The sequence below is a fragment of the Haliotis rubra genome, unplaced genomic scaffold, assembly GCF_003918875.1.
Source record: "Haliotis rubra isolate DU_JTF1 unplaced genomic scaffold, ASM391887v1 Scf502, whole genome shotgun sequence".
In the NCBI taxonomy this organism is placed as follows: Eukaryota; Metazoa; Mollusca; class Gastropoda; order Lepetellida; family Haliotidae; genus Haliotis; species Haliotis rubra.
The window spans coordinates 1-72,089 of record NW_025767194.1 but is presented as its reverse complement, the minus strand read 5'-3'; the positions used below and the strand labels follow the sequence as shown (position 1 = coordinate 72,089).

The 72,089-nt window shown below is 38.2% G+C and overlaps 2 protein-coding genes and 1 long non-coding RNA gene across 3 annotated transcripts; all 3 read right to left on the bottom strand.

Moving 5' to 3' along the window:
• Positions 1–32,268: 32,268 nt before the first annotated feature.
• On the bottom strand, positions 32,269–38,397 carry LOC124291944 (fucolectin-4-like). Its single transcript, XM_046729028.1, has 4 exons — positions 38,231–38,397; positions 34,196–34,417; positions 33,420–33,626; positions 32,269–32,602 (listed from the first exon to the last, which is right to left on the bottom strand). Exons 1-4 carry the CDS (start codon positions 38,298–38,300, stop codon positions 32,370–32,372), a joined length of 732 nt encoding a protein of 243 aa, XP_046584984.1. The 5' UTR covers positions 38,301–38,397; the 3' UTR covers positions 32,269–32,369.
• A 1,969-nt stretch (positions 38,398–40,366) lies between these two features.
• LOC124291945 lies at positions 40,367–41,818 on the bottom strand. Its single transcript, XR_006902327.1, has 2 exons — positions 41,787–41,818; positions 40,367–40,474 (listed from the first exon to the last, which is right to left on the bottom strand). It is a non-coding gene; the product is annotated as an uncharacterized LOC124291945 (long non-coding RNA).
• Positions 41,819–53,741: 11,923 nt separating this feature from the next.
• On the bottom strand, positions 53,742–62,410 carry LOC124291943 (fucolectin-7-like). The gene is made up of 4 exons (XM_046729027.1): positions 62,041–62,410; positions 56,356–56,577; positions 55,594–55,800; positions 53,742–54,846 (listed from the first exon to the last, which is right to left on the bottom strand). The coding sequence occupies exons 1-4, from the start codon at positions 62,228–62,230 to the stop codon at positions 54,617–54,619; spliced, it is 849 nt and encodes a 282-aa protein (XP_046584983.1). The 5' UTR covers positions 62,231–62,410; the 3' UTR covers positions 53,742–54,616.
• Positions 62,411–72,089: the final 9,679 nt, after the last annotated feature.

Here is a 72,089-nt window from a genome sequence, read left to right as displayed (position 1 = left end):
GTTTAGGAAGCCAGCTTGGTGAATGTTATTATCACTGACAATACTACAAGTACCACCACTATTTTATGTCGTATTGTCATGGCAATTGTATGTCACTGACGTTTTATGGCTTCTCTATTGTGTTTTGTTATTGTAATTACTTTGCACCAATTTGTCTTCATTTGTGTAGTTTGTTATTCTTACCATACAACATTTACTGGAAAATATTTCTTTGTTGCTTGTTGGTTTGCACAGATTTCTATGTTAACGTATTGTTTTAACTTGACAATTCTCAAGTACCAACATGTAGCATGGAAATCCCCTCGAAATAAGATGCAATGTTATGAACCTAACTGAAGTGAATGAATTAATAATGTTTCAACATCATAGTCGGCACCATTCCTGCTATGTCACTGCGGTCTGTAAATCATCTAGTCTTTATATGACAAGCCAGTGGCTGACACATAAGCGCGATCCTAAGTTTTGGGGATACGAGAACACGATATCATCATGACATAAAACAAAAACACGAGTTACTGAGATCTATTTGTATATCTGAATACATTTCAATGTGTGGCCCCCAAATTGCATGCATAAGGATGGGTACTGCTCAATCCCTTTAATCCATTTTATAAAACAAAATGTCCGCATCAAATACCACTTCCTGTTATTCTCTATCATTGAACTAATTTTTGAAAATTTATCCCAAGAGGCGTGCGTGCATAGTAAATGTCTGAATGTAGTACGATTCGTGTCCATGGATAAAGACCTTACCTCCTCCAAACACTTGTACCTCGCACATCATCATGATGATATCGGAGGACCCTTTCACATATCTGGCCATGATCTTCTGGTCACACGTAACAGTCTTGGATGTTCCTGTGAAACTGCCCATCTGGTTGAGGATGCGGGACAGAGGGTAGGATGCCCAAGAAAGCCCTCTACCTTCAGAAGATCTGGTGCACCTAGAATGTCATATTAATGTTGTGGGCTGTCAGGAGTGCATGGTTCAGTTGCAATAATGCTGAAGTTACACCAGAATTGTCTTAACATAGACTCAGTTGCCAACATTACGCACACCTCCTTCTTGATTAGTACTGGAATACCTTTAGTTGTTACATCTAGATGCTCAAGAACATTCAGTGATCTAATGTGGTTCAGTAATAATATTCAAATCAATTTGACTGATCACTTATATGATATAGCAGTAAAAGAAGCAGCTCATTTTGTAAAATAACTTCTTTATTTTTGTTTATACACAGTTGCATATTTATATATAATCAAAACTGTCCACATGTATATAAACAAAAGGTGACAAGTTGACCAAAATTTAGTAAATTGGTTAAGATGACAGTACATATTTGCTGTGTATTTCATGAAGTAATAAAAGCTAGTTCCTCTTGAATCATTTTTAAAGTTTATTAGTTTTTTTATGACATACTTTTTAAAATAAATTGTTTGCATACGATTATTAAAAAAATGTTTGGCCCAAAATTGAGTAGAAGACAGCCCTGAAGTATATCTTTCTTATTAAGTTCAATGGATAAATCGGATTTCTGGTTGACCCATTTTTCTAATTGGCTCATAAAATGACTTTCACTCAAATAGCGTTAAAGGCGGGTTCTTCAGATGAACAGTTGATCGTGTGTTTGTGAACAGAACACCTGATCTCGTCATTATTCAAGAGTAAATCACCCACACCTTATGATATGGCAGGCAGGTATTTCTTATGATGTTATAATGGTTTTGTTGATTGGTTTACATTTATGTTTCAATACTAAATTCTACAAATGCCAAGGGTTCTACAACTGCACTGTATGCGAATATGCAGAACGTACCTCCCAAATAATCTGTTCTCCTGAAAATAGTGATCGTAGATATATTGTAGACGTGAAGAAGGTCGGCCATCCACCAGGACTTGCCATGAGGTGTATGCACACAACCGTCTCTATGGAGATTACCTCCTGTTACACCATCAACAGCAAAGAATGGGTGACCATTGTAGGCTACGCTGGACTGGCTGGCCGGTTTCCCCTGAGCTATATTTGTCTGAACGGACTCTGTAAATCATAATAGGTAATTATACGAAATTACATGGCTACATTTCGCTTCAGTTTCTATTGGTGGAGATGTGATAAGCTAAAAGTATTCAATTGCTGCAGGCAGTGTATTCATATGTGTTTGAATATCACAAATATCACCCGAATACCACTTCCTGAATGGGTACGTGTGAAGCCAAGCTTTGGTCATGTTGCTGGAAAGACCTCAAACCAGATTCACTCACCCATTCACACACTCTTTCCCTTAATCCCATATTTTTAAAGGGCCTGTGACATTTGGATTCATGAAGTGGATAGATCATCAACAATATATTTAGCTCAGTGAATATGTATCAGCTGTAATAGCTGTGTTTAGAGTTTCAAAGGTGTGTCTTCGGGCCATGATGAATGTTTCTCCAAAATATTGCCCGAAACTATTAAGAATTATTATACCTTACTTTTCGGCATTAGGAGTGACAACAGTCCCAAATTGTATGAGCACAATAACGTGGAGTGATTGTGTCACTATTTTAGATGCCGTTATCTTGTGATATCGAATGTCTTTATTAGATGATGACATTCGCTGAAATAGGCCTTGAAGAAATTAAACGTTTTATGGATTGCAACATTAATTCTTCATCCATAAAAATTTCATATGTGTAATTATACGGCCATCAGTGACAGAAACAGTGTTTTGGGGGATGTCAATGAAATAACGAAATCGCCAGTACGTACGATATGCCACTGGTTGTGTGTTTTGTCACTGACACATGGCGTTGTCAGACCATTCATAACATTATGCACAAGGAGATTCAAGGAATAAACTAGAGTTATTTGCATATATTGAGGGGATTAGGGGCGGTGTGTGTGTCTGTGTGTGTGTGTGTGTGTTTGTGTGTGTGTTTCTGTTGGTAGACTACGTTGTTTATGGGGACATGCCTTACTAAAGCCACTCTCAAGTTTAAAATTGCCCAAACACAATTGCGAATCGGCATTTCCCGATTGAAGTGCTATAATTCAACAGCTACTACGAGGCTGCCCAAACGCAATAATCATCATATCGCATCTTGTGCTGGAATTCGCGGCTACCGGACTACCATTCGACGTAGGAAGAAAAATCGGTAAAGTAAACTGAAGCAACTAACAGGCAAGGGTGAATCTGAGATTCATTGTGCCGTGGCATGGGGCACCAGTACTTGAAGCACCTAATTTCCTAATCAGATGGTATAGTCTATTTAGATTGCAGGAAAAGATCGAACTTTAAATACCGTTAATATAATTATGAAATTACTTTAGACGACAATTGATATTCCAAATTGTCCCTAGTTGTATTTTTAATTTCAGGAACCATAAATACAGTTCATGTTTTATAGGAACACCATTTCATTCAAGTTAGTGTCTTTCAAGCTGAGGATGTAATTTTGGCTTTGGAATTCGGGATGAAATGGTCAAAGCTAAACATTATTAATTATCAGTTATCTCTTGAAGCAAAACCTTTGAGCGTAAAGTATACTGACAATCCAAATTGTTCGCGAAAAGGGTAAGCTTGTTCTTCCTTTCTGGCAGCACTCGCCACTTACACAAGCTTCAAACGAGTATTTGTTGCCTAACGCAGGGAAGTATATTGCCATACGCGAACATCTATACACGAACCATTGTTTTCATTATTTGATAGTACTCCTTAATGAAGTGCTTGTGGTATAGTCTAAATCGCCCAAGCATGAAGATCCGGACTAGAATTGATCTTCAGTAACCCATGTAAGAGGTGACTAACCGGATCGGGTGGTCAGGCTCGCTTCCTTGGTTGACACATGTCATCGGTTCCCACTTGCGTAGATCGATGCTCATGATGTTGGTCACTGAACTGTCTGGTCCAGACTCGATTATTTACAGACCGCCGCCATATAGCTGGAACATTGCTGAGTGCGGCGTAAAACTAAAGTCACTCACTCACTCCAAATCGTCCAAGGGGCTCTATCTTATGATTAAGGAAAGTTTTGTCTTTTTCTTTTCCATAATTATTTCGGTGACTGTTCCTTATGTGTACCCTTTACATTTATAACGATAGTATCCAATTACCTAGTTAGATCTCTACAGTTGGACTGGATGTATCTGTTATCAATAAACCATTCTTGCTGATAAAACCGTTAATTTCTGATTATCGTTACACTATTCAACTTGACTAAAAAACAGGAACTGCTTACCTGTTACCTTCAAGTATTCAACAAGAAGAAACAACACGACGATGTACATCATATCTGTGAAGGACGTCATGTCTGCGTCTATTGTGAGTCGTCCCAGATGACGAAGCCCATCCTCCTTCCTGTGTTCCACCTGATTCAGCAGATGCAGTTTGCGAAGATGTGTTTGCTTCCGTAGGAAGTAGCCAATGGACCCCTTGCTAGTTGAATGAATGTTTCAAAGTCAGTTCATGTCTTAATTAGCAGATGTTAAAGATAATGTTACGTTTTAACTGCATAAGGATCATTCATTTTTCATTATGCATTCAATGCATTGAGATATCAGTGTTTTGTTTTTATACAATGCTCAATATTATGCATTAAGTTCTTTGTGAGCTGTTTGTTTCGCACTGTGAATAGGATGCCAACAACTACAGACGTAAAGGGGTACTTGTTACCCTGGTGACGAGGCGCATAGCATCAGTACCTACTCACAGTATTTGTTTTATTACACCCATGGAAACCCGTGTTATTTCCGCAGCAACATGTGCATGTAGTAAACGCGGATAATGGGGACCGTGGGGACGTATAATAATTCTGCTTCCTGCACGATTCAACACACAGATTTACACCATCCTTCTAGTTGCTGGTGAGTGCATGCAAGTGTATCCAACGATTGAAATCCACAAATATACTGCGATTAAAACTGTGGTAGGAATAACATTCTTTGAAAGAACGGTCTTACGATACCCTCTCTGGGGCAGAATAATTTAACAGTACTTCAACCTCCGCCCAGGGCAAAGCCACAAACAATCTCAGTGAATTGTTATACAATACCAATATACGATCCCACCATGTACATCAAATTTATTAATAAGTTAAATTTCCCTTAAACATACCATGGTGAAATAAGTACTTATAGTGTAAAAAAGACCATTCATAGATGCTGATTTGGAAAATTGAATGAAAAATCAATCCGCCATCTTTCTTTTTCTGAAACCTAACCCATAACCGCTTAATATGTCTATGTTGAAATAGGTGGTGTTGCTGTGCAAGACTCTTTCTGCTCTTTAACACTGTTCTACCGTAGCAACATGAGGTTGCCAAACTGTCTTTATAACGCTCTAAATTAGCCGAATTGAGTGAAAATGATTTGAATTTTTGTCATGATACTCATGAACATACTTTCATTTATGTCCAATCTCCAAAACATGAAGAAAAACATTAGAATAATTAAATAAGTATTTTGAAGTGGATATTGAGTTATGCCATTCTTTTTTATACACATCAGTCTGTCTACTTTTCATTTGAACAATAAAACAGATTCATTGCCCACAACTTGAGATATCCATACAATAGAAAATCCAGAGTTAAATGACCACATTCTTACATCTGACACCCATGTATGTCGTGGATAACGGGAGGAATTCATTCTTATAAACTTGATCCAACATTTTACCATTCTTATTCTACTGGCTACAAACATATTACATCTACCAACTTCACCAAGCATTACTTATTAGACGCATATTTTCCAACAGTAAGAAATTTCTTAAAATAAGACGTTTGTAACTTTGTCAATACATTCATACTATTTACCTCCCCACATTTCTGTACCGTACAATATTATCAGGGTTATTGTACAAACAGAAACAGTACAAGCAATTGGTCAAGAGATAAAGCTATTTCTTTTAAACACACACATATATATATATATATGACACCTCCTGTCTTAGATGCCTGTGTAGCCAAGTTTTTAATTACAAGCCATTGACCACAACAAATATTTATAACAAGTAACACATTCCAGTCGTGAGTTAGCATAAAACTATTTTTCAGTTTGTCTTAACCCACCGCCATTTCTGAAAACAATTCTCTTATTTAAGTGAACTTTAAGCCCCAACATCCGCAGAATCCTTGTAGTACTAGTACATCTGACTGTTGTTACAATCTTACAACCGTACATGAGAACATGTTAACATCATCTGCAAAGAGAAGCATCGTAATATCGTCAATATTTCGTCTAACAAATACCGTGTTTGCAACATGTATAAATATCAGTAACTACTTCGATGATATAAAAGGTGAGGATTACTGGGCTCAATACACACCCTTGTCTAACACCTGACGAAGTTAAGAAACATTCCGTCTTACCTTGGTCGGTTTTAACGCATGCTTTAACCTTTACGTAGAGACTTTCTAAAATATGATAAATCTTTCCATGTCACCCTTTCTTAAAAGGAAAATACAACACCTTTTGGAAGTCTACAAAAGCACAGTAGAATCGTCCTTTATGTTTCATCAGATATTTAGTTATCAGTGCTTGGAGAGTAAATATGATTTCGACAGTTGTATTGTCGGTGCGGAATCCCGCTTCAGCTTCATGTTTTTTTATTATAACTGTGAAAACATTTCCAATTATTTTCAATAAAGATATTCCTCGATAGTTATTTGGATCTCTACTATTTCCAGATTAAGAGATAGTAAGGATCATTCCTATGTTCCACGAATCTGGGAAAGTTCCTGAGTTCAAAATGTTATTTAAAAGCGGCAATAAATATATAGTTATAGTGGTTTCAGATATTGTGAGGGCTTCAACGTGTAGTCAATCTTATCCAGGTGATTTACAATTTTTCAGGCCCGTTATAACATCTACTATTTCTTGTGACGTAATTGTTCCTAATAACAGATCATCAGTAACAGGAGAGTGTGTACAGTTATCACAGTTATTCCTTCTTAATTACACGCACAAAATTCAATTATGTCACTTAACTTTCCGACGGATAGAGTGGCATCCACTGATAAGAAAAAAAGAGAAAAAGAAAAGCATCCTGAAAATCTTCAATCATCTTCTTGGACTGAAGTAAGTGCAGTTAATCTGCAGTGCAACTTGTTTTAAAGCTGTATCCTGGTATCGGAGAAAGTAATGTTGACACTTTTCAGTTCGAAGATATACCTCAAGATCAATAATTCAACAACACTTGTTCCAGAATGGGGAAATAAAATTCCAACTACTTGGGACATCGCTTTGTATTCGTTCATTGGCAATATACATTTTCCTAAAGGTTTACGGATGTCTAACAGACAAACCATGTTTGTTCACAGTTGCATCACATGTATGACGTGAGCGGTTGAATGAATCGGACGTACAATCTTCTGGTAAGAGCAGATAATAATCAGCACTGTCATCTTGGATGAAATCATTTAGATTTCTATTAAGGGCATAAAGTCTTCATTAAATAAAAGTTTAATTTCTTCCCCATCTCCAATAAGTTATCTCCAATAATTTGTTTAAATATCAATGCCATTTTTATCAAAGATATTATATGTTGTTGAACGTTCGGGATGGCTATAATCCAACATAATCTGAAAAAGCACACACCATTTTCCCAGTGGGGATACACGGATCAGATTTGTTTTGTTGGCTTCTTTGGGCTTATTATGAAATACACACCTCTATCATCACTTGTTGCAAAAAACACTTTGTCCACCACTGTTACCTTAGGTATACTGTATCTGACATAATCCACATTAACATACTAACGGATTTGTCAACTTATATTTATTGCTTATTACATTTCATGATTATAAAAATAGGACTACAGTTCAGTAAGAATTTGAATATCCTATCCTATGAGAAATAGGCCATTTTGATAGGAACTTGACTAATAGTACAGTTAATCCCCTATTTCCTCAAATACTAACCTACATTCAGTCATGCGTTACTGATTCCCTTTGTTTCACAAATGTGCAAATAGTGATAGTTACAAAGGCTTAGATATTCAAATCTCTTTCAAAACTTAACACCTGCTTGAGTATATACCGACAACAAGCATCTAATTGAAAAACACTGCTTTGTCCTCCTTATTGTACAGAATATAATTGCAAAGGTTGCCTGATGACCACCAAAATAAAAAAAAGTGAGATGTAATTGGATGTAATTGAAGAAGTAATTTAAAAATTCAATTACATTGAAATATTAATTAATTAAATTACAATTACAAATTACATTTTGAACATTCAATTACAAATTACATGCAATTACATAGATTTTTTGTAATTAATTACATTCAAATACAATTACAAATTACAATTACCCCATGTCTGATACACGCATGTTAATCATGAGGAAATACACCTATTGATACAGACTAAAATATCGCCTGAGTATCGCCTACGCCCTGCTAACCTCACCGGGTCACATATAAAACAATCATGTGCATTGATTATAGAGCTTATTTCTTCTGTATTCCCACACCAGGTTTCCATTAGACAAAATATATCAAACTGAGAACAAAAACAGATAAAATCTTGGAATGAAAGTTTGGACAACAGGCCATGTACATTCCGTGTGCAAAATGTGTGAGTTTAACTGTGGTATGTACGAAATGGCCATTGACATTCTCAATCTGAGATTTAGGACCCCATCTTGTGTCACTTGTTCCTTTGGTGTTGTGTCCCGATTGTCCTGGTACATTGTCTTAGACTAGGCCTATCAAACTTAATGATTAATGAAGAAAGACGTATGTCCATCAACAGTTATATAAGAACTTGTCCATTGTGTAAAGTATCTATTGAAAACGAAGTTCAATTTTTATTTGTCTGTCCATCTTACATAGATTTACGTAAACAATATATTCCTGACTGTTCCCTCTCCAAGTCACCTACTGTAGCATTTAAACAATTCCTGTCTACTAATGACAATTGTATCCACTTAAAAGTGCACTATACATTTACATTGCAATGTCTAAGCGTATTTATCACCATTGATGATAACGTTTTCATAGTTTATATATGTAATTTCTTTCTCATCCCAGGCCTTCTTCATAAAAGGAAATAATATGGATCTGGTCCACTGTGTCCTCTCAGTAAAGTCCTCTCTCACTTTGAATTGAGTGTTCCTCTTTAGCAATGACTTACCTGACAGATAGATGGCGTTTCTATATTTAAATGATGTAAACTTGGCAATAATTGGTCGAGTTCCTAATTTGACTGATAGTCTGTGTGCCCGTTTAATTCCAATGATTTCCACTACATCAATTTCAATATTTCAGTCATAAAGTTTCTAAAACGCTCTTCCGTGTAGTATGTAACGTTTTGGCCCTAGTCACGTGTCAGTTTTCTCTGTTCCTGTTTAAAATATTTTGATACTATGAAAATTATGGGGTGGGGCTATATTTTTTCTATGTGTATATTTGTCTAGGTCACTAAGAAGCCCAGTTCTGTGAGAGAAGCATAAGGATTTCGTCAAGCTTTTTTCTGAGGCAAATTCTTTTGTACAGTTTACGAATATTCATCCAAACAGAATATTCAGAAACATCAATATCCTAATTACAAGCACACTCACGGATTTGGAAACGTTGGTCGCAGGCTCGGTATTCGTTGTTTGAATGCAATGGTTAATAATGTATAAACTGTTTGCTAGCAGCGGACTTACATTTGGAATTGTATGGTATGTATTCTCTTGCGTGACGTGCTGTAAGAGACACGCCTATGACTGGCACAAGCTGGGATTCCTTTCTCCATATACCTACCCGTCATAATATACGCTCACAGCCTTTTCCACTTTCATCGATGTTGAAGAGAGCCAGATATCGGAGTTATGGCTCTGCGTTTTGTGAAAATGACTTATATATTTTCTTTCATCATTTTGATAGGAGTCCTTCTATATATACCTATCCTATTGCAAAATGAATATCTTTTGCCACGTAAATTTCATGGATCTTTGTCAGAGTTTCAGAAACGAGATGCAGACTTACGTCAGGGTATTTCGTACCACAGCATCGCAGTGGACGATGTTGACAGAAACAGCATTAGTGAACGTTCAAAGGGACCTTTAAATCCACCGGAAGGGGCAAAGAAGAATGTGCCTGAACCCAAATATGGTCCTAAAAAGACCGAAGTAAACACACATGAAGTTGGAAAGAAGGATGAAGCTGACAGGCGTTTTGGGGGGTTCCAATGGGTCAGTGACAATGTCACGTTTGTATATTCTGGTTACTATGACGACAGAGATGAAATTCCAGTTGTTCGTGTCATTGCCATGATACCTGGAGATCTGAAGAATTACTATTCCTGCATCTTGGAGTATCCCAACGGAATCTTTTCTCACGTGATTGGTTTTGCAAAATACAATTTTGCTGAAGCGATACCAAGCCTTCTACAAGACCGGTATGTACATGTTTGTGAGAATATTTTAAATGTGGCGTTTACTTTTATCCCGGCGTTGTAAAGCGAGATGAATGTGTTTTGAAAAATCTTAGCGACTTATAACGTTGTTCCTAGTTGTAATTTCCAGAAACAATTTCTGGTGTCCCCCGTCGTGATGTTGCTGGAATATTGCTAAAAGCGGCGTAAAACCAAACTCAGTCAGTCAGTCAGTCCAAAACAAAGCGTGTGCGTTTCATTCGTTAATCTCCCCGCACGATCACACACCACCACATGCTCAGAATATTGAATGTGTTGTTTGTTGTGTAAACACGCTATATGTCTTGCAATGTGTTTATAAACATTCGTATTGAACATCTGGTGTCCCCGACGTGATATTGCTAGAATATTTCTAAAAAACGGTGTAAATCAATATTTACTCACTTGTATTGGAATCACGCAAAGTACTCTTTGCAAAATAAGTGCATTAATAACACACATCACGTAGATGTTTGAATCTGAGATGAGCAACAGAAACAATACAAAACCAAAGCGAGCATCAGCATATACACTGAGGCACCTAGTTTCCAGTGATTCGTCTCATGCAATAGTTCTTGCCAAGGAACCTTTTAGGTGAGGTGAGGTGAAATTGTGTTTAACGTCGTGCTTGGGAATATTTCGCTCATATGACGACGTGCATGCGTGTGTATGTGTATGTGCTGCTGCTTGTACTAGCCCAGACTGAAGCTGGTTTTATAGTGCTAGCCCACTGAGATACCATGCCGCAGTGAAGCATGAATACCCCACTCAGACACATTATACTGACTAGGAGCCGACCAGTCCTTGTTGTACCCATTAATGCCGAGCGCCAGACAGGGACTAACAAGTACCATATTTTAACGTCTTTTGGTATGACGCGGTCGGGGATCGAACCCGCGACCTTCCGCTCTCCGGACGGACGCTCTAACCACTATACCACGGAGGCGGTCTAGGAACCTTTTAAGGCAAGGCAGAGCAATTTAGGAATTGCAAGTAACCCTAACTTGACACACAGCAGAAAGAAGCAAGCTGCAAAGGCGTTTTTTATATCACTGGAAAAATTCCACAAATTGATCTCAGCTAGAAAGAGTTTTATTGGTAGGAATTACACGAAGTAATAGTATGGAATGTGGATTAGCGATATTGCAAAATACAGCCACCCTGATTTGTGAAATGAAACCTCAAGAGCAAAATGTTCTGATACAAGACAGTTTTACTCCCCAAATAATACTTTGTGTTTCCTTTCTATACTTTGTAGGGTGGTCTTGAAGTAAAGTCCAGGGTTCCATTCATCACATGGGTAAACATGCTGAAGGTTTCCTACTAGAGACGAAAAGTCAGCATTTCAACTTTTTTTCAAACTATACTTGTGTTACACTGTTTGTTTTAGGGGAGGACGTAGGGTAGCTTAGTGATTAAAGGTGTCCGTTCGTTCCGCCGAAAACCCGGGAACTCTGTGAAGTCTATTTTTGATATTGGAGTTATTACATAATTATAACTGATTCTATGTTTATAATTTCCCAACTGTGACTAGTACAGTCGCACGCTTTATCTTTAGACCCCTTCACAGCCCTGGTGTTTTATGAAACCCTGTCGCTATCACTATCAATTTGCTGTTGATAAAAGGCTTATATCAGAAAGTTATAGACAATCTATATAATATTCCCAACTAGGTAATATATTGGCTTTAAATCGTATCATCAGAATATAATACAAATGTCAGTCTATTAATTGTCATTGAAACTATATTCCCGAACAATATCTCAAAACAGTCAGTGGTTTTAGACAGACTTGTAACATTCGGTCCAGTTTCTTCAACAATCTATCTGCACAAAATATTGAGATAAATCTTGAAATAGACAATTTCATACTCACTACATTAAATTGTCGATACAATTGATTAAATATTCAGAAACAAAGCACGAGCTTTTAAACTATGTCAAACACGTCTAATAACACGATCATTATAACACGACTGTCATTTTTGTGTTCATGTATAAAACAGACTGACTGTTATTCAAACATGACCATAGGACTTATTTTCTTCCATTTGTAAGTTTACAGTAATTTAATCTCTTGTTCAAACGAAACATACTTAGTTTTGTTCATGTTTAGATTTAAACCTTTCGAAAAATTACATTCGTCCTCAGACACTAGTGCATTCCGGCAGCTATCCCGTGTCGACCAGATCGTATTCTTTAAGCGGCATGGTAGGTTTGTTAACCGCCGCGCTGCTACACCAAATGTTCCAACGAAACAATACACCAAATGTTTGAAAGAAACAAAACGTATATAAAGCTTGTTGTCCACCTGGTATTCTCGTATTAATATTCACATAAAGATCAATATTGATGTTGTGATAAAATATAATTTACGCATGTGTGTATATGTTGTGTTGAGTGTATCATAGGCCGTACGAACTGATGTTGTACATTTATGATTGATTTCGATCCCTTTTCATCTTATTCTTATAAGTGTAAATAATCCTGCTATTTGTATCACTTATTTTTTCATATTGAGAAATTACGGTACACTACTTTATTTATTAAAAAAATAATTTATTTTTTATACTTCAGCATCACCAAAAAACATGGAAACAAGCCATTCGATGAGCATGAATCCCTATCATCTGGCATAAAAATCATAGGATTCAACAATTCTAAACCTTAATACAAATATTACGGCATGAATGTAACTCGTCTGGTGCATATTTAGATCTCTGAATATTCAGAATGTATGACGGGAGTGATCTCTTAACTTTTCAAGCAGTGAAGGCTTCCTTAATGTCGAGCAATATTCTTGTGGTTTTTTTTCTTGTTGTGGGTTCTTCTAGATATTCAAACAGGTTTAGAAATGACTGCACTTCTATTCATCTATTCTATGTCTTTGCGGAGAATTCAATCATGTATAGAGTCCTGTGTGCTCTATGTTTCAGATACCGAAATGGCTATGTGATTTGTCCTGTACCAAAGGTTCTTGGCAGACCATCCTTCCTCTCGGTTCATCAGCAGGGAAACATATCTCCAAGAAACAACATCACAGTGTGGCGTCCCAAGCAGCAGAAGAACTCACTGACCCGATGTATCAAAGCTTTTGAACACAACTACAATAATGTGCCACAACTTGTTTGGAATATTGAACTCAACCGAATGTTTGGAGTGGACAAATTTGTCTTCTACCTTGACAGTCAGACGCAAGATGTTGTTAACATGCTCCAGAAATATGAGGCCGAGGGTATTGTAGAAATTAGAAATTTTAGCTTCAACCTTCCCGGAAGCCCAATCGAGAGGCACATAAAATCAACTTCTCACTGGACACAATTAGGTACATATCACGAATGTCTTTTGTCTCAGATGAAGTCTGCAAAATATGTCCTATTCTATGATGTTGATGAGATCATTGTTCCAAGGAAGCACGGAGACCTTGTCCATCTTGCAGATGACCTTCTCAATAAAACATCGGGCGACAAGCGAACTGGTGCTCTTCTCTTCAAGAACGTCTACTTCCCGGTCTTCAAAAATAAGACGACAAAAGACTTCCCCTCCAAACGTCTCGCTGAGATGTATGACATACACCCCTTACTGTACACTAAAAGAATGAAGACAAGCGCTAAGGGGATTTGTCCCAAAAGCCTGGTAATACCTGATGTAGTTGAAGAAATGTTTATTCACTATGTGGAGGTGTATAAACCAGGCTACCAGACTCTGGTAGTTGAGGAGGACGTGGCTACGATGCACCATTACCGGGGTTCGAAAACAAGGCACATGTATGAGCCCGAGTCAGAGGACTTCTACATGCACAGATTCTCCGTGGCACTTGTTGCAGCAGTAGTGAAAAGATGCAAGAGTGACAATCTTCTGCAAAAGAATATTTCAGTGAGCTGTACCAGAGGAACATTTTAAGAGACTGGAAATTGATTTACATAATATAAAATATTCCGAAATTTATTCAGTTGTACTTGTCTTGTTGATAACATGAATGGCCATCGGTCCACACAGTTTGAACTACAAGCAACTACATCACTGAGCCTGACAAACGGCTCCATTGACTCTCCTCCTGCTGCAAAGCATGGGTTGCGGGGGAACAATATTCATAACTGGATATATTCCATATTCAGGGTAATAGTTTTTATTATAAATAGGTATAAAACAATGGAATTTCCATTGCAAGAGTAAATTTTGACTTGTTTTGTTCTCAAGAAGCCAGAGATGTACAAATGAAAGGGGGTGGTTTAACAAGGAGGATATGTTTATACAGCTGATTGGATTTGGTGGAGGAGTGCATCATAAGCAGATGGAATGAAATATCCTTGATCTCGATTGATGGTGGGCTGATTACACCATGACCTCATCACGCCAGTCATCACCAGATAAGACCCGTGAAGGTCCGGGTTAGAATGTGCCTTCAGTAACCCACGCTTGTCGTAAGAGGCGACTAACGGGATCGGGTGGTCAGGCTCGCTGGCTTGGTTGACACATGTCATCGGTTCCCAATTGCACAGATCGATGCTGTTGATCACTGGATTGTCGAGTAAAACTAAACTCACTCACTCATCACCAGATAACAAAACGTAGGACCCCATTACACCATGACCCCACCTCGCTAGTCATCACCAGATACCATAACGTTGGACCCGATGAAACCATGACCCCACCGCGCCAGTCATCACCAGGTAACATAATGTAGGACCCGATTACACCATGACCCACCGCACCAGTAATCACCAGATAACATAACACAGGCCCAAATTACACCATGACGGCACCACGCCAGTCATCACCAGATACCATAACGAAGGACCCGATTTACATGTGTGTGTGTATAGCTGTTGTGTGAACGCGTTTACTCACGTGTGTATATTTACACCACACACATTTGCAGATGGTCTGGGGCAGGTGCAAATCTGCAACTTTGCCCTGTATGTAAATACCGTAATGTGAACACTTAGCAATCCAAAGCATAATGCAGGCAAACGGTTACACAATTGTTACATTTAATTGGAAACTGTCTCATCATGTCCTCTTTCATTTGTTTGTTTGTTGTTTAACGCCGCACTCAGCAATATTCCAGCTATATGGCGGTGGGCTGTAAATAATCCAGTCTGGACCAGACAATCCAGTGATCAACATCATAAGCATGGATTTACACAGTAAGGATACGATGACATGTCAACCAAGTCAGCAAGCCTGACCACCCGATCCCGTTAATCGCCTCTTACAAGGAACATGGGTTGCTGAAGACCAATTTCAAAACAGGATCTTCGCGGACCAATAAGTAAAGTCGGACTCAAATTGTAAGTATTGTTATGCTCATACGTCTCCGAAAAGCAAACAGTATTTCCATGCTGAAGGTCATTAATCGTCTCAATGCTGTGTCGAACCCAGAAGCGTCATGCCACCCCAAATAAGTCTGGCAATAATTCTTTCCCTAAGTAGATTTCCGTGTCATTTGAATTATGTAAAGAATGCCTGAATGTCCAAATTTCTAAATATATAGACTTTAAGTAGTTTATGTATTTTAAAACGAAAAAATACGGGAATTAAAACTGTATTTGCCAGGTTTCTCGGCCCGCAGGCACAAACAACGGCCATTGTTGAGTTTAGACACTTTACGTGGTACCTCAGTCTGATATTTTCGTCATAATGTAATCACTTTTTATAATTTGATCAATGTTCATTGCTGAAGAGAAAACACTGACGGTCAATAGTTTCTAACAATTAGCAACTTTCGGTATACTTAGTTATAAACAAATGGTCAAAACACAAAAAACAAATATCACAAGAACTTCGATTATTCACACTAAATAGCCATTTGTGTTAAATTTGTATTTGATAGACGGAATATCTCCAATTTACTGACATAACGAATAATAACGAATGAGTTTTAGCTTACAACCCCTGTCTGTGACATCGCATCCGGTGACCTTTGCACTTACTAGGAAAGTGTTATTAGATTTCACGAAAGTGTAAACTTTGGAGTTATTAAAATAGTAATATTTTGTGCAGAATCTGGACGAAGCGCGCCATGTTCGTTTTACATACGTGTACTGGAATGCAACACGAGTTGTGATTCAGTATCGAAAACAAAGCGTCATAAGGTTTGAAATCAGGACTGGTGATAATCCATAAACCATGTGATATTTTCTGCGATTTTCGTGATCTGACACGTTGGAATAAACCTAATAGTGTCATTTGAACAAAAGATGGGATGACATAGAAATACGAAAATAAAATTAAAACATTTCAGAGATGTTTTTAATTTGCCATCGCTCTGATATTTGCTGATAAAAATGTACGAATTAAAACTCAGATGACTATGAGACATCGGTGAAATGAACATTGAAATCGGTTACCGCAAATGTAATGATTTATACGTCAATCATGTAATTCAGGTAAATTCAAGAAAAGTTACATTATTTATATTTTCTTTGGCTTTAACCTCTGTATGTTTGACAAGAACAGGATATGTTTGGATAAAAATGTACATTTTCCTATCTGGCTTCAATGTGCAACATATTGGTTCAGTTGTTCCTTATTTATTATTTAGTGACGCCCAAACTGTATGAAATCATACACTCAATTTACAACGCTTTAATTTTGATTCATTAGGAGTATACTCCTCTGCAAAAGCATGTCTGTGATCTTTACTCTCCGTGAAATTACCAACTGACCATAATGATGATTATTTCAAAAGGCACAAAATGACATTCGCACCACCCTTCATCGTTTCATCGCTCTGATGATGCATGGCATCACAATATCACGTCGTTTCATCTCTCGGTATCCCCGCATCCATATTTCATAGCTTTCCGTCACCGCTCCAGCGATCGCGTTTACGGGCTGTTGCATGGCTGAATCCTTTCTGCAACATCACTTCACCGTCCATGAGCATTGCTTCATCACATAGTTGTATAGCTCTGTAACTTGTAAAACTAAACCAATGGTTTGGCATAGAAATATCGGTTATCATTTCACACAAATGCATACCACAAATACAACATATGACATAAGCTATGTTCCACTCTGTTAATACATTTATTTTACAGGGTCAAACTTCAGTTTAGTGACTTCTGTTGTAAAGAGAGATAACTACACCATGGACGGTATCGCTGGACCAACGACATTCAGTGAGTGAGTGAGTTAAAAGTTAAAGTTAGAGGTTTATAACTAGCTTAAAAGGGATATCACTATGGAGAGCAATACAATATAAAAACGGGCTAATGATCGCTAGCAACTGAAGGTAGACCACCATACTAGTGATCATGCTGACTTACAGTACTTTTACTGCCTGTATGGATCCTAGCTGAATTTACGCCATCCATTCAGTCGTTGGCGATTATATTCCAATTTAGCCAAGTAGTAAATGAACATATATTCTACGATTAAAACCATGTAGTATGAAAAATATCTTGAAAGAGGTGGGACTTACATACCCTCTCAGTAGGACAATACATGTACGCTACTTCAACCCCAATGAAAGTATTGCCACTTCAGTTAAAGCTATTTATTCATTCTAACAAATTAAAACTCATATATTAGTTACAATAGAAATTCAAAATGTATCAGTTAAATCAATTTCCTTGAAAAGTTAGGATTAGATAGGGATTAAGTTTGTTAAAAAGATCCGTCCATATTTGTCCATTTTAATGGAAAACCCTCAATAGTCAAGTAGGACATGCTTGACTTTGATTCTTTCATCATAAAGGATGCAAAAACGGAGGATCCTTGATGTGAGCACCTTTCAACAGGTAGGACCCGATTACACCATGACCCACCGCACCAGTAATCACCAGATAACATAACACAGGCCCAAATTACACCATGACGGCACCACGCCAGTCATCACCAGATACCATAACGAAGGACCCGATTTACATGTGTGTGTGTATAGCTGTTGTGTGAACGCGTTTACTCACGTGTGTATATTTACACCACACACATTTGCAGATGGTCTGGGGCAGGTGCAAATCTGCAACTTTGCCCTGTATGTAAATACCGTAATGTGAACACTTAGCAATCCAAAGCATAATGCAGGCAAACGGTTACACAATTGTAACATTTAATTGGAAACTGTCTCATCATGTCCTCTTTCATTTGTTTGTTTGTTGTTTAACGCCGCACTCAGCAATATTCCAGCTATATGGCCGTGGGCTGTAAATAATCCAGTCTGGACCAGACAATCCAGTGATCAACATCATAAGCATGGATTTACACAGTAAGGATACGATGACATGTCAACCAAGTCAGCAAGCCTGACCACCCGATCCCGTTAATCGCCTCTTACAAGGAACATGGGTTGCTGAAGACCAATTTCAAAACAGGATCTTCGCGGACCAATAAGTAAAGTCGGACTCAAATTGTAAGTATTGTTATGCTCATACGTCTCCGAAAAGCAAACAGTATTTCCATGCTGAAGGTCATTAATCGTCTCAATGCTGTGTCGAACCCAGAAGCGTCATGCCACCCCCAAATAAGTCTGGCAATAATTCTTTCCTAAGTAGATTTCCGTGTCATTTGAATTATGTAAAGAATGCCTGAATGTCCAAATTTCTAAATATATAGACTTTAAGTAGTTTATGTATTTTAAAACGAAAAAAATACGGGAATTAAAACTGTATTTGCCAGGTTTCTCGGCCCGCAGGCACAAACAACGGCCATTGTTGAGTTTAGACACTTTACGTGGTACCTCAGTCTGATATTTTCGTCATAATGTAATCACTTTTTATAATTTGATCAATGTTCATTGCTGAAGAGAAAACACTGACGGTCAATAGTTTCTAACAATTAGCAACTTTCGGTATACTTAGTTATAAACAAATGGTCAAAAACAGAAAAACAAATATCACATGAACTTCGATTATTCACACTAAATAGCCATTTGTGTTAAATTTGGGTTTGATAGACGGAATATCTCCAATTTACTGACATAACGAATAATAACGAATGAGTTTTAGTTTACAACCCCTGTCTGTGACATCGCATCCGGTGACCTTTGCACTTACTAGGAAAGTGTTATTAGATTTCACGAAAGTGTAAACTTTGGAGTTATTAAAATAGTAATATTTTGTGCAGAATGTTTGTTTTACATACGTGTACTGGAATGCAACACGAGTTGTGATTCAGTATCGAAAACAAAGCGTCATAAGGTTTGAAATCAGGACTGGTGATAATCCATAAACTATGTGATATTTTCTGCGATTTTCGTGATCTGACACGTTGGAATAAACCTAATAGTGTCATTTGAACAAAAGATGGGATGACATAGAAATACGAAAAATATAATTAAAACATTTCAGAGATGTTTTTTAATTTGCCATCGCTCTGATATTTGCTGATAAAAATGTACGAATTAAAACTCAGATGACTATGAGACATCGGTGAAATGAACATTGAAATCGGTTACCGCAAATGAAATGATTTATACGTCAATCATGTAATTCAGGTAAATTCAAGAAAAGTTACATTATTTATATTTTCTTTGGCTTTAACCTCTGTATGTTTGACAAGAACAGGATATGTTTGGATAAAAATGTACATTTTCCTATCTGGCTTCAATGTGCAACATATTGGTTCAGTTGTTCCCTATTTATTATTTAGTGACGCCCAAACTGTATGAAATCATACACTCAATTTACAACGCTTTAATTTTGATTCATTAGGAGTATACTCCTCTGCAAAAGCATGTCTGTGATCTTTACTCTCCGTGAAATTACCAACTGACCATAATGATGATTATTTCAAAAGGCACAAAAATGACATTCGCACCACCCTTCATCGTTTCATCGCTCTGATGATGCATGGCATCACAACATCACGTCGTTTCATCTCTCGGTATCCCCGCATCCATATTTCATAGCTTTCCGTCACCGCTCCAGCGATCGCGTTTACGGGCTTTTGCATGGTTGAATCCTTTCTGCAACATCACTTCACCGTCCATGAGCATTGCCTCATCACATAGTTGTATAGCTCTGTAACTTGTAAAACTAAACCAATGGTTTGGCATAGAAATATCGGTTATCATTTCACACAAATGCATACCACAAATACAACATATGACATAAGCTATGTTCCACTCTGTTAATACATTTATTTTACAGGGTCAAACTTAAGTTTAGTGACTTCTGTTGTAAAGAGAGATAACTACACCATGGACGGTATGGCTGGACCAACGACATTCAGTGAGTGAGTGAGTTAAAAGTTAAAGTTAGAGGTTTATAAATAGCTTAAAAGGGATATCACTATGAAGAGCAATACAATATAAAAACGGGCTAATGATCGCTAGCAACTGAAGGTAGACCACCATACTAGTGACCATGCTGACTTACAGTACTTTTACTGCCTGTATGGATCCTAGCTGAATTTACGCCATCCATTCAGTCGTTGGCGATTATACTCCAATTGAGCCAAGTAGTAAATGAACATATATTCTACGATTAAAACCATGTAGTATGAAAAATATCTTGAAAGAGGTGGGACTTACATACCCTCTCAGTAGGACAATACATGTACGCTACTTCAACCCCCAATGAAAGTATTGCCACTTCAGTTAAAGCTATTTATTCATTCTAACAAATTAAAACTCATATATTAGTTACAATAGAAATTCAAAATGTATCAGTTAAATCAATTTCCTTGAAAAAGTTAGGATTAGATAGGGATTAAGTTTGTTAAAAAGATCCGTCCATATTTGTCCATTTTAATGGAAAAACCCCTCAATAGTCAAGTAGGACATGCTTGACTTTGATTCTTTCATCATAAAGGATGCAAAACGGAGGATCCTTGATGTGAGCACCTTTCAACAGGTATTCATGAGCATGACGACCTCTTCAAAATCTGGGCAGGCCACTCAAGTAGGTTTAGCCAATTTTGGCTATTTATGATGTAATTTATTGAAACATACTTGTATTGGGTGACACAGTTCTTCTGAATTGGGTCTCGGGTGTAAGATTTAATGACGGTTTTGTAATCAGGGTATGGAGGAAGAAGTGGTGTCACAAATTTCGGAGATAATCCTCGGATGGGTGACCGTGTTTGGCAGCTTGACTCCTGAAAGTTTCTAGGACTTCCGTCCTGCCCCACAATGAAGCATATGTGATACATTTGGTCTCACCTTAGGATGGTGTGATTGTTCAAACTTGCCTCTGTCCACCCAGCAGTAAAATTGGGTACCTGGTATGATACGATGGTAGTCCTTGAGCGCCTGACAGGCGACCGGTTGTATTCTCCAAAGGGAATGTTCTGTACTCGTTGACCAGGGGTAATATGTCAGCGGTTTGAGCATGCAATGTGCATGGATAAATGTGCAATATAAATGGACTATTATTATTTGTCGTGTACTACCTTGGCAGCAACATCGGCCATTGCGTTACCAGAAACATGGCTGGATATCCAGAAGAAAGATCATTATTGAACTGAAAAGTGGATGTTTACAAAATACCTTTTAACTTTCCTTGGATCCATCTGTAAATAAGGATTTGTATGTATCATATTTACTTCTTAACTGATAAAAGTCTTGCCTATAATGTTATTCGACTGTTTTTAATTTTTAAAATGTGACCTATTTTAAGTCGTCTTTCGGCCTTACTATTTGCCACAGTGGATAAGAAAGCAGGCGGAAAGAGGATATATTTTCCAGGTCAATGTTAGCTCCAAAAATAATGGTTTTATACTTATTCAGTAAAAACCGTTGAAGGACAGTTTATTTTAACGCAAAATAACATGCCTCGTGAAACACTCTGATCCTGACTGTAATGAGGGTTGAACCGACTCCGACTTGCAATCATCTGTCTATTAAAAACTGTTATATGAAATGAGGTAAACAACCTCTCAAACCAAACTCATTTAAACCCTTTAAAATGCAGTGGTTCTAAGTTGTATCGTAGGCTTTCTCAAATTCAAAGAGAAATGAGACTACGTGTTGTTTAGAAACTTTGGAATTTTTAACAAAGGATTCAAATCGTACTAAATGATCAATAGCACATTCCTGGTGTCCACCGCCGTAATGTTGCTGGAATAGTGCTAAATGCGGCGTAAGTTCAACCCTTTATTCTCTGTTTTATATCTTTATTTATAAATACTCTAGTAATTTCACTTTACATTGACGAGAGGTATTTTCCATCTAAATTTATTTATTTATTAAAGTATATATTGTTCTCTTTACGATATAGCTCATATATTACCGATGTGACATTAAATATGACGCTGGGTATATCGGTTTCAAGATTAATATGAGCACCACACTCGTACGCTTGGGTTTCGCCAAAGTCATCTATATGGATTCTGGGTGAGAATGCATGTACCCAACAACCTCACTTGTAGTAAATGCTCGGCTGACAAGGCTCATTCAAGTTGATGACTGTATGTCACCGTATCCCTATTGCGAGGATCGATACTCATTTTGACTTGCCATGGATTGTCTTGTCCAGGCTGGAATGTTTAATAACCACCGTCATATATAACAGCAATGAGGCGTTAGACAGTAGGGAATCAATTTTACAGAAACGGTAAAACTCAAATAAAAAAATCATTTCTGTTACATTATCTAGCCCTGAAACTGTCCCAACTCCCTTTAACCCGAACTCGGCCTTCGCGTATAAATATGATAGAGAAAAGGTGTACAGATATGAAGTGTCCACAAGTAATCTTGCTCCTCTTTCCCCATGGTACAAATTAATGCTGCTAGTTCTAAATGCAGCATCGAATGCTACAGGAACATCCCCTTTGTGTTCGTGAAGAAGGTACTATGAGAGTGTCACACAGAGAATCAAAAACTGACTTCTCCAGGGTCCCGGAAGGGAGTTCAGCACCATGTCTGTCTAGAATACTGTTTTCCTGATAAGCGTGCTACAAGTGGTCAAGATTACTTGTCTTAATCCAGTCCGGTCTCGGAAGGAGCTCAGTAATATTCCCACTCGTGTCGGGGGATAATATTGGTAGGTACTGATGGTATGCATCTCCTGTACTTGTTGGCATCCTAATCACAGAGCGAAACGGTTCCAGCTCACGAAGGACTCATGCATTGAAACATCATGAGAATGAAAGGTCCTTTCAAAAAGAATGTTTTCATCTTTATTGTATAAATTGTTTTCGTCACGATATGGCTGAGATATTGCCGATGTGACGTTAAATATTAACTCACTCACTCACAAGCTACAAACGAGTATTTGTTGCCTCACACGGGAATGTTTTTTGCCATACACGAACATCTATACACGAACCACGGTTTTCATTATTTGATAGTGATCTCTGAAGAAGTGCTTGTGATATAGTCCTAATCGTCCAAGGGAGTCTTTCTGATGAGTATGGAAAGCTTTGTCCTTTTCTTGTCCATGCCTTCAGTGTACTCTTTATAACGATAGTATACAACCACGTGGATGTAAATAGCTAGACTGAATGTATCTATTATCAATAAACCATTCGTCAAAATAGACGTTGTTACAGAGGTCTTTTTGCTGATCAAACCAATTTCTTATTCAACTTGACTGTAAAACAGGAACTGCTTACTTGTTACCTTCAAGTATTGAACAAGAAGAAACAACACGACGGTGTACATCGGATTTGTGAAGGACAGTCTGTGTCTTTTGTTAGTCGTCCCTGATGACGAAGCCCATCCTCCTTACATGATTCAGCAGATGCATTTTGCATCTTCAGAGATTTACAGTTCAGGGAGTTTCAACTTACCTGAAAAAATCAATTACGTTGGAAGAATATAAATGTATCCCTTGCTGTTTGCTAAATGTTTTAAACTATAGACATAATTGTAAGACTTGATTCTTCATCAATAGCAATTCATATCCTAATTAGTACGGGGTGAAGTGCGACAATTATATTTTTCTACTGAGTGAGAACCTTTCATTCTCATGTCTTCAATGCGTGAGTCCTTCTTGAGCTGGAACCGTTTCGCTCTGTAAATAAGATGCCAACAAGTACAGGAGATGAATATCATCAGTACCTACCAATATTATCCCCGCCACGAAGTGGGAGGGGGTTATAACTTCGAGATTATGGGGACAGATTTTCTCAAAAACCATTATGGATAGGGAAACCAAATTTGGTATGTCTTTTCAGGACATAACTGCCTTGATGGAGTTCGAAAACGGAAACCGTGTTACAATTTTTTTACAGCGTTATGGCCCTTGTCATGCGATTCTTGACTTAGTGCCAATGTCAAGAACAGATTTTATCAGTAACCGTTATATAGATAGGGAAACCAAATGTGGTATGTGTTATCAGGACATGAATGTCGTGGTGGTGTTAAAATACAGGAACCAAATAGGGACAAAACACCGTGGCGGGGGATATTGATGACCATGTCTTGTTTTTTATATTTCATCCGCAAAAGCCCATGTTAATTCCCCAGCTACATGTGCATGTAAACGCAGCTAAATGGATTGTATTCTGAAACTCGACACCATGGCTGATTGCGCGTCATCGTTCCCTGATGTCGTAAGATGCAATGTACACTGACCCTTGCAGTAAGATCGTCTCTTACCCATCTATGCAAGGGACAATCTATAACCCGGACTGGATAAAGGCAAGTAATGTCACTTGACCTCATGTAGCAAGCTTATAAGGAAAACAGTATGCTAAAGTACTGTCGGAAATGCTAGAAAAATGCTTTTTAGCCTTAATACTTTGATAAAGGTGATAAATGTACTATGTTGTCAATATATCAACTCGCCTATAGTGTACCCAATTTTTATTTCAATCGATTTAACATTCCCATGCATTTAAAGGGCAGTTTGCAGGAGAGAATATGGTACCAAAACAACAACTTAGGATTTTTTCAGAGTTCAACAACAGAAATCTGAAATAGTCTTTACATTTATGCTAATAATACAGGTGGTGTAAAAATATGAATCAACGTTTTTCTTTAACAAATAAATGTTGAATGTTTGTGTTACTTTACTTAATTATCGTTTCTTTATTGAAGAAATATTAATATAAATGTTAAGTCTTGATAAATAAGTTTCCCGTCATGCATGCACATCTTTATCACAGCGTCCACTATGGCCAACTATTTGCAGTCAATTGTTGCAAAGGTTTATAAGTTTTTTGTGCTTGAAAAAGACAGAGGTAAACCTTTCATTAGTTTAGAAAGGGTTTATTACAGAACTTGTAGAGCTGTTGGTATGTCTTACCAACAAGTTTACAATATTGTCAACAAATCAGACAAGACAGGGACCGTCTCAAAAGCAAAACTGGGACGTAAAACCATCCTTGACAACTTTGACAAGGGAGTACTTAGACGGGAGGTCTACAATCTTTATGAGAAGAATAATATATATTCTAAAGAAGCTACACCAGTTACTTCGTTCAATCTTTGGCCAATGTTCACAACTAGATTAAACTGACCGAATTACATCCATATTTTTGCAATGAAATATACTGTTGACATGCAAAACATTTATTAAAACGTTGCACATTTCTACAATCAATCGATAAGATAACACAAGTGATAGGATTCTTTCCAATGTACAGTAATTCGTATGTTTATTTCAAAACAAACACACATACACAAATGATCCCTTATATAACCAATACGTATACTATACGTACACATATTCAACATTTTGAAGAAAACATCTATTGAGATGACCCCTCCCCCGAGCGTGTGCTCAGGTGTCAATTTCACCTGTCGATACCGTGCATGCTGATGACGTAACACAGGCAGTTAAAGTTTGTATCAAATAACGTCCCACTACCCGTTATTTTTCTAAGTTTTGGTATTTTCATCAGTAAAAACACATTTTAGGGCATGTCTCAAAATTTATTCCCTCGGTCTACATTAGGTAGATGTTTCTTAAAGTGATATTTGTTATTTAAGTAACTGTAATACCTCTGAATTTTATATATAAATCAAAAAGCATTTTTCTAGCATTTCCAACAGTACTTTAGACAGACATGGTGCTGAACTCCCTTCCGAAGACCCTGGAGAAGTCAGTATTTGATTCTCTGTGTGACACTTTCATGGTACCTTCTTCACGAACACAAAGGGGACGTTCCTGTAGCATTCGATGCTACATTTAGAACTAGCAGCATTAATTTGTACCATGGGGAAGGAGGAGCTATCTTACTTCGAATTTTACCGTTTCTGTAAAATTGATTCCCTACTGTCTAACGCCTCATTGCTGTTATATATGACGGTGGTAATTAAACATTCCAGCCTGGACAAGACAATCTATGACAAGTCAAAATGCGAGTGCGAGTGTCGTGCTGATATAAATCTAGACACCGACGTACCCAACGTCATATTTAATGTCACATCAGTAATATACGAGCCATGCCGTAATGAGAGCAATTTCTAATTTAAACATTAAATAAATTTAGATTGAAAATAGCTCTGATTAATGTGAAGTGAAATTACTAGAGTATTGGAGATTTTGACTTAAACCTAGCATGTTATCAAAAATATAGATATACGTATACTCATGGAAACGAATAAAGGAACACGCGAAAGCGCAAGTGTTCCTGTACTCTTTTCCGGGTTTCTTGTCGTGCTTTATATTGCACTGTGGGTGAAAATGTGGAAATAACTAAAGGAATACTTGAGCTTTCATATTTTGCCTCATTCCCTTCCATGACTATATAACTACAGAGAATAATAACAAATAAAATGGGTTATAGGTCCCCAGCAACCAAACTTGGGCCACTATTCTGGGAATCGTGGGGACGTATAATACTTCTGCCTTCTGCACGGTTCCTGAAAGATCAATACAGTAGAGCAGTACATTTTCACTGTGATTCTTTCATGATAAGGAATACAAAACAGAGGACCTTCACCTTTCAGTAAAGGCTCATCAGTCTATCTCGAGTGGCCAATACGACTTCGTCTCATGATGACCTTTCGAAATCTGAACTGAAGCAGGTGTAACTGGTAGTTGCTTTTATTGCATGTTACTTATTGATACCAACTTGGGTGTCCCACTATTTTCCATTAGATCAGGGGCGGTGGAGTAGCCTAGTGGTTAAAGCGTTGGCTCGTCACGCCGAAGACCCGGGTTCGAATCCCCACATGGGTACAATGTGTGAAGCCAATTCCTGGTGTCCCCCGCCGTGATGTTGCTGGAATATTGCTAAAAGCGGCGTAAAACCAAATTCAGTCAGTCAGTCCATTAGATCACTGATGAAACTTCTAAAAAGGTTTATAATCGCTGTAAAGTTTTCAACAGTGGTGTCACAGATGTGTTAAATGATGCCGCACCAGCAGAATCGGTCATCGTGTTAACGGTGTTTCGAACATGGCTCAGCAACAAACAAAAGAGGATGTCATATTGGTCAGTGGCAAGATCACTTTTTAATTCGAGACTTTCATTTCAATCGGGATGTTTAAAGAAATACGAATTATTCATTATTATGCATTCTACTCCTCCCTGGCAACTAAAACTGTTTAATGGCCTGAAGGCAAGAAACAGAATCGAAAATGTTTTTGAAGTGTTTATATTTAAACTGTTTACATATTTAGCATCAGATGAAATTGTGTTTGCTTCGGCTGTCAAAATCTGTTTTCTGGTAAGAAATTGTTTTGGATCCAATAACAGTGGCACTAGCAACTACGCCACGATTCCTATATCCATCTGTGAAGATAGATTTATAAGTATGAGAAGTGTATGGCTGGTTTCTGATTTCTTAGTTTTCCTTGTGTAAAATCTACCGATGGTTTCACTATTTGCCAAGGAGGAGAAGAATGCAGGTTGGAAGGAGATATATTTTCAAGCTAAAAGTTAGCAGTAGAATTTAAAGGTTAATTCGTATTTCTTTAAGAGAATAAGAGTTGTGCGCAGGTTTAGTTGTGTAGACAAATAACTTCGTTAAGCACCCCTGACATATCTCACGAGTAAATGAGCCCCAATCTTAAACCTTTGGAGCATATCTGGGACATGATTGGTCGTCGTGTGCAACAAAGGGATCCTTCTATACAGAACCTGGCCCAAATGGAAGCTGCTTTACACGAGGAATGGCGTACACTGCCCCTTCAGATGATCAGGAGGCTGACAGGGGTATGAGAGTACTGGCTGTCATACAGTAACATGGAGGTTACACTGGGTATTGACGTTGAATCGTGTAAGACACGCAAAATGACATTTTGAATGTTCACATTCACCAATAAATTCAACGATAAACATTCCAGGGACATACTTGTACAGCCTTGGTTTTGTATGAAAATCAGTGTATGTTTTTAAATGAGCAATTATCATCATAGAATCAGCATAAATTCTAATCATTTTGTCTTTTTTATGAGTCAAACGATCGTACGGGTCAGAAAAACTCATATTTTTCCATCGTGGTCACCACAAGAAGTTTTATGTACGCGCTGAAAACCTATTGCAAAAATACAGGGAGTTCTTAATTAAGTTCTTTGTGTATAGTTTCGTGATATAGTGTAAGGGTAATTTGATACGGCGACGTTTTATAGATTGGCCATCGGTCACAACGTAAAGGCAACGTAAAGTTCGAAAAGATCCACAACCCGTCTTATTGTCCCATAAAGTCCTGTCCCAGGTGTGGTGTTACCTCAAAGTTTGCTTCTGTTGAACCGACTGTGAATGGGTACCCGGAAGGATACCATGTAGCGTCTCACAGCATGTGTTTACACTCCCCAAGAGCTGAGAATGGAAACGATTCCATATTAATCCACTGGACAAAATGGACAGACGAAGGGACAACAATGGACAGATAAAGAGACAATATCATTGTCTTTGACTAAGGCTTATTAGTGTGATAACAGACAGGGTCAAAGGGATAAACGATAAAGGTCATAAATGTCTTAACTTAAACAAAAATAATTAATGATAGTGACAGTGGTACTGGTTGACTGACAAGACAATGCACAAAACAGTTGTAATGATTATTAAGAATGGAGATTAGCGTCCTATAAATACTTGCAATGAATTTATACATATCTTGGCTACACAGTATCTGACCTTTGGAAATAATTGTATATTATTCGGACATTGTCTCACCAGAATCAGTCGATAAGACAATTGAACAAAGTGGAATGTAAATGTGATGATGATGACTGTTTCAACTGTCTAATACAACATTTTCCGAGAGACCATTATGTGGTGCTTTGTTGTGATTACTATCTCTCTCTACAGTGTGTAGGTAAGTATGTGGATTGTGTATTAAAACGGTGCATGCGATTAAGTCTTACTGTACATGTATCACTGAACAATTAATCACTTTCCGTGGCAACCCATCCGTGAAGATCAGTAGATAAGAAATAATGTGTTTCCCACCAACTACCACCATTAATCAAATACACTAATTAAATATAAATAATAACTCTTTAAGATGCAAATAGATATAGATAAGTAATACATACTTAATGAATGGTAATCATATAGGTTAATAAAGCAGTGTTAATATCTATGCATAAATGTCCATATGCATAATGTTTTGAGATAGCATGATTAATGTATCTGAAAAATGCTTAATGTTTGTCAGTGCGAAGGCGTGACCTCTTTGCATTGTGGTCAGCGGGTTCCCACTTCGTGAGGATTGACAATAGCAACAAAAACGAAACGTGCTAAGCCTGAAGTCACATCTAGGTGTGACATGTGTTGGGGCATCTGGTCATTACACTTTGTTAGCGGCAATAATGTACAACAACCTTCAAAAACGTTCGTGTTGAATTATACCAATGCTAGAATATTTTTATTTCAAACCAATATAAAATACATCTAGCCAAGTTATGTTTTGTTTGTCAATTCTCGCTTAGTTTTATTTCCAAACATGTTTCGAAAGAAACGTCCATAGACTTAAGAAGGTTAGACTTGGGTTTGACTTGACAGAATGACCGGCTGAATGCGTAATCTGCATTATCACTTCTGCTGAGATAGTGTTTCTCTTTTTGCATAATTGGGGGCAACATACTCCCTGCTACAGAATGACGACAGATGTGCAATAATCTTTTTGATTCAAATCTTATAGTACAAACTGAAAGAAATACTTTTTTTCATGCATGTTTCAAGTTTTATGTAGTCCCGGGGGTCTAAAGAAACTTAGTTGGTGTCCGGAAGTACAGACTGCCACGTTTCTTTAATGTTGGCTTGTAGATAGATGTCACTGGGGTTATGCCTTTTCAAAGTAAGTGAGCCCCTGCATGTCATGTACAAAATCAATGACACCGCCTTCCGCCCCCCCCCCTAACTTTAAGCATAATTTTGTAATGTTTTTATGCACAAAATTGCTGACCCCCCAAGTACATGTGTGCAAAATTGATGACCCCCTCCCTACCTCCCCAGAACAAAACACAGAGGAAAAGGGCAGACAATTATTTCCGCCATCACCTAACTGTTCTGTCATAAAATAAAATACTAAATGCAAAAGCACGTTGTACCTTCAAACAAAACAAACGTCAATCTTGGAGGAAATGTGTCTCCAGAATTAATTCATGCACGCGAATGTCGAAGGTATGGGACATGGTGCAGGGAATAAAAAGCAAAGGTTCAAAATCTGCTGATAATTTAATCACTGACAAATCTAAAATTGCAACAAAATTCAGTTTTATTCCTTTCCTTTGGAAATGTTTCATCTGTATGGATATATATTACTTTTCTCATATGCACTGGCATTGGCTAGTGGTATGCTCGCAAAATGGAATATCCCTTACATTTTTTAATTGTATATACACGATATATCATCTTTTCAGACTCTCATTCCTGCCTTCAGTACAACCATTCATCTTTCAAGAGCAATTACTCAAACAAACTATGGTCATAAGGAAGTGGAGTGAGTGAGTGGAGTTTGACGCCGCTTTTAACAATATTTCAGCAATATCACGGCGTAAGGAAGTGGAAGTGGTGATGCACTCCTCAAAACACTCATTATTATCATATCAACATTGATCGACTCCGATATATCTCCCAATATTTTCAATCGAAAATTAAAAATAAAATGTTCCCTACATTTTTTTAAGAGCATAAAAAATATATATTGTTTTAATACTCGTGACAATTTATGATAGTAAAATTCCTAATGTAGGAAGCGGACGTACAATTACCAAAACAAGCCCACAAGCTCTCCAGAAATAGGCACAACTGGGGGCATAAGAGCCGTTATGTAAACAAACACACAAACAATAAAAAAAATTTGAACGACGTTCAACACATTTATTTTTGACAGGTATGCCATCTGTTTACCATTGATAACAAGCGCACAATAATATTTTACATGCGAAGACTACAGTGACAATGAACATGAAATAAGTAACCAAAGCAAAGGAGTGTCTGTTCACAATAGCAACACATTACAGGATGTGTTGTGTGCATCTTATCAACATCAGTATACAACATTCTTCTAATTACCAGGAGAGGCAACATGTAACACTGCAAGCAGAGATGCCGGGAATATTGAACACAAAACAATTCCAACTGAAGTACGTTAGCGCTGCATATCAATACGCATTAGATTCCGGATAAAGCCATTGAACAGGGTACACAAATGGTCAGATTATTCTTCCCAATGGAAAATGTTATGACAAATACTGATAACAACGTTAACTGTTTTAGATATTCCGCAACCAGATTTGCACGCGCACAAATATGCTAACAAACCGAAAGGAAGCATGTACAAGGACTATGAAGAAATACTCCATATCATTACAATGACAGGACATAAATGCTATAGTGATCTTAAATTAGGAATGACAAGCCTTTATGGATGATCAACTTCGTTATTATACAATAGCGACGTTTCGGTATAGATACTTATATCGTTTTCATATCTTCTATATTGTGGTGGAAATCTGTGTCTAAATATGGATGCTACAAATGTTAGTGATAAATATTTGACCGGACAACACATTTCTCTGAAAATCATTTCTCATTTTCTTCCAGTTATGAACGTCGTTATGGAATAGTTCCCATGTCACAATCCATCAAGAAACAGAATCGTCCATGACATCAAAAAAGTCTATGATTTCGATTATCACCATGAACGATTTGATAGGTGGAAAAACCACATTTCTACAGGAAAATCGCCCTTCAACAGATTGTGCCCAAGTCCCAGTCAGCAGCGTAGGATGAAGCGGAAGTTGCCAGGCCACTTCCTGTCTGGCATTCCCCAGTCACTCTGTTGTAGTTGAAGAACGTACAGCTGTGTCTGTAACAGATGTTGCTGCACTCCATGCGACTCGAAGCCAAACTGCTTTGCATGGGTGAAGGACTATCTTGCTTCCGACCTTTTTGGATTTGTACATCATTTTTATAGCAAATGCCTGTAAATAAGTTGGAATGAATTAGTGCAGGATGTTTATTCAGCCTGTGGAACGATACAAACAAATGAATGTCAACATGAGCAAGGATCCACACGTATGGCATCAGCCCAGGCACAGGGATTATGGCTCCTGTGGGGAATTCTAACACAGGCGTGTATTCATATGACTTATATGTTGAATAAAATATGTGCACCAATTCTTGTCAAATCAAAGACGGGAATTCAGGCGGGAATTGTCAGCATTGCACAAGGTAGAGGAGGTGGAGGTTGCTGGTAGCAGTTGAACTGATCAAGATATATGTAGACAGTTATTTTGGACCTGTTATTCATTGCGGACCAGTTTTGAGGTTGTGTTGCATTATGTCTGTTAAGATTCAATAGAAGGTGTCACTAGTTGCGTTAATAACTATCCATAGACTTGTAGTCAAGTGTAATGTAAAAGCGTCTGGAACGACATTGGTCTATCGAGCATAGTCCAATCTACATTAGGAAAGGGATATATTCTGTTGTGGACAAGATGGTCCTCTGTCATATTACATAGCATGAATATTAAGGTTCTTCCCACCCTGGATATAGACCCCTGGACCCCGTTTCCCCATATTATTATCAATGGTATCATTACAATCACCAGCACGTACCGCCATGTCATATTTCCATGGTGATAATTGACGTTTGTTTGGCTTCTCCATTGTGCCCCGCCATCGTAAAATTACTTTGAACCAATTTGTCTTGATTTGTGTACCTAGTCAATCTTAACATACACCAGTTCCCCCAAGAGGCGTTCATGCATAGTGTAAATGTCTGAATAAAGACCTTACCTTCTCCAAACACTTGAACCTCGCACATCGTCATCGTGCCATCGAGAGAAACATTCACATATCTGGCCATAACCTCCTGTTCACAAGCAACAGTCTTGGATGTTCCAGTGAAACTGCCCATCTGGTTGACACAGACTTTCGGGGAGGATGCGGGACAGAGGGTAGGATGCCCGAGAAAGCCCTCTATCTTCAGAAGATCTAGCCGACCTAGAACACCATGATATCGGAGTGTTCGAATTCTCTAGAATGCATGCTTCACTTGCAATAATGTAGAAATTCCTTCTGAATTGTGTTAACATAGTCTCATTTGCACACAATAAGCGCCCCTGAGCAGACTCGGAATACATTTAGTTGTTAAATATATTTGCTCAATAACATTCAGTGATCCAATATGGTTCAATAATAGTCAAATAGTCAATACCACTGATTCACTTACCAGATACAGCAGCAAGAGAATCAGCCTCAACTGCCCCGTAAGACTCTTTAACTTTCCAATAATGAACCGACCCCAATGTCGGGAACTCAAGACATAAAGGTCGAGATTTTCAGATGAACAATTTGCGCGTGATTGTGACAGGGCAGAGTACACATATCTCAAGAACACCCGATCATTAATTAATAGTAAATCACTCACACATGCTTATGATATGGTAGGCAGGTATTTCTTATGATTTTATAATGGTTTTGTTGATTGTGTTTACATTTATGTTTCAACACTAAATTCTACAAATGCAAGGGTTGTACAACTGCAATGTATTCAAATATGCAGAACATACCTGACCAAGAATCTGTTCTTTTGAAAATAGTGATTGTAGATATGTTGTAGACATTGAGAAGGTCGACCATCCACCAGGACTTGCCATAAGGTGTATGCATACAGCGATCTCTATGGAAATTTCCTCCAGTTACACCATCAACGGCATAGAATGGGTGACCATTGTGGGCCACGCTGGATTGATAGGCAGGTTTACCTTGAGCTATGTTTGTCTGAACGGGTGCTGTCAAAAATAAAAGGCATTTTGCATTGCGTACATGGCAACACTTCGCTTCAATGACTGTAGTTGAAGATAGAATAGACAAATTACACAATGGCCTCAGGGAATTCATGCATATATAACCACATTACTTGAGAAATGAATATTTCCCAAAATGGAGGCGGTGGTGTAGCCTAGTGGTTAAAGCGTTCGCTCGCCTCTCTGAAGACCCGGGCTCGATTCCCCACATTGATATTGCTGTAATATGGGCTAAAGGCGGCGTTCAACCACACCCAATCACGATTACTATATTCCAAATTTCAAAATGCCCATTGGCATTAAAATCGTGAACAGACCATAAGCAGCATATTATGCATAATCTAAATTCATAACCTGTTTCAAAGATGCGTCCTTGACCATAATGAATGTCACAGGCGTCTCCATAACATTGGATGAAACTATTACTGATGCACTAAACAGGATTTCGTTATCAAAACGATTTTGGATCGCAAAACGTGTGTACCCTGGCTTTGTTGACCAAGATGCCAGTTTCTATTTTCAAACAAACAAATTTTGTGCGATTGGTACGCTTAATGTACTCTTTCAAGGAACCTTAAACTTGATTACATTTCAGTCATCCAGGTTATAGATTCATGTGTGTTCTATAATCTCAAGTATACTGTATATATTGAAAACACAAATACAATACAAATTGAGCTGGTAACATAATTACCATGAAAACTTTCAAATTGAAACTTCATTCAGAATCGAAACTGTTTCGTCATGCTCAACCCCATCTCAATAAATCCATCAAAATAAATAGTTCAGTGTACAAACACAGTGATAAGAAGCCAAAGTTCTAGTCCATGTTTATCTTTACAAAGCACATTGCAATTAAACCTAAACGTGCGATTACATTACAATACATTTTTTGACTGAATTTTCAGTTCAATAGTCATATTATCTATATCACTAATGGTGGGAAAGCTTACTAATAATAGCAAGGAGGATGTTAAAATCTCCACACAAAAATAACGACAATATAATACCTTTTTTATTTTGTTATATTTTCTGTAATTAAACAGAAAGTTTGTATGATTTGGTTTCTAGTTTGGATATCATTGAATTGTGATCAAGTTAGTCACTTTTAAAGTGTTGCGATTCGCTTGTTACACTGAAATAAGGAGTGAAGAAATGAAACGGATTGCAACTCTAATGCTTAATCCCAAAAAGTTCATGCACCCACGTTTTTCTGAAAGCCTTTAAAGACTGTCCATGTAAGGTCTGATACTGGATGCTGGATCGGAATGGATTCCCTGCAATCAGATGCCTCACAATTCTAAAACGGGAAATGAACGGCACTATATTGCTACCTGAGGCAGAAAGATGTTTTGGCGATGTCAAAGAAAATATAAAAAAATTGCCAGCACGTTACGATGTAGGACGGTTGTGTGTCTAGTCATTGACACATGTCGTTGACAGACCCTTCATGACACTATACACAGACGCAATGAAACTGCAAGTTAAGCTATTTCAAGTTATTAGCATTTGTTTCTTTAGAGATCTTACGGACATTGTTTTGTGACATTCATTCATTCATTCATTCGTTTTCCGTTCGTTCATTCGTTCCTTCCTTCCTTCCTTCATTTTGGTGGATGTATTTTATCATAATATCTGGTTGCAATTTCCCAATTAAATGGGTCTTATAATCCGACATTGCGATTCAGCATCCTTCCGCCCAACTGTGCTTTCATTGAAATATTCCATGGATAACTTGATGCTGGTCAAACACGGATCATACACATGGCAAATCTCTTACCCGAATTTACGACCACTGGACCATGGGAAACCAGCACAACATTTTGCAGCACATAATTTCCCTTTCAGATCTATGGTCTATTTCTTGATCAGAAAAAATCTCCAATTAACCTGAAATTTGCGACACAAAAAATATAACAAATTAACATTCCCAGAATTTTTGTCCCTAACTTTTATTTTCAGGAACCACAAACAGTTTCATTTTCTTATATGAACACGATTTCATACGAGCTTGTTGCAGAACGTGTTTTTTGAAGCTTAAGGATGTAAATCGCAAAGCTAAAGATTAACCAGTCCCGGTTAAATCCTGTTGCAAAATACTCTGGGACACTGCGTCTCACTATACAAAAGGGTAAGCGTGCCCTATGGCACACACACACACACACACACACACACACACACACACACACACACACACACACACACACACACACACACACACACACACACACACACACACACACACACACACACACACACACACACACACACACACACACACACATTATTCACGTATTCTGATACGACACTCAGTTTCAGTCATTTTGAAACAGTTGAGTTTTCAACACTCTGCACCACTATCCAGCATGACAAACTAAGGCAATCAGTTTTCGATCCACGAGGAATTTATGCAGACATTACATATTGTTACATCTCCTTTTTAAAAAAGTCTGAACAATATGTTAAGAATGAAATCAAATGTCATCGTATCAATCAATATGCAAAATGATGGACGTCCTCAGCAAAACTATTTTAGGCATATGTTGGTATGTGGCATACCTGTGAACATCCGGGTTAGAATTGATCCAATGCTTGTCGTAAAAGGCGACTAAAGGTGTCGGGTGGTCAGGCTTACTGACTTCGTTGACAAATGTCATCGTATCCCAGTTGCGTAGGTCGATGCTCATGATGTTGATCACTGGCTTGTTAGGTTCAGACTCGATTATTTACAGACCGCCGCCACATAGGTGGAGTATTGTTGAGTGAGGCGTTAAACAACAAACCAAATAACCATAGTAGGTGGCATCTGGGCAGCATGGGTACTCAAAACGGATTGGCAAAACGATGGAATTCGGCCAAGATAAACTTGAACATTTGGTATGATCTGACATTGTTTAAATATTTTCGACTCCGTCATAACAACCCGACCTAGCAATATAAGCGACCAATGGAACCGCATTTTCTGTTTCATATTTAGATTTACAGTGACCAATAGCTATCGAAATGAAAGTCTGAATCAAACGTTGGTTGACCTGGGACACAGTTCCCATGGCCTCAGTAAAACTTTCAAAAGCCATATGGCAGATATGTTAAGGTTATTTGTAACTTTGACGTGTCAGGGAATAAATTGGTATCTGTTCGTATTCCCTGTATAAGCCGTTAGCTCTAAATGTTCCCACGTGTGCTCAGATTAACACATGGTTTCTGTTTGACGATGAATACGCTCACCTTCAGGCGAACCCAGTTTTCAGTATTTGATCCATAAACATGTGCTTGTGAGATAGAGCAATTTGTGCGGGGGTCAAGATCTCTTTTTTTTGATTAACCAAAACGTTTTGCGGTTTTCTTTTCAATTAGAATGTTGATGACAGTGTCACCCATGCACTTTATTTTACCACAGTACAAATTTGTATATCTAGTTTAAGGACAGATGGGTAATTGTTCGTGATGATGACCAATTCCCATTCCAATACATCAAAGAGATACCTGATTATTTACCTTTGGTTTATGATGTAAAATGTACTGTTAATAATTTGTTTAGTGCCTCAGTTATCGTATACATAATTTCATTATCTGAGCTTATTTGATTGGCAAACTTGGATGATGTATGCCATCGTATCCGAATCATGAAAATAGCTGGGCAGGATGTAAGTAACCAGATTTAGTACCTCTATCAACAACAACAAAACATTTCAAATTAGATGTTGATACAGAGATCACGTTGTCGCTGTAAAAACCATGTATTTCTGATTAGCGTTACACTTTTGAACTTGAGCGAAAAACATAGTGTATGCTTACCTGTTACCTTCAAGTATTCAACAAGAAGAAACAACACGTTGACATACATCAGACTTGTGAAGGACGTCATGTCTGCGTCTGTTGTGAGTCGTCCCAGATGACGAAGCCCATCCTCCTTCCTGTGTTCCACCTGATTCAGCAGATGCAGTTTGCGAAGATGTGTTTGCATCTGTAGAGATTTACAGTTCATGACGTGTTAATTTATCTGATGAAATCAATTTCGTTGGAAGTAGTAAATGGATCCCTTGCTGTTTGTATAAATGTTTTAATCTGTAGAATCAACAGTAACACTGATCATTAATGGCAATCCATATCCTAATTAGCAGATGTTAAAGTACGATAATGATACGTTTTAACTGCGTGAGGATCATTCATTTTTCATGATGCATTCAATGTATTGCGATATCAGTGTTTTGGTCTTGTACAATGCAACACACTTCTTTGTGAGCTGGAACCGTTTCGCTCTGTGAATATGATGCCAACAAGTACAGATGTAAAGGGGTATTTGTTACCCTGGTGACGAGGCGCATAGCATCAGTACCAACTGACATTATTGCCACACGCGAAGATCCGTGTTAGTTCCCAAGCAACAACTGTTGTAAAACGTCTAAATGGATCGGATTGTGAAACTCAACTCCATGGCTGATTGCGCGTCATTGTTCCCTGGGCCCCATTTCACAAAGCTCTCGTAAGCCTAAGATCTCTTAACTTTTCTCGTAGCAATCGTACCTACTATACTGTAACATAGGAAGTACGAATGCTACGAGAAAGGTTACGAGAGCTTTGTGAAAAGGGGCCCAATTGTCATAACATGCAATGTACACTGACCCTCACCCATCGAAACGTCTCTTACCCTCATCAATGTTTGCTATGGATCATCTATAACCCGAACTTTATCAAGACAAGTAAATTCACTTGACCAATTGTAGCAAGCTTATAAGGAAATCAGTATGCCACATAAACATGGTGCTGATGGTCTGTTTGACCTCGTCAGTCTTGTAGTTCACGAACACATCGGATGCGTTCTTGTAGCAATCGATACTGCACTTAGAAACTGGACATAATTGCGTTGGGAGAAGCTATTTTATTGGTCTGTTTGTTCTTTAATGCCGCGGTTCAGCTATATGGCGGTGGTCCTTAAACCTTCCAGCCTGTTGAAAAGACGATCCAGAGGTTACAATAACTATCGATCCTTGCAATAGGGATACTTATTGTGCCATACGGTCAACCACCTGAATGAGCCTGGCCAGCCGAGCATTTACTACAAATGAAGTTGTAGGGTACATGCATTCACACCCGGAATACAGTCGGTACCATGAGTACCAATATGGCGCTGAAAATTACAGAAACCGATGTACCCACGGTCATAGGTTTCGGGCACACGTATAGGGCGCATATCTTCAACTGGGAATTGCGGGTCCTTAAAGGAATGTTACCAGTCCATATAACTGGAGGTCGTCCATGAACCGTCCGTAATTCGGATTTATACGGATTTGTATGTAGTTTTGCGTACAAAAGAGGGATGGACATGTCTACAGGTTTAACATTCAAGCCAAACGTTGATTGTACCGTTGAATGGTTTGGCAAATATCGTCTTCAGTTAACATACTGGCCTTATATGTGTCATTATTTGATATATGTCACGTATAGCAAGCTCTTTAATCAAACAATTTATGTAATGGTTTTACATATAATGGATATGTTATTTGAGGCTTTGTCAGTGGGAATAACTACAACCTCATGCAGGGCAGCCAGACTTTGGATGGCAGATTGGGACAGAATGGGTTTATTCCAATTCTGTTTCCTCTTTTACAGTTTATGCATTCTGCCAATGACAACATCACGCACAGACTTAACCCGCTCTGAAAGACATTCTAAAGGTTCATCTTCTCTTTTAGTCTGTCTGTCAGTTCGTCCGTAATCATTTCATTTCCGGAGCATAACTCAAAATCCGTTCAATATGTTTCAACACAAATTGGTAAATGTATGAAACACAACCTAAAGTGGTGCCTTTTGCTATTTACAGATTTTGGCATTTTTGTTTTTCTCGATTTCCATAGAAACGATTTGGACTTAGTCTCAAAAAGGGGTGGATTTCGTTTCCGGGGCATAACACATAAACCGCTCAATATCTACCAACAGAACTTGGCAGATATATCAAACAGATCCCAAAGTGGTGCCTCTTGCTATTTGCGGATTTTGGGCATTTATATTTGTCATGGTTACCATGGAAAAGATTTGGACCTTAAGTAACTGTCAGATGATTTGTTCTTTCATTTCTGTGGGGGCCGGGGGGATTTGTCATCTTCTGATGACTCTTGTTTGACATGTGTTTCCACAGCATCCATAATGATTTTAATGTTGTAGTCCCGATACTTAGGCCCATATTTAAGTAGTTGACGAACGTTGCTATTACCAACAATGGAGAAGTTACCTGTGATTATATAGCATCATATACAATAGCGTTAATGTCGATACAGCCATTTAACGCGTTTTCAAATAACTGCATTTGATCCGTCTCCTTAACTTCTTCATTGACGGCACTGACAATGATTGGCATTGTTAATCGATGATAGCGTCATTAAAAGAATTTGATTTTACACATTGATCTAGTAGACTTAACGAGCTGACTTGAGAACTAAACCAAAGGGAACAAAACATTACTTGTCAGTTAGCATAACTTTACCAATTAGATCGTAAGGAAATGAATTTTTTCAAAATAATGACACAAATACAAATCCGAAAACACTTGATAATATCGACATCAGGCAACATAGCGTAACTGCATTGATCATGTTCAACTCTATCTACGACTCAGTTGGTTCTCGTGGGAAACAAGGTTGCCCTTGGTTCCCTTGAGAGTAACTGTGCAGATCAAACTCTGACCAAAGAAGCATTTCCAGGTTGACGTGACTTGAGTCTTATAATACTTAACCGTGAAACAATTTGTTTAATATTTGTATGGATAACCGCTGATGCTTCGAACTGTTATTACCTTTTATCACACAAAACCCAGAAGGACATCGTTAACATCCCCCCCCCCCCCCACACACACACACACCGGTCGACGCCTTGTCCGTGCGTCCGTGCGTCCGTCCGTCCGTCCGTAATCATTTCCGGAGCGTAACTCGAAAAACAGGTCACTATTTTTCAGCACAAATGGGTAGATATATTAACCAGGTCCCGAGGTGGTGCCTTTAGCTGTTTACAGATTTTTGTCATTATCATTTTCTCGGTTTCCATGGAAATGATTTGGATTTGGTCTCAAAGGGGAGTTGTGGGCTTCGTTTCAGGAGCACAACTCGAAAACTTCTTAATATCTTTCAGCAAAACTTGGCAGGTATATTAGGCAGATGTTGAAGTGGTGCCTTTGCTATTTGCAGATTTTTGGCATTTGTATTTTTTCCCGGTTTCCATGGAAACGATCCAGACTTAGTCATAAAAGGGAGAGGTTGCCTTCGTTTCCGGAGCACAACTCGAAAACCGTTCAATATCTTTCAACAGAACTTGGCAGATATATGAGGCAGATCCCGGTTTCCATGGAAACGATTTGGACTTAGTCTAAAAAAATCAAGCTGGACTTTAAGTTATAACTGTCAGATGATTTGTTCTTTCAAAAATGTGGTACCGGGATGATATGTCATTTTCTGATGACTCTTGTTTGTTATTGGTTGACATGCAATGTGGGAGCTTCGAACTGTTGTCACCGTTTATCACACAACCCAGAGGGACATCGTTATTTATTATTGGTTAACATACAATATGGGAGCTTCGAACTATTATCACCGTTTATCACACACCCCAGAGGGACATCGTTATTTATTTTTGGTTAACATACGATGTGGAGCTTCGAACTGTTGTCATCGTTTTTCGCGCAATCCGGAGGGACATCGTTGACTTGGTTGACACATGTCATCGTATCCCAATTGCGTAGAGTGATGCTCATGCTGTTGGTCACTGGATTGTCTGGTACAGACATGATTATTTACAGACCGCCGCCATATAGCTGGACTATTGCTTAGTGCGGAGTTAAACAACAAACCAACCAACCAATCAACCTGTAGGCTAGCATTATACAACCAGGATTTGGGATGACTAGTACAAGCTTTGTAATATGCATGAACGCGGCGTTAGACACCAGTTCACCCACCTTACCTTATATCAGATGACTGAAAAATGTGACTAGATGGTCACTGTGGTTATTGCTAAAAAGCGGCGTAAAACTAAACTCACTCAGTCACTCACTACAAAGAAAACTATACAGCAAGATACATACACAACCCAAGGCTATAAAATAAATGTTGAAACACCGTCTTGATTCAAAACTTTCAAGAACAATAAATCTCAGTCAGACTTGTAAATAATATACCTGGAACATTTTTAAGATTTTTGATGATGAAGTCTTAATTATTTGGCTCCTAGGGTGAGTGAGTTTACTTTTACGCCGCTTTTAGCAATCTTACAGCAATATCACGGCGGGGGACACCAGAAATTAGCTTTACACATTGTACCCATGTGGGGCTTCGAACCCGGGTGTTCGGCGTGACGAGCGAAGGATTTAACCATTAGGCTACCCCACCGCCCCCTAGGGTGACTGAGAACTGATTGAATACCATTTAGATGTCAGTTTCTGTCGAGACATAAACAAAAAGTGAATTGGTTTGGCCCCGATTTGATCCCATGGTTATTGGGGATGAGAAACACACCTTCACTAAAATCATATTATTTATCTTATTCCGTCTTTCTAACCACAACCACGTTCACCATCGTTTTCATCATCAATTATATTTTTCAAATGAAGACAGGATATACAGCGGGTTCAATATTAGAAATGAGAAGTCGTAAAGTATCTGAAAACAAACGTTCAGATGGTAAAGTCATTTGACAATAATAGCTGTCAAAGCAAGAGATAAAAACAATTGTCCCCGTTGAAATGGAAAGGACAGGCCCCTAGTAACTTACTGGACTCTTCGTATTGTCAGATGCGATGCCTTACTGACTGATGTTCATTATATCTATCACTGGTTCATCTTGAGCCAACAATTGAATATTATTCCACATCATGGATTATAGCTGAGTGTTACATAAGATACAAAAAATAGGATATTGACGAACCATAGAGAATTCTTTACAAAGTGGACACACAAAACTGAACATTTTAAGTCAACAATGGAAAGATTCCGGATATAACAGACATTAAAGGAAAGTAGTATTATGAGAAAATATGACTGTAAACATTTGTTGAAAGCGTTATAGCTTCGTGGGTGTGGACACAAGCTGCGTTTATTACTCCGTCTAGACATCAGATTAAATTGTCAGCTTGTTGTTTGTCATAAAAGGTCTAACTTACGCAACTACAGGTCACATTGCATAAGTTCTGGGGAAAACCATAGAGAAATAAAAAGTCTTAATTATTTGTCTCCTACGGTGAGTGAGTTTACTTTTACGCCGCTTTTAGTAATCTTCCAGCAATATCGCGGCGGGGACATCAGAAATGGGATTTACACATTGTACCCATGTGGGGAATCGAACCCGGGTGTTCGGCGTGACGAGCGAACGTTTTAACCATTAGGCTACCCCACCGCCCCCTAGGGTGACTGAGAACTGATTGAATATTATTTAGATCAGTTGCTGTCGAAACATAAACAAAAAGTGAATTGGTGTGGCCTTTAGAGATTACGGGACCCCCTTTGATCCCATGGTTGTTGGGGATGAGAAATACCTTCACTAAAAATCATATTATTTATCTTAATCAGTCTTTCTAACCGCAACCACGTTCATCGTTTCATCATTCAAACATCATGAATTATATTTTTCAAATGAAGACAGGGTATGCAGAGGGTTCAATGTTGGAAATAAGAAGTCGTAAAGTATCTGAAAAAACGTCATTGTCATTTGACAATAATAGCTGTCAAAGAAAGAGATAAATACAATTGTCCCCGTTGAAATGGAAAGTGAGTGAGTGTGTTAATATTTATCGTCACATCGGCAATATTTCAGCCATATCGTGACGAGATGAAATGGAAAGAACAGGCCCCAAGTAACTCACTACACTCTTCGTATTGTCAGACGCGGTGCCTGAGTTGAATGCATGTCATCCTACGGCGTTGACTGATGCTCATTATATCTATCACTGGTTCATCTGGAGCCAACTTGATTTAATATTACCTCCACATGGATTAAAGCTGAGTGTTACATAAGATACCAAAAATAGGATATTGATGAACCATAGAGAATTCTTCGAAAGTGGACAGACAACACTGAACAATTTAAGTCAACAATGGAAAGATTCCGGATATAACAGACATCAAAGGAAAGTAGTATTATGAGAAAAGACATTTGTTGAAAGCGTAATAGCTTTGTGGGTGTGGACACAAGCTGCGTTTATTACTCCGTCTAGACATCAGATTATATTGTCAGCTTGTTGTTTGTCATAAAGGTCTAACTTACGCAACTACAGGTCACATTGCATAAGTTCTGGTGAAAATCATAGAGAAATTACGTATTAACCATTATATTTTGTAAGTCAGAAAAATTACTCAAATCTGTTGATCTTACTCGGGTTGGGGGTGGGTGTATCAGAGGGGGTTTAATATTCAATTCGATCGCAAGACTTGAGGACCCTTGCACGACTATTCGGTCAAACTGTGTCCCTGTTTAATAAGTGGCTTGTCAGATTGTTAAATTTTCTTGAACAACCATGGCTAGATAAAGCTTGACCGTTGCAGGATGTCATTTAAGTGGGGAAAACAGTTTTAATAAATATTTTTCTTGAATTAGTTTCCTATATTCTTTATGTGTGCACACATATCTATTTCTCTTTCACGGGGTTCACTGTATGCACCTCCTATGTGGGCCCATTTCCATCTCATAGATGATGCCATGCCAACCATGGTCCCCAAAACTTTGAGGGTCGGTCGGTGGGTGAGTGAGTGAGTGAGTGAGTGAGTGAGTGAGTGAGTGAGTGAGTGAGTGAGTGAGTGAGTGAGTGAGTGAGTGAGTGAGTGAGTGAGTGAGTGAGTGAGTGAGTGAGTGAGTGAGTGAGTGAGTGAGTGAGTGAGTGAGTGAGTGAGTGAGTGAGTGAGTGAGTGCGTGCGTGCGGCTGGTAATGCTTTACGCCACTTGTAGCACATTCCTGGAATATCACGGAGGTGGACACCATAACTAGGCCTCAGGGAGTGTACGGGTCACTCTGCATTCAGACTTGAGTGAGTGAGTTAAAATTTAAAGTCACTTTGGCAATATTTCAGCCATATCGTGATTAAAACAGTAAATACTTTATAATTTTATATTTTAAAATCTGTCGCCAAAGGACAGTAATACAACTAGTATATCACAGTTGGAGATATAAAACTAGCAGGTAACCTAAAATCATAGAGTATTTAGGACATTACAACATAAAAATGGGCTATAGATCACCAGCAACTGGCATCCAGACTAGAAACACATCCAAGTGTTAAACACAACAGGTAAGAAATATTGGGAAGGAACGCGTTTAGTTATGTGTTAAGGAATTAAACACACATTTCTATAAACAGGCAAATATTAGAGGCAGGTTTAGGCTTCAGTTGAGAGTACAATCTTTTCATAAGGTTTTACATGAATGCATCAAACGGGATTTATGAATGTAGATAAAGGAAATAGGTTTGTTGAAATAGAGAATTAATACTAAAACGTACGAAGAATACACATTTGCTTTTAGAAAGCGGGCAAATGTAACGTTCTTATATTTGAGGCTTGACCACTTTCTGAAAGACACCGTGCTGTAAAAGCTATGGTATTGACACTCGTGGTACACAAAGTATGAGGTCTAGGCTACCATTTTGGTGTAAGCCACGGTGGCTGAGTGGGTTAGATGGCTGACTAGGACGGGAACATGTTTTGGAATCTCGAATGCTACTCACCCCCAAGGATCTGTACTAAGAAAGTGTAATGACAAATATAACAGGTAAATTTGACCATTGCCTAAAAGGCATTGTGTTTTCACAGCTATTGGACATTTGAACCGTACAAAGTTAAAGGGAATACTGTAGTCCTATAAGCAGCTAGAATTTCAGAAACAATGTGTCAACTGTTAACTCGTGGTTACATTGCCAAAATTGAACATGTGGTCCGTTGTGAATGATTTGGTGGCTTTGGTAATATTCACCGATCAGCAACGGTATTTTGGTTTGTTTTGTTGTTTTACGCCGCACTCAGCAATATTTCAGCTATGATTGCGGTCTGTAAATAATCGAGTCTGGAAAAGACAATCCAGCGTATCGATCATGAGTATCGATCTACGCAATTGGGATGCCATGACATGTGTCAGCCAAGTCAGCGTGCCTGACAACCCGATTCCGTTAGTCGCCTCTTACGATAAGCATGGGTTACTGAAAATCAATTCTAACCCTCATCTTCACGGGTCGTTGTAAAAGAACGCAGATCATTATGTTATGATCAATCTAAACATGTTTCCAGTCATCGTTGGTTCTTATAGCGACGTCTTCAAATTTGTTGTCAAACTATTTTATCTCAAACTTCACGATTGTTGTTCTTGTACTCGCAACGTTAACACGCCTACGTTGTCGTGCAGTATTAGCCGATCAAATCATTTACACACCACGCCCATATCGGTGCTCGTGTAAGTGCTACAAGGTATATTTCCTTGTAATTGAAATTCTTTTGTAATCAAGGCTATAGCAGCTTTTAGTTTGAGAAATAGAAGAGTAAATAGAGTTTCGGCGTTGTTCATATATTTTCTGAAACCACCACGTGTGCATTGCACATTGAACACTCCCATGTTTACCCCATCATAGAGACATAAACAACAACCTACGTTTGATCTTTAGAAGTATCTAATCAGTTCAAACACACCCCAAAAACTCAGATGCTAACATTCAATATAAATATCGCGGGTCTCTCATCATATACTTCGTGTAAACAAAATGCAATATTAAAGAGAATGAATTGTATGTGCGATGTCACCGCATGTGCGACTGTTGTCTTTTCTCCACACCTGGGGTTTTAAATTTGCCTCCTAAATGTTTTTGTGACAATGTTATGCAGTTAGTCTATAATCATTTTGTCTTTTTTATGAGTCAAACGATCATACGGGTCAGAAAAACTCATATTTTTCCATCGTGGTCACCACAAGAAGTTTTATGTACGCGCTGAAAACCTATTGCAAAAATACAGGGAGTTCTTAATTTGTGTATAGTTTCGTGATATAATGTAAGGGTAATTTGATACCGCGACGTTTTATAGATTGGCCATCGGTCTCAACGTAAAGGCAACGTAAAGTTCGAAAAGTCCACAACCCGTCTTATTGTCTCATAAAGTCCTGTCCTAGATGTGGTTTTACCTCAAAGTTTGCTTCTGTTGAACCGATTGTGAATGGGTACCCGGAAGGATACCATGTAGCGTATCACGGCATGTGTTTAAACTCCCGTATAACTATTTTATCTCAAACTTCACGATTGTTATCAGTTCAAACACATCCCTTAAAACTCAGATGCTAACATTCAATATAAATATCGAGGGCCTCTCATCATATACTTCGTGTAAATAAAATGCAATATTAAAGAGAATGAATTGTATGTGCGATGTCACCGCATGTGCCAATGATCACCTGATTGTTAAAACGACTGTTGTATTTTCTCCACACCTGGGGTTTTAAATGTGCCTCCTAAATGTTTTTGTGACAATGTTATGCAGTCACTTTGTTATGAGTCAAACGATCATACGGGTCAGGAAAACTCATATTTTTCCATCGTGGTCACCACAAGAAGTTTTATGTACGTGCTGAAAACCTATTGCAAAAGTTCTTAATTAAGTTGTTTGTGTATAGTTTCGTGATATAATGTAAGGGTAATTTGATACGGCGACGTTTTAAAGATTGGCCATCGGTCTCAACGTAAAGGCAACGTAAAGTTCGAAAAGTCCACAACCAGTCTTATTGTCCCATACAGTCCTGTCCCAGATGTGGTATTACCTAAGAGTTTGCTTCTGTTGAACCGATTGTGAATGGGTACCCGGAATGATACCGTGTATCGTCTCACAGCATGTGTTTAAACTCCCCAAGGAGCTGAGAATGGAAACGATTCCATATTAATCCACTGGACAAAATGGACAGACGAAGGGACAACAATGAACAGATAAAGAGACAATATCATTGTCTTTATCTAAGGCTTATTGGTGTGATAACAGACAGGGTCAAAGGGATAAACGATAAAGGTAATAAATGTAATAACTTAAACAAAAATAATTAATGATAGTGACAGTGGTACTGGTTGACTGACAAGACAATGCACAAAACAGTTGTAATGATTATCAAGAATGGAGATTAGCGTCATATAAATACTTGCAATGAATTTATACATATCTTGGCTACACAGTATCTGACCTTTGGAAATAATTGTATATTATTCGGACATTGTCTCACCAGAATCAGTCGATAAGACAACTGAACAAAGTGGAATGTAAATGTGATGATGATGACTGCTTCAGCTGTCTAATATAACATTTTACGAGAGACCATTATGTGGTTCTTCGTTGTGATTACTATCTCTCTCTACAATGTGTAGGTAAGTATGTGGATTGTGTATTGAAACGGTGCATGCAATTAAGTCTTACAGTACATGTATCACTGAACGATTAATCACTTTCCGTGGCAACCCATCCGTGAAGATCAGTAGATAAGAAATAATGTGTTTCCCACCAACTACCACCACTAATCAAATACACTAATTAAATATAAATAATAACTCTTTAAGATGCAAATAGATATAGATTAGTAATACATACTTAATGAATGGCAATCATATAGGTTAATAAAGCAGTGTTAATATCTATGCATAAATGTCCATATTCATAATGTTTTGAGATAGCATGATTAATGTATCTGAAAAATGCTTAAAGAACCACTAAACTTTGTTTTTTGTTACTCTTTTAACCATTACATATGAAAGATTTGTGGTTAGTCTTATGCGGAACACCAAATTCATTCTTTAAAAACTTGTGGTTAATTAATACCGAGCGATTAAAAGTGGCCAAAAAGTCACCTGCTTTCCTCTCGCCCGCCAACGAAACCACAGACAGGTTACGTAACTCTGTCGCCAGAGCACTGCAGTGACGTCATATGAGGAACGATTTTCAGTTAGTTGTATAGAAATGTGTAGCACGCTCATCATTTTGATGATTTCTCGACATCAACGACGACATGCCGAATCGTTGCTTTGTCGTCAATTGCTCCTAGGGGTCGGGCGATGGTGTCCCCATGCACAGATTTCCACAGGACCCCTGCAGTTCGTGCTAAATGGGTTATGTTTGTGAGTGCGAAGCGAGCGTTGTGGAAGCCTGAAACGATATCTTACTTGTGTTCAGATCCTTCACGGAAGTTGAAGAATCAAAACTACTTACTAGTTGTAGTAAAATATGCATATGATTGATGACCATAAAGATTTTCTATGACACAACTTGTAACATAACGATTTCTGCCTCCTCTGGAAGTGAGGTTGTGGTCGAAGTAACAATAATATTGTAAGTAGTATTATATTGACACCCACCTCGCTGCCACGAGAGAAATTGTTATGTTATACGCTTTGTCATACAAAATCCTATTGGCCATCAATAAAATACATATTTTACTACCAGTAGAAAGTAGTTTTGATTTTGTAACTCGGTGAAAACAAACCTAAATACCATTTATCCTCAGACTGGCGGATGTCCCCGACAGGGCGCCATTTTAAAAATAAAAATCTGTTAGAATTAATGAGATTATAGTTTGTTTTCATCAAGTTAGAAAATCAAGACTACTTTCTACTCGTAGTTAAATATGTATTGGAATCATAACCAAACGGATTTTGCATGACACAACTTATAACATAACGATTTCTTCCACGGAAGCGAGGTGGGGGTCGAAGTCACAATACTGCGCGATAAATTTCTTTGCTACATTCCCATGGTTAATGTCCACTCACCAGTATGTAGATACTAGTCAATGTGCGTCTTTATATTTGGTCTTATAATCCTAATTAGTTTATTATCATACTTGTATGCATTTTGAAACTAAATAAAAAGCAGACGATCTGCTTATACTTCTATAGTGAATTTATAACAGAACTGTAATATCTAGACATTTTATAGTTTGCCAATGTGAATCATAATTCGCACACACCTCTAGTGCATGTTTGTCTGTCTCATTACACTTCACGGCGAAACAATGATTCTGTTGAATGCTACGACAAATGAATAAAACAAAATGCAAATATTAAAATTAAAACAGATTAAAGTTATAGGAACAATATCAGGCCATTACCTTGTTCGAGGAATGTATCCATCAATATCAACAAAACTGTTCCAAATGATGTGTCTTTTAACAGTTTAATATACGAAAAAGTGATAAATCTTTTCAGGTATTGGTGTATAGTCTCATTGGTCACCCAAGATAGCACACCTGGCAACTAATTGCATAATGTCCGCCTTTCTTTTTTAAAAACAGTAAATTAGGTTAGCCAATAATGAGCAATCAATCAATGTATTGCCGGTTAATCCTTTGAAAGAAGGACGTTGTTTTTACGCAGACACCGACACGACAGAGTGTATTCAGTATAGATTAGTAAATCTACATACATAAACACTACCTTTTGACAATTCAGCTGTGTAAGATAAAAGTAATTAATCAATCAGCGTGTTATCGGTTAATCCTTTGATCGATGTTTATAATGTTGAATATTTACTCCAGACACAAGAAATGCCAAATGGGAACTTTGTCGGTAATTTAAGTGTGTTACCACTAATTATACCTGTTATAAATTCATTAACTGACCATCAAGTGAATGATGACAAAAATAACATGTGTTGGTTTATACCACCTAACACGGGTTACAACAAAGGAGTATTAATTGCTGTATTGCATGTGAAAACTTATGGGCCGACACTGTTTTGAGAATACAAACAGATTTTTACATGACATGATTAAATATCGAGGTAGATTAAATATCGAGGTAAAAAAACACAGAAATGGGATCAATTTGGATCAGTCATTATACAAATAGGGCCTAACGACACCAATCAATTTTGACAGAATCGTCTATGAAAACAAGTTGTAACTCGGAAACTAGGCAAAGCAGGAGACAAAATTAAATGACAGTAGATTGTGAGAACATATAGCTTTCATTTTCCACAACAATTGTCACGATTTCAGGTTTATACAAGCTTGTAAACAAGATCATTTAACCCCTAAAATGTAGATGAATTCTGCACCGGCCCTCCGAGCTATTCCTCATATGACGTCACAGAGTCGCGCCGCTCTGATTGGTTGAAATTTCGTTCGCGGGTGAGAATTGTGCACCGTTGTCAAAAAGGTCGATTTAAGTAAATTAAAGGTCGAAATGAGTAGTTTTAATGACGGGGTTTCATTTATAACGATGCGAGTTAGTGATTTATGTATTTTTACCCCCTAGGGTTTATGTGACCTTTAATGTTTGTCAGTGCGAAGGCGTGACCTCTTCGCATTGTGGTCAGCGGGTTCCCATTTCGTGAGGATTGACAATAGCAACAAAAACGAAACGTGTTAAGCCTGAAGTCACATCTAGGTGTGGCCTGTGTTGGGGCATCTGGTCATTACACTTTGTTAGCGGCAATAATGTACAACAACCTTCAAAAACGTTCGTGTTGAATAATACAAATGCTGGAATATTTTGATTTCAAACCAATATAAAATACATCTAGCCAAGTTATGTTTTGTTTGTCAATTCTCGCTTAGTTTTATTTCCAAACATGTTTCGAAAGAAACGTCCATAGACTTAAGAAGGTTAGACTTGGGTTTGACTTGACAGAATGACCGGCTGAAATCGTAATCTGCATTATCACTTCAGCTGAGACAGCGTTTCTCTTTTAGCATAATGGGGGGCAACATACTCCCTGCTACAGAACGACGACAGATGTGCAATAATCTTTTTGATTCAAATCTTATAGTACAAACTGAAAGAAATACTTTTTTTCATGCATGTTTCAAGTTTTATGTAGTCCCGGGGGTCTAAAGAAATTTAGTTGGTTAGTTACCAACGTTGGCTTGTAGATGTCACTGGGGTTATGCCTTTTCAAAGTAAGTGAGCCCCTGCATGTCATGTACAAAATCAACGACACCGCCTCCCCCTCCCATAACTTTAAGCATAATTTTGTAATGTTTTTATGCACAAAATTGCTGACCCCCAAAGTACATGTGTGCAAAATTGATGCCCCCTTCCCTACCTCCCCAGAACAAAACACAGAGGAAAAGGGCAGACAATTATTTCCGCCATCACCTAACTGTTCTGTCATAAAATAAAATACTAAATGCAAAAGCACGTTGTACCTTCAAACAAAACAAACGGCAATCTTGGAGGAATTGTGTCTCCAGAATTAATTCGCGAATGTCGAAGGTATGGAACATGGTGCAGGGAATAAAAAGCAAAGGATCAAAGTCTGCTGTTTACCATCTTAAAGATGGTGATAATTTAATAACTGACAAATCTAAAATTGCAACAAAATTCAATTTTATTCCTTTCCTTTGGAAATGTTTCATCTGTATGGATATATATTACTTTTCTCATATGCACTGGCATTGGCTAGTGGTATGCTCGCAAAATGGAATATCCCTTACATTTTTTAATTGTATATAAACGATATATCTTTTCAGACTCTCATTCCTGCCTTCAGTACAACCATTCATCTTTCGAGAGCAATTACTCAAACAAACTATGGTCATAAGGAAGTGGAGTGAGTGAGTGGAGTTTGACGCCGCTTTTAACAATATTTCAGCAATATCACGGCGGGGGATACCAGAAATGGGCTTCACACATTGTAGCCATGTGGGGAATCGAACCCGGGTCTTCGGCGTGACGAGCCAACGCTTTAACCACTAGGCTACCCCACCTCCCCGATATAAGGAAGTGGAAGTGGTGATGCACTCTCAAAACACTCATTATTATCATATCAACATTGATCAACTCCGATATATCTCCCAATATTTTCAATCGAAAATTAAAAACAAAGTTCCCTACATTTTTTTAAGAGCATTAAAACAATATATTGTAACCCATACTTGTCGTAAGAGGCGACTAACGGGACCGAGAGGTCAGGCTCACTGGCTTGGTTGACACATGTCATCGGTTCCCATGCTGTTGATCACTGGATTGTCTGGTCCAGATTTGATTATTTACAGCCCGACGCCATATAGCTGGAATATTGCTGAGTGCGGCGTAAAACTAAAGTCACTCACTCACTTTTTGAGGTTACGGAAAAGGACGAATGGTGACGAATGTTTCGCGATCTCATGTTCATCTGCTATCTTTCGGGTTTTGTAAACGTAACGCATAACCGCCTAATATGTCCATGTTGAATTAGCTGTTGTTGCTGTGCACGATTTTTTTCTGCTCTTTAATGGACTATGGCTTCTACAGATGACACTGTTACACCGTAGCAACCATAGGTTGCCAAACAGTCAGACACTATGTTACTGGTTACAAAGACAACATGAATTTTGAACGACCTTCAAGACATTTATTTTTGACAGGTATGCCATCTGTTTACCATTGATAACAAGCGCACAATAATATTTTACATGCGATGACTACAGTGACAATGAACATGAAATAAGTAACCAAAGCGAAGGAGTGTCTGTTCACAATAGCAACACATTACAGGATGTGTTGTGTGCATCTTATCAACATCAGTATACAACATTCTTCTAATTACCAGGTGAGGCAACATGTAACACTGCAAGCAGAGATGCCAGGAATATTGAACACAAAACAATTCCAACTGAAGTACGTTAGCGCTGCATATCAATACGCATTAGAGACTCCCGATAAAGCCATCGAACAGGGTACACAAATGGTCAGATTATTCTTCCCAATGGAAAATCTTATGACAAATACTGATAACAACGTTAACTGTTTTAGATATTCCGCAACCAGATTTGTAAGCGCACAAATATGCTAACAAACCGAAAGGAAGCATGTATGAAGACTATGAAGAAATACTCTATATCATTAAAATGACAGGACATAAATGCTATAGTGATCTTACATTAGGAATGACAAGCCTTTATGGATGATCAACTTCGTTATTATACAATAGCGACGTTTCGATATAGATACTTATACTGTTTTCATATCTTCTATATTGTGGTGGAAATCTGTGTCTAAATATAGATGCTACACATGTTAGTGATAAACATTTGACCGGACAAGACATTTCTCATTTTCTTCCAGTTATGAACGTCGTTATGGAATAGTTCCCATGTCACAATCCATCAAGAAACAGAGCTGTCCATATGACATAAAAAAGTCTATGATTTCGATTATCACCATGAACGATTTGATAGGTGGAAAAAACACATTTCTACATGGAAATCGCCCTTCAACAGATTGTGCCCAAGTCCCAGTCAGCAGCGTAGGATGAAGCGGAAGTTGCCAGGCCACTTTCTGTTTGGCATTCCCCAGTCACTCTGTTGTAGTTGAAGAATGTACAGCTGTGTCTGTAACAGATGTTGCTGCACTCCATGCGACTCGAAGCCAAACTGCTTTGCATGGTTGAAGGACTATCCTGCTTCCGACCTTTTTGGATTTGTACATTTTTATAGCAAATGCCTGTAAATAAGTTGGAATGAATTAGTGCAGGATGTTTATTCAGCCTGTGGAACGATACAAACAAATGAATGTCAACATGAGCAAGGATCCACAGGTATGGCATCAGCCCAGGCACAGGGATTATGGCCCCTGTTGGGAATTCTAACACAGGCATGTATTCATATGACTTATATGTTGAATAAAATCTGTGCACCAATTCTTGTCAAATCAAAGACGGGAATTCAGGCGGAAATTGTCAGCATTGCACAAGGTAGAGGAGGTGGAGGTTGCTGGTAGCAGTTGAACTGATCAAGATATATGTAGACAGTTATTTTGGACCTGTTATTCATTGTGGACCAGTTTTGAGGTTGTGTTGCATTATGTCTGTTAAGATTCAATAGAAGGTGTCACTAGTTGCTTTAATAACTATCCATAGACTTGTAGTCAAGTGTAATGTTAAAGCGTCTGGAACGGCATTGGTCTATCGAGCTTTTGAAGTGGGGCCCAGGTCTGTTTACGTGGCTTGACCACCATTGAAGCTAGATGAATATTATTATTAATGGTATCATTACAATCACCAGCACGTACCACCATGTCATATTTGCATGGTAATAATTGACGTTTGTTTGGCTTCTCCATTGTGCTCCGCCATCGTAAAATTACTTTGAACCAATTTGTCTTGATTTGAATACCTAGTCAATCTTAACATACACCAGTTCCCCCAAGAGGCGTTCACGCATAGTGTAAATGTCTGAAATAAGACCTTACCTTCTCCAAACACTTGAACCTCGCACATCATCATCGTGCCATCGGCAGAAACATTCACATATCTGGCCATAACCTCCTGTTCACAAGCAACAGTCTTGGATGTTCCTGTGAAACTGCCCATCTGGTTGACACAGACTTTCGGGGAGGATGCGGGACAGAGGGTAGGATGCCCGAGAAAGCCCTCTATCTTCAGAAGATCTATTCCACCTAGAACACCATGATATCGGAGTGTTCGAATTCTCTAGAATGCATGCTTCACTTGCAATAATGTAGAAATTCCTTTTGAATTGTGTTAACATAGTCTCATTTGCACACAATAAGGGCCCCTGAGCAGACTCGGAATACATTTAGTTGTGAAATATATTTGCTCAATAACATTCAGTGATCCAATATGGTTCAATAATAGTCAAATAGTCAATACCACTGATTCACTTACCAGAATCAGCCTCAACTGCCCCGTAAGACTCTTTAACTTTCCAATAATGAACCGACCCCAATGTCGGGAACTCAAGACATAAAAGGTCGAGATTTTCAGATGAACAATTTGCGCGTGATTGTGACAGGGCAGAGTACACATATCTCAAGAACACCCTATCATTAATTAATAGTAAATCACTCACACATGCTTATGATATGGTAGGCAGGTATTTCTTATGATTTTATAATGGTTTTGTTGATTGTGTTTACATTTATGTTTCAACACTAAATTCTACAAATGCAAGGGTTGTACAACTGCAATGTATTCAAATATGCAGAACATACCTGACCAAGAATCTGTTCTTTTGAAAATAGTGATTGTAGATATGTTGTAGATATTGAGAAGGTCGACCATCCACCAGGACTTGCCATAAGGTGTATGCATACAGCGATCTCTACCGAAATGTCCTCCCGTTACACCATCAACGGCATAGAATGGGTGACCATTGTGGGCCACGCTGGATTGATAGGCAGGTTTACCTAGAGCTATGTTTGTCTGAACGGGTGCTGTCAAAAATAAAAGGCATTTTGCATTACGTACATAGCAACACTTCGCTTCAATGTCTGTGGTTGAAGATCGAATAGACAAATTACACAATGGCTTCGGAGAATTCATGCATATATAACCACATTACTTGAGAAATGAATGAATATTTCCCAAAATGGAGGCGGTGGTGTAGCCTGGTGGTTAAAGCGTTCGCTCGCCTCTCTGAAGACCCGGGCTCGATTCCCCACATTGATATTGCTGTAATATGGGCTAAAGGCGGCGTTCAACCACACCCAATCACGATTACTATATTCCAAATTTCAAAATGCCCATTGGCATTAAAATCGTGAACAGACCATAAGCAGCATATTATGCATAATCTAAATTCATAACCTGTTTCAAAGATGCGTCCTTGACCATAATGAATGTCACAGGCGTCTCCATAACATTGGATGAAACTATTACGGATACACTAAACAGGATTTCGTTATCAAAATGAGTTTGGATCGCAAAACGTGTGTACCTTGCTTTGGTGATTATATTTCAGTCACCCAGGCTATAGGTTCATGTGTGTTCTATAATCTCAAGTATACTCTATATATTGAAAACACAAATACAATACAAATTGAGCTGGTAACATAATTACCATGAAAACTTTCAAATTGAAACTTCATTCAGAATCGAAACTGTTTCGTCATGCTCAACCCCATCTCAATAATTCCATCAAAATAAATAGTTCAGTGTACAAACACAGTGATAAGAAGCCAAAGTTATAGTCCATGTTTACCTTTACAAAGCACAATGCAATTAAACCTAAACGTGCGATTACATTACAATACCTTTTTTGACTGAATTATCAGTTCAATAGTGATTATCTATAACACTAATGGTGGGAAAGCTTACTAATAATAGTGAGGAAGATGTTAAAAGCTCCACACAAAAATAACGACAATATAATACCTTTTTTATTTTGTTTTATTTTCTGTTATTAAACAAAGTTTGTATGATTTTGTTACTAGTTTGGATATCATTGAATTGTGATCAAGTTAGTCACTTTTAAAGTGTTGCGATTCGCTTGTTACACTGAAATAAGGAGTGAAAAAATGAAACGGATTGCAACTCTAATGCTTAATCCCAAAAAGTTCATGCACCCACGTTTTTCTGAAAGCCTTTAAAGACTGTCCATGTAAGGTCTGATGCTGGATGCTGGATCGGATTGAATTCCCTGCAATCAGATGCCTCACAATTCTAAAACGGGAAATGAAGAGCACTATATTGCTACCTGAGGCAGAAAGATGTTTTGGCGATGTCAAAGAAAATATTAAAAAATTGCCAGCACGTTACGATGTAGAACGGTTGTGTGTCTAGTCATTGACAGATGTCGTTGACAGACCCTTCATGACACTATACACAGACGCAATGAAACTGCAAGGAGAGCTATTTCAAGTTATAAGCATTTGTTTCTTTGGAGATCTTATGGACATTGTTTTGTGACATTCATTCATTCATTCATTCATTCTTTTTGCAATTTCCCAATTAAATGGGTCTTATAATCCGACATTGCGATTCAGCATCCTTCCGCCGAACTGTGCTTTCATTGAAATATTCCATGGATGACTTGATGCCGGTCAAACACGGATCATAAACATGGCAAATCTCTTACCCGAATTTACGACCACTGGACCATGGAAACCAGCGCAACTTTTTGCAGTACATAATTTCCCTTTCAGATCTATGGTCTATTTCGTGATCAGACAAAAATCTCCAATTAACCTGAAATTTGCGACACAAAACATATAACAAATTAACATTCCCAGAATTTTTGTCCACGACAAACAGTTATATTTTCTTATATGAACACGATTTCATACGAGCTAGTTGCAGAACGTGTTTTTGAAGCTTAAAGGTCACATGCAACCAAAAAATCAAACATAATCAAGACACAATTATCACTTATTCATGACATATAATATACATTACTGGTTATGAAAAAAAAACATATAAACAAAATTATAAGCGTACAATCACAAAACAAAAGTGCAATATTGTGTACTTGGGTTTACTTCCCAAGAAACGAAGCAGCCGGGATACCGAACCCAGTCAGAGCGGGTGGGTGTGCACTTAAGTGTAACGGCTTGTTCATTTGCAGATTCCCTCACGGCTCATTGTGCGTGTATATATAGAGATGTTGGGTTTTGTAAATACATGCTCATTTTTTGTTTATAACATTTTACAATCAACAGACATCATAACATGTCAAGTGTTCAAGTATCACCCCTGCCTGTCTGTGTAATTACATAATGTGACAGAGACCGAACTCGGCCCATAAATCAATGCATTTTGTTTATGGTGTATAGCCTGATTGGTGTTAAGTTCAAATTGCATGTGGTCAGTGAAAGCAGCTGTGTATTGAATATTGTCATTAGCAGACAGGCAGGCAGACACACAGGTGTCAATAAAACAAGACATTGAGTTTTGACAACGACATATCTATATTACAGTTAGAAATTCTGTCAACGCTAAATAATGACATTGCTTTTAAGTATCGAACTGAGAAAGTGACTCGGTAAGAAGAACGTGTGGTGAAATAGACAAATGAAATTATATAAACAGTTAATTTACTGTAATAACATATAAAAAGCTCGCGCCTGTGAGATATCAACAAAACATTAGAAAAATAGCTCACCCCAAAGCCTTCACCGAGTATTCACCGGACAACCCGCTTCCAAGCTGCGCGAACCTATTTCACTGCGCACGTGCTATGAGCGCAGCCCAGCTGTTGAAACCAGTTTTCCCCCGAAAAGTCGGGGGAAAATTAGTGAAACGTTTGAACTCCAATTTCGCGGACTTTTTTTCATCTCGTTATTTTTCAACTTTATAAGTTGAATTTGCATTTTTGACGTCCATACCGAAAGGTATAAGAATCTGCAAAGTTGTGTTTTACGTTGCATGTGACCTTTAAGGATGTAGACCGAATTGATAGTCTCTAAATTTCATTTGAAGCCGAACCATAACCGATTTAAAAGCAAACTTCCTCGTCCTGCAGAAGACACTGTGTAATCCGGCATGTGACGAGAGGCGACTTGAACTCGTCCGTGAAGTGAGTGGTAGGTGCCGTTCGTAGGTACCGGTTTTTTCAAAATTGCAACATGAAAAAATTATCTGTCCAAAGAAAACAAACTACTGTTTAATCAATGCAATGATGTTACATTGCTTGGTTTTTATAATCATAACTCCACACGACCGAAACCAGCCTATTGTTTTCTGTGCCGTGTTACTGTAGCCCCTGGCCACACTATAATTGAATCGTCTGACCTACTTATTTTCTTGGAAGTAGATAGTTACGCAACAGTTTGAAATGGCGGACGAGCCAGTTTACATTTTGCGAAAGGTTGAAATTTGAAGTGATAGTGGAAAATACTTGACTGACTGTCGAATCTGAACCCTTCAGAATCGAAGAAAAGATCCTTTTCTGATCGACCTACGACCTGTAACTCATCAAAGACTGTTGATTTTTATGACCAGCGAGTGTCGATCATGATTTCACGTACGTGCCTCCACCCCGGCATGCGACGAGAGAGTGACAATGCTGCTTTGTATACATGCGACTAACTTGGGAATCCTTGGAACATTGTTCTCATCATTTGGGACTGGATTGTGGCCAAGCTGTTTTCAACGTGTGCGAACATAGCAGTGACAGCCTTGCGGGGAAGGTGGCAGAGGGCGGAATTCTCATGGACATTTTGAAAGATGTAACGGGACATGATGCAGATGACATATAATGGAGGAGGAAATCTCAACTCTATAACCTAAAGACATGTCCATTCCCTGACTGTACGGTATCAAAAAAGTCCATAGATGGAATCCATCCCATGGGAGATATAATCGCGAGTGCCAAGAAACTCCATCGCGATATCAAACAATAACCAAGATTTCTCATGGCTTTAAAGAGTACATTCACAGAAAACAATTTAGCGAGTGGAATCCGTACCACCTGAATTCTTAGAATCTCCAAATATTGTTTTTCTGAACATTTGTTTTACTCTGATACGAGACTCAGTTTCAGTCATTTCGGAAACAGTTGATTTTCAACTCTGTACACCACTATCCATTGTATCCAGCATGACAAACTTAGGCAATCAGTTTTCGATCCACGACGAATCTATGCAGACATTACATATTGTTACATCTCCTTTTTAAAAAAGTCTGAACAATATGTTAAGAATGGAATCAAATGTCATCGTATCAATCAATATGCAAAATGATGGACGTCCTCCAGCAAAACTATTTTAGGCATATGTTGGTATGTGGCATACCTATGAACATCCGGGTTAGAATTGACCCAATGCTTGTCGTAAAAGGCCACTAAAGGTGTCGAATTGGTCAGGCTTACTGACTTCGTTGACAAATGCCATCGTATCCCAGTTGCGTGGGTCGATGCTGTGGTGTTGATCACACTAGCTTGTTAGGTTCAGACTCTCGATTATTTACAGACCGCCGCGGCATAGGTGCGGTATTGTTGAGAGTGGGGCGTTAAACAACAAACCAAATAACCATAGTAGTTGGCATCTGGGCAGCATGGGTACTCAAAACGGATTGGCAAATCGATGGAATTCGGCCAAGATAAACTTGAACATTTGGTATGATCTGACATTGTTTAAATATTTTCGACTCCCTCATAACAACCCGAGCTAGCAATACAAGGGACCAATGGAACCGCATTTTCTGTTTCATATTTAGATGTACAGGGACCAATAGCTATCGAAAGGAAAGTCTGAATCAAACGTTGGTTGACCTGGTTCACAGTTGCCATGGCCTCAGTAAAACTTTCAAAAGCCATATGGCAGATATGTTAAGGTTATTTGTAACTTTGACTTGTCAGGGATAAACTGGTACTGTTCGTATTCCCTGTATAAGTTAGTTCTAAATGTTCACACGTGTGCTCAGATTAACTTGCTTGTGACATAGAGCGATTTGTGCGGGGGTCAAGATCTCAGTCTTTTGATTAACCAAAACGTTTTGCGGATTTCTTTTCAATTAGAATGTTGATGACAGCGTCATCCATGCACTTTGTTTTACCACAGTACAAATTTGTATATCTAGTTTTAGGAGAGCTGGGTAATTTTTCGTAATGATGACCAATTCCCATTCCAATACATCAAAGAGATACCTGATTATTTACCTTTGGTTTATGATGTAAAATGTACTGTTAATAATTTGTTTAGTGCCTCAGTTATCGTATACATAATTTCATTATCTGAGCTTATTTGATTGGCAAACTTGGATGATGTTTGCCATCGTATCCGAATCATGAACATATCTGGTCAGGATGTAAGTAGCCAGATATAGTACCTCTATCAACAACAACAAAACATTTCAAATTAGATGTTGATACATAGATCACGTTGTCGCTGTAAAAACCAATGTATTTCTGATTAGCGTTACACTTTTGAACTTGAGCGAAAAACATGGTGTATGCTTACCTGTTACCTTCAAGTATTCAACAAGAAGAAACAACACGTTGATATACATCAGACTTGTGAAGGACGTCATGTCTGCGTCTGTTGTGAGTCGTCCCAGATGACGAAGACCATCCTCCTTCCTGTGTTCCACCGGATTCAGCACATGCAGTTTGCGAAGATGTGTTTGCATCTGTAGAGATTTACAGTTCATGACGTGTTAATTTATCTGATGAAATCAATTTCGTTGGAAGTAGTAAATGGATCCCTTGCTGTTTGTATAGAAAACATTAACCTGTAGAATCAACAGTAAGACTGATTCATGCGTGAGGATCTTTCTTTTTTCATGATGCATTCAATGTATTGCGATATCAGTGTTTTGGTCTTGTACAATGCAACACACTTCTTTGTGAGCGGGAACCGTTTCGCTCTGTGAATATGATGCCAACAAGTACAGATGTAAAGGGTGTATTTGTTACCCTGGTGACGAGGCCCATAGCATCAGTACCAACAGACATTATTGTCACTCGCGAAGACCCTTGTTTGTTCCCAAGCAACATCTGTTGTAAATCGCCTACATGGATCGGCTTGTGAAACTCATCTCCATGGCTGATTGTACGTCATCGTTCCCTGGGCCCCAATTCACAAAGCTCTCGTAAGAATAAGAATAAATTTACCGGTAGATTGGAAGCGCTTCAGAGTAGCACGAAACAAAGTCAACTCTGAAGTTAGGAAAGCTAAACGCTCGTATGATATGAAATTATATGATAGTATTAAGTCTGAATGTGGCTCGAAATCATGGTGGCGCTTAGTGAAAACCTATATACAGAACAATACGAATTCAAATACACAGTCTCCTCCTATCTTGACTAATGGAAAGGTTCTTGATCACCCCAGTGATATTGCTGATGCATTTAATGATTACTTTACTCAACAAGCCCAAGTTGAAGAACCTGAGAGGGAAACTTGCAGTTTACATGAGGCTGCAAATAAACTTAATGAGTTGCTCTTGTCCGAAAAAGAAGTGCATGACATTTTATTAAACTTAAATACTACCAAAGCTAAAGGTCCAGATAATATTGGTAACATGCTTTTTTAAAAAAAATTAGCTGTATCTCTGTGTTAACCCCATTACTACGTTGTTCAATTTATCCCTACAACTTTTTGTTTTCCTTGTCAATGTGTTGTTGTTCCAATCTGCCAAAGGGTAGCGTTCCTGATTGCAATTATTATAGACCAGTTGCCTTGACATGTTCTCTTTCTAAGGTATTTGAAAAATGTGTATTTAAGCATTTTTTATTTTTTTACTTGGATAATGATATTATAACCACCTCACAATCGGGATTCAAACCTGGAAATTCAACTGTTTATCAGTTAACGGAATTATACCATGTAATTTCCAAAGCCTTGGATGATGGTGAGGAAGTTCGTGCAATATTCTGTGATATTAGCAAAGCATTTGATCGCGTTTGGCACTAGGGTTTACTTAGTAAAATTAAAGTCAACAGGGATAAGCGGTAATCTTTTTGGATTGGTTTGGGGCTACCTTTAGTAATAGGGAAACAAGCTGTAGTAATTAATGGCTACATGTCCAAATTATAAACCTGTTCTAGCTGGAGTTCCTGAGGGGCTCAGTTTTAGGGACCTCTGTTATTTCTCGTTCATATGAATAACTTGACTCACGGATAACGAGTAATATTAAACTTTGCTGATGATGCGCTACATATATGTAATTATTGAAGACCCTGAATTCTCAACCGCTATACTGAACAGTGACTTAGAGACGTAAAACAGACTGGGCTGGATAAATGGCAAGTGAAATTTAGTCCACCTGAAAACTTGAAGCCATGCTATTTTCGACTAAAATTAATTCTAGTCCTAAATTACCTCTTCGAATGAATGATGTTCTTATACCTGAAGTAAGTGATCATAAACACCTAGGGCTGGTTTTTCAGGAAGATCGAAAATTGCACAAACATATTGATTATCTTGTCCGTAAATTGAGTGCACTAATAAATTGCTTGCGTGGTCTAAAATACAGGTTAAATCGAAGAACGCTTGAAATTATGTACAAATCTTTTATCTTTCCCATATTTGACTACTGCGATATCATTTGGGATAATTGTAACAAAGAACAAAGTAAAAATGCTAGAAAACCTACACTTGGATGCTCTTCGAACAATATGTGGAGCAGCACGAGGAAACCAGTCTGAAAAGCTATAGGCAAACGGGTTATTGCTCACTGTCTGACAAGATTGACATTACCATAAATTATGTATATATTAGCAAAATGGTCAATGGGCTGACTCCTAATACCTATCTTTATGGGTCCCACCTAATTATCTCCAGCATAACAGGATACAACCTTCGTAACTCCAACGACGTTCAGACAAATACAGGCGGCTTATCCCAGTATAACCGAGTCTTTCCTGCCTTCTGTTGTTAAAACAGAATGCACTTCGATATCAATATTAGAAATGTAGATTCCCTAACTCTCGGTTTTAAACAATTGATTCCACAGACATTCTAAGATTTCTTCAAATTTTACGCACATGGCTAGTTATGGCCAGCGACAATACCAAGTGGTCCTATCAGAATTAGGCTGGGTTGTGAAATAATACCAGCGCCTTGAGCATGCACTAGTGCGTGGATATGTGCCCGCTATATAAATATCCTATAATAATAATAATAATAATTTAAAAGCACACTTATTTGACAGATTCCTGATTGATGATCCCACTTGTTCATGGCCATAACAGAAGATGCTATCCATTTTTTCAGTCATGTCCCCGCTATGCAGTTTAGACTGACAAATACTTTGTCATGTACCACCTAAGTGTATATACTGTACTTCGGCTTATTGACGTTCATCTTCCGACAATGAAAACCTTATAAAATCGGTTCAGAATTATATAACTGAAACTAACCGGTTGCAGATTCCAAAGTAACAACCTACAAACATAAAATGCACTTGGTATCTTCTTCTTTATTTTATTTTCTTTGTTTGTATTTTTGTTTTGATTAATGTCCTAATGTCTGCTCCGTAGAGATTATGTCAAGATATAACGAATATATGCGGAGAAGCATTGACATAGGCCATATGGCCTGTTTCTAATCCTATTTCCATTTTGTTATGTTGTATTATGAAAAATGTAAACATTAATGGAAATGAAAATATTTGTTTCAAATCATGAATCTCTTAACTTTCCTCGTAGCATTCGTACCTTCTATATGCTGTAACATAGGAGGTACAGATGCTGAAAAATTATGAGCGTTGTGAAAGGAGCCGCCCAGATGTCTTAAATGCAATGTACACACTGACCCTGACCCATTATGAAACGTCTCTTACCCTCATCAAAGTTTGCTATGGATCTTCTATAGCGGACTTTATCAAGACAAGTAATTTCACTTGACCAGTGTAGCAGCTTATAAGAAACGGTATGCCACATGAGCATGGTGCTGATGGTCTTGTTTGACAATCCTCCTGGTCAGTCTTGTAGTTCACGAACAGGATCCATGGGAGGTTAGCTGTTGTCGTAATTAAGGCGGGGTATTTTCGGGAAAACACTGACCTGCATATGCATGTGTTTGAGCTGGCCTCGGTAGTAACTATCGTCTCTTTCCCGGAACACCTCGTATAGGTTAAGTTACACGTCTTGGCCAAATGACCTTGTTTTGGACTTTGCCAGCTCAAGCAGAAATTGTGATTCATATGAATGAAACAGATCGCAAGGATGGAAAGCACAATCGGTGCCCATGGGACCGCCCTATATCTTGGATAGAAATGTTTTGCCCCAAATTCCACAAAATGGTATGAATGAGACATGTCATCGTATCCCAATTGCGTAGATTGATGCTCATGATGTTGGTCGCTGGATTTTGTCTGGTCAGACATGATTGTTACAGACCGCCGCCATGTAAACGGAATATTGCTGAGTGCGGAGTTCAACAACAAACCAACCAATCAATCAACCAGTAGGCTAGCATTATACAGCCGGCATTTTTGGCTGACTAGTACAAGTTTAATATCCATGAACGCGGCGTTATACACCAGTTTACCTTGCCTTATATCAGACTAGCAAAAACATACTGGCCTTATATGTGTCATTATTTGATATGTCACGTATAGCAAGCTCTTTAATCAAACAATTTATGCAATGATGTTTATATATAATGGATATGTTATTTGAGGCCTTGTCAGTGAGAATAACTACAACCTCATGCAGGGCAGCCAGACTGGGACAGAACGGGTTTATTCCAATTCTGTTTCCTCTTTTCGGTTATGCATTCTGCCAATAACAACATCGCACAGACTTAACCCACTCTGAAAAGACATTCTACGGGTTCATCTTCTCTTGTGGCGGGGAAGGGGATATGGTCTACGCCTCGTCCGTCTGTCCGTCCCTACGTAATCATTTCATTTCCGGAGCATAACTCAAAACTGTTCAATATGTTTCAACAAAATTGGTAAATATATTAAACAGAACCTAAAGTTGTGCCTTTTGCTATTTACAGATTTTGGCATTTTCATTTTCGATTTCCATGGAAACGATTTTTACTTAGTCTCAAAGGGGTGGGTTTTGTTTCGGGGGCATAACATAAACCGCTCAATATTATCTACCAACAGAACTGGCAGATATATCAAAGCGAATCCCAAAGTGGTGCCTCTTGCTATTGCGGATTTGGGGCATTTACATTTGTCATGGATTTACCATACTGGAAAAGATTTGGATCTTAAGTAACTGTCAGATGATTTGTTTTTCATTCCTGTGGGGGCCGAGTTTGTCATCTTCTGATGACTATTTTTGACATGTGTTTCCACAGCATCCATAATGATTTTAAAGTTGTAGTCACGATAGTTAGGCTCACATTTAAGTTGTTGACGAAGGTTTGCTATTACCAACAATGGAAGTTACCTGCAATTATATAGCATCACTATACAGTGCGATAATGTCGATACAGCCATTTAACGCGTTTTCAAATAACTGCATCTGATCCGTCTCGTTAACTTCTTCATTGACGGTACTGACAATGATTGGCATTGTTAATCGATAAGCGTCATTAAAAATAATATGATTTTACTCATTGATCTAGTATACTTAACAGTGACGAGAACTAAACCAAAGGGAATTAAAGAAATTATTTGTCAGTTGGCATAAGTTTACCAATTAGATCGTAAGGAAATGGATTTTTTCAAAGATAATGACACAATACAAATCCGAAAACGCGATAATATCGACATCGAACTAAACACAGCGTAACTGCATTGGCCATGTTCCAGCTCTATCTACGACTCAGTTGAGGACCTCGTTAAGGCTTAGCACGGTCATTTATGTCCCTGTTTATTGGTTGCCTTAATGGTTCCCTTGAAATGTATTGCAGATCAAACTCTGACCAAAGAAGCATTTTCGGGTTGACGTGGGTCTTATAACACCTAACCGTGGAAACAGCTTGTTAAATGTGTGTATGGATAACCCTGATGCTTCGAACTGTTTTTACCGTTTATCACGCAATCCCAAGAGACATCATTATTCGTGTGGTTGGCATACAATATGGGAGCTTCGAACTGTTATCACCGTTTATCACGCGGATGGACATGTTGCAGGAAAGAGCCTACACATCCGGTGTTTGTTATTTGAACCCCAACAGCTAGTCTAGTGGATAGATTCTCTTCCCGGAGAGCTGAGTCGTTGGTTTTGATCGACGGTCGCTCTATTCCAAACAAAAATTCAAGATAGTACTTTGTGCTCGCGCTCGGCATTAAGGGGATAAAACCAGCACTCACTCGTCGGCCCAGGATCCTACCCTTGAAGATGAGGGTTTGAATTGATCTTCAGTAACCCATGCTTGTCGTAAAAGGCGACTAACGGGATCGGATGGTCAGGCTCGCTGACTTAGTTGACACATGTCATCGTATCCCAATTGCGTAGATTGATGCTCATGATGTTGGTCACAGGTTTGTCTGGTCCAGACTTGATTATTTACAGACCGCCGCCATATAGCTGGACTATTGCTGAGTACGGAGTTAAGCAAAAAGCCAATCAACCAGTAGGCTAGCATTATACAACCGGCATTTGGGCTGACTAGCACAAGCTTTGTAATATCCATGAACGCGGCGTTACACACCAGTTTACCCCACCTTACCTTCTATCGGCCTAGCAAAAATGTGACTAGATACTCACTGTGGTTATAGCTAAAAAGTCTTAATTATTGGTCTCCTACGGTGAGTGAGTTTACTTTTACGCCGCTTTTAGTAATCTTCCAGCAATATCGCGGCGGGGGACATCAGAAATGGGATTTACACATTGTACCCATGTGGGGAATCGAACCCGTGTGTTCGGCGTGACGAGCGAACGTTTTAACCATTAGGCTACCCCACCGCCCCCTAGGGTGACTGAGAACTGAAGGAATATTATTTAGATCAGTTTCTGTCGAAACATAAACAAAAAGTGAATTGGTGTGGTCTTTAGAGATTATGGGACCCCCTTTGGTCCCATGGTTGTTGGGGATGAGATATACCTTCACTAAAAATCATATTATTTATCTTAATCAGTCTTTCTGACCGCAGCCACGTTCATCGTTTCATCATTCAAACATCATGAATTATATTTTTCAAATGAAGACAGGGTATGCAGAGGGTTCAATGTTGGAAATAAGAAGTCGTAAAGTATCTGAAAAAACGTCATTGTCATTTGACAATAATAGCTGTCAAAGAAAGAGATCATCTGAGTGAGTGAGTGAGTTAATATTTAACGTCACATCGGCAATATTTCAGCCATATCGTGACGAGAACATGCGATATTAGAATGAAATATATGTATATTATAAAAACTGCCGACGAAGGACAGTAAAAATACTAGATAATCACAGCTATTAATATAAAACTAGCAAAAAGCTAAAAATTCCAATGAAAGAAGACAATACAATGTAAAAATGGGCTATAGATCGCCAACAACTGAAGGTAGATCACCATACTAGAGACCATGGGGACTTACAGTGCCTTTGCTACCTGCATGGACCCTAGTTGGATTTACACATCCCTTCAGCCATTGGCGACAGAAGAAAATCTAGCCATAAATTAAAAAACACACTTATTCTACGATTAAAAGCAGGTACACTTAAATTGACTTTGAAAGTTTTGGGACTTACACCCCCCCCTCAGGAGGACAATAATTTTACGCTACGTCAACCCCTTTGAGGGTACAGCCACTAACAATCTCAGTTGCTAATCTAAACTACCAATAATAAAATATATACCTATTTACAAATCAGTCAACAAATCTAGTTTTTAAAAATGCAAAGAATTAAACGAGAACTGACATTATTAAAAGATCCTTCAGTGTTTTGGATGTGAAATAGATATCCTTGTGATGGAATATTCAATGCAGTCAAGCAAGACATGCTTGACTGTGATCCTTTCATCACAAAGGGATACAAAACTGGAGGATCTTCGCCTTTCAATAAATATTCATGAGTATATCTGGTATGGCCAATGCGACATCGTCATATAATGACCTCCTCAAATCTGGACTGACAACCCAAGTAGGTGTAACCAATGTAGGGTTTTATTGCATGTAATTTATTAATACCTACTTGGGTGTCCCACTTCTTTTGCATCAGATCACGGATATAAGATCTTATAACAGCTTTGTAATCAGAGTAAGGAATAAGAAGTGGTGTCACAGATTTGTTGAGTGCTGCCTTGGCAGCAAGATCAACCATTGTATTCCCAGAAATGCCAACATGGCTGGGTAACCAACAAAAGACGATGTCGCATTGGCCAGTAGCAAGCTCATTATATAATTCAATAATTTCTAATAAAAGTGGATGTTTACAAGAAATATTTTTAATAGCCTGAAGGCAAGAAAAGAGAGTCAGAAAAGATGATATATTGTCGATATTTAGTGTGTTTTTTTAATATACTTTAAGGCTGTTAATATGGCGTTTTGCTTCAGCTGTAAAAATAGAGCTGTTATCTGGTAAACGAGAGGAGATTGTTCTGGATCAATGACAGTGGCACATGCCACCGCGCCACCATCCTTGGACCCATCTGTAAATAAGGATTTGTGTGTATTATATTTATTTTTAATTGATTATATTCTTGTTTATATTGTAATTCATTAGTTTGAGATTTCTTAAACTTTGTCAGAGTTAGGTCAACTTCAGGCCTCACCAGTTGCCAAGGAGGAGAAGAAAGAAGACGGGAAGGAGCTATATTTTTCCAGCTCAATGCCGGCTGCAGAAATGAAAGGCTTAATTCTGTGCCCAAGAGGCGGAACAAGAGAGGTTTTTTATTGTATAAATCCTCATAGACGGGATGAAAGACACAGTTAAATGCAGGGTTAGACTCGCTAGAATATAGTTTAGTAATGTATTGTAAGGATAATTTTATCCGACGTTGTGTAAGAAAGGCTCATCTGCTTCAACATATAGACTATCAATAGGAGAGGTTCTAAAGGACCCAAGACAAAGTCTTAGGCCTTGGTGGTGGACAGAATCAAAAGTTTTTAAGTTGCTTTTGCAGGCTCCACCATATACGATGGAGCCATAATCAAGCTTCGAGCGGACCAATGATCGATATAGGTGGAGCAGGGTAGCTTGATCCCTCCCACTTTGAGTTGGAAACAACTTTCAACAAATCAGAGCCTTCAGGCATTTTGGCTTTAAGTGATTTAATATGCGGCAAAAAGTTAAATGAAGTCGAAAATTAGACCAGAGAATTTGGCCTCCCTTAACAACTTTGATGGGAGTGCCATTTAAAGATGATTCCTGGATCTTTATGCGGTTTATATTTTCTACAAAAAGTGTGAACAATTAGTTTTGGATTTGGAAAATTTAAAACCATTTTCAAAGACACCATTTATTTATTTTATTTAAACACAAGCTGCAATTGCCGTTCAATGGTAACATGCATATTTTACCACGACAAGAAATGTTAAAATCATCCACAAAAAGTGATCCATCAAGTGGAATCGTTTAAAACCTTGGATAAACTGTTAATCTTGATACTAAATAAAGTGACAGACAAAATACTGCCTTGAGGACACCCTGATCCTGATTGTAATGATCAGACAGGTTGAACCCACTCGGACTTGAAATTGTCTGTCTTTCAAAAACTCGTGATATAAAAAGAGGCAAACGGCCTCTCAAATGCCAAAAAGTCATGTAAATCCTCAAAATGCCATGCTTCCAGGTCGTATCATAAAGCTTTCTCAAGATCAAAGAAAATTGATACAGCATGTTGTTTACTTACTATAGCATTCTTAACAAAAGATTCCAAGCGTACCAAATGATCAATGGTACTACGATTTTTCCTGAAACCACATTGAATATTGGTTATAAGGTTATTGGTTTCAAGATACCAAGTTAGTCTATTATTCACCATACGTTCCATGGTTTTACAAACACACAGCTAGTTAGAGATCGGTCTGTAATTAGACGGGTCTGTATGATCCTTGCCGGGTTTTGGTATTGGGACTACAATGGCATTATTACGCCATGAAGGAGAAATTCTCCAGACGTCCATATTTTGTCAAATAGTTCTAAAAGAACATATCATCAGACATGGTTCAGTAAGTGTTTCAGTAGCTGGTAATGTATGTTGTCATCACCCGCTGCAGTGTCATGAGCTTGCTCAAGAGAGCAGTATGTAGCTCATGTAATGAAAACACTTCATTATAATCTTCACCGTTATTTGATTCGAAATTAAGTTTAGTCTTTTCCTGTTGTTTCTGATATCTCTGAAACTCAGGGACATAATTTGCCGATGAAGAATTTTTGGCAAGAGTTTCGCCAATTTTATTTGCAATGTTGCATTTGTCAGTTATTAAATTGTCACCATCTTTAAGATGATGAACAGCAGATTTGGAACCTTTGCCTTTTTATTCTCTGAACCATGTTCCACACCTTGAACATTTAGCACAACACGTGAATTAATGTTGGAGACATAATTTCCTCCAAGATTGTCGTTTTGTTTTTGTTTGAAATTACGACGCGCCTTTGCGTTGAGTATTCTAAATTTATTTAAGAAGTTATGGACCGTTGGATGGTGGCGTAAAACAATACACGTACCG

Bases quoted from the DNA above. Each gene is read 5' to 3' on its own strand.
- LOC124291944 (XM_046729028.1), bottom strand. From the start codon at position 38,300: ATGACGTCCTTCACAAGTCTGATGTATGTCAACGTGTTGTTTCTTCTT. The intron at 34,418-38,230 runs GTAAGCATACAC...TATTTTTGACAG, and splicing joins TGAATACTTGAAGGTAACAG to CACCCGTTCAGACAAACATA. The intron at 33,627-34,195 runs GTATGTTCTGCA...ATGGTGTTCTAG, and splicing joins AAGAACAGATTCTTGGTCAG to GTCGGCTAGATCTTCTGAAG.
- LOC124291943 (XM_046729027.1), bottom strand. From the start codon at position 62,230: ATGAACTGTAAATCTCTACAGATGCAAACACATCTTCGCAAACTGCAT. The intron at 56,578-62,040 runs GTAAGCATACAC...TATTTTTGACAG, and splicing joins TGAATACTTGAAGGTAACAG to CACCCGTTCAGACAAACATA. The intron at 55,801-56,355 runs GTATGTTCTGCA...ATGGTGTTCTAG, and splicing joins AAGAACAGATTCTTGGTCAG to GTGGAATAGATCTTCTGAAG.